We start from the raw sequence: 59,108 nt of genomic DNA, 5'->3' as shown, positions 1-59,108 counted from the left end.
CCCAAAATTGGCTCAAAATTGATGGATTAGCATACTACTTTGCAAACAAGCTATTCTGACACTTTGCTAACCATTTCAATAGTTTCAATTCATCAAATTACACTCGTTTGAACTCAATTTCGGCTTGAAACAAAACTGCACATCAAAATCACTTTGCAAGTTCCCAAAATGACTCAAAATGGATGGTTTAACATACTAATTTGCATACATGTCATTCTAGGTTCAAATGAATGGTTATATTAACTTTTAAACATCAATTTAGACTTGTTACAATTGTCAACTAGCACAAAAACAACACTGAACGAAAAATGACCTATGATGACCCAATTATGCAGAATTTTGCTCAATTACACCACCAAATTTGAGTTTAAATGAATTAAAAGCTAGAACATCAATGGAGATGACTATATGAAATGTAAATAAACTAGAATTAGCTGTAATTGATTAGCTATTAGAATCAAAACTCCAACTGGAACTGCAAGGAATGAGCATGATGAAAATCTCATAAAGTGACTAAAACAATAAGGTGTGTTTATGGTTTAGCAACCAAGCTATGCCAAAGGCATTTCATGGCTCAAATGGTTTGCATAACCTCACACACAACAAACAATATTCAAAACTAGTATGAACATATCCAAATAGAAATAAACACTCATGAACATATCATAATGCATCAGAAATCAACAAAACATAATGTTCAAAACAGAATTGAACTTGATCACAACTAAGCTTTTGCTCTATTTATCCTTGCCTTTCTTTGGTTGATAAATTGCATAAGTAATCACTGACAGGTCCACACTGATTAACAACAATTAAAGACACATTAAAATTGCATTAACCATAGATTAAGCACATTATTAATGACAAAACAGAAACAAATTAAGCACGAGAATGACTCTGCACACAAATTTCAACGATTAAAATATGAAAATTAACATAAACACACACTGGAAACACAAAAGTAATGACTGAAAGCATGAAATCAACTCAGAAAACTCAAATTAAAATGAAAATAGAGAACACAACTAAAACATAAACAAAAATAACACAACACGAGTGAATAATTGGAAGAAAGACTTAGCTCTTTGAAGCGTGCTTTGACCACAACTCTGACTACCACTTGATGGAGGTAGCTTCAGGCTTCAATCGAGAAGACTCTCTAATGACTAGAGAAGTAGCGGATGAAAGTTTGGTGCTATGGAATCCAATGACACGAAAATGTTTGATGAAGGCAATGGTGGTGTTTAGAGCCTCTAAGCTCAGAAGGTCTTCCTTCCAAGGTTGATTGCCCCCTGACTAGTGCTGAGCAGCCCCAATGCTTCCAACTTGAAAATGTTCCAAGGTTGCTCCAAAGTTCTGGTTGGCTGGTCAATGGTCTATAGCTTTATTGCATCCTACAAAAAATAAGAATTACAAGTATTTAGAATCCTTCTAAGGCTTAGAGAAAAACAACTAGAAAGAGATTTTAAAAGTCCTTCTTTTACTTCCATTTCTTAGCCTTAGTTTAAGTTGATGCTCCTTTGGATGGATTTTCGTAAATGGGTTTCCATCATGTATTGTGACGTAATGATTGATATAGTCTGTGTTTGATGATATTATTTTTGTGTCGTATGCTATGTTATATTTTTTGGTTACTCACCCTTACTGGTTGTGGTTGTGGTTCCACCGACAATGATCATACTTGTACGATAGTAGATGGTGTTGTAGATAAGGAAAGACTGAAGTAGCGTGACGAGAGAGACGAAGAATAATTATTGTTGGGATTGTTTTTGTATTTAAAGTTCTTTTACTTTTTGAATATTTATTTCTTTAAGACATGTAAGGTTCAAATTAATGTGATGTAAGAAATTTAAAACAATTGTGGTTTTTTGCTTCTACCACGATCTTTTTTGAAAAAAACATTTCACAAATTTTGTACTTTATTATTTTCAACACGTCGCAATCAATTAGGGGTGTTACATCATGCGAAGTGAAAAGAAACAAGCTAAGCTTTCTAACTCGGGAGTACGAGTTATTCTGCATGCTTGACAACCAAAAAATCCAAGCCATGTTTAGCTAGTTTCAAACGATCTTAAACGAACTAAGATCACTCGGTAAAACTTATGATAATTTTGATAATATTGAATAAATTCTTTGCAGTCTCCCTAGACAATAGAGACCATAACTCAGTACCCTAAGGAAAAAAATCTTGATGGGATGAGCTTAGAGGTGTTTGTTGGAATCCTAAAAGTTTATGAGAGGGAGCTTCAACAAGATGGAATCATAAGAAAAGAAAAGAAGATAACGTTGAAAGCTCATAAGCTACTAGAAGAACTCCCATAAAAGCCCTTAAGGTAGAAGAACCCTTAGAAGAGTCCACGACTAGAAGACTCCATGGAAGAAGAAGAAAAAGAAGATGAATTATCGTTCATCTCGAGGAAGATTTATTCGCTATAGAGAAGAAAGAAGGGCACATAGTTCAAAGGGAGATGCCTTGGGTCAACCTCTAGAAATTATCAATGAAAGGAAGGTTCTCTCGTCTACCATTCATGCAAGAAGTCAGGCCACTTCAAGTTTGAGTTTCCTGACCTAGAAAAGACAAAGATAAAATTTCACCTTCCCAAACAAGGTTAGAAAAAGGCACTAATGAGTACTTAGGAGGATCTAGAATTCTCAGAGTCTGATGAGGAAGAAGAGAAAGTCAATCTCTACATCATGGCAGATAACGTTGAATGTTCATCAGACGACTCTTATGACGAGGTAAACTTTACTGACCCACACTTTGTTATTGAAGCCTAGCATGAGTTGTTGTCAAATTCTTATAAATTGTCAGAAGCTTTTCAACTTGCAAGAAAACAAAAGAAAAAGCTTTCAAAAGAAAATGACATTTTGAAAAATACACTAATATCGTCTGCCGATGATGTTAAGGGTTTACAAGAACAAGTTAGCAACTTGGAATGGAAACTAAATATTTTGAAAATAGAACATGAAAAACCAATTTAAAAAAATGAAAATCTAGTGGAAAACAATAATTGTTGGAGAAGCTAAACGTATCAAAATCCTCAAACACAAAAATGACACCTTACATAAAGGGTTAAAAAGAATGTTTGAAGGAAATGAACGTCTAGGGCTTCTATAACTAATTGGGATTAAATGGTAATACTACTTAGAGTACATCGAAATCCAAAACTGATTATTTTATTAAACCTAAAGAGAAAATCTATAACCATGTACCAACCTTTAAAAAGAGAAAAATGAATAAGACTTATGGGTACCTAAAAATAAAATTATGTCTCTTGTAGATCTGCTTGATAACCGCAAGGAGACCCCTATCATGGTATCTGACAATGGATGCTTGTGACACATGACAGGTCAAAGGTCTATGTTGCGAGACCTCAGGAGCAGGAAGGGTGGAATAATAACATTTAGAGGAAATCAACAAGGCATAATAACAAGCATTGGAAAGATAGGTATAATCACCTTTCCTTCTATTGATAATGTTTTATTGGTAGACGACCTGAAACATAATCCACTGAGCATAAGCCAATTGTGTGACAACGGATATAATGTTATATTTGAAAAAGGTCAATGCAAAGTCTTAAACAACCTACACTACTGGAAAAACGCAATTTACAGACGGCATATTACCGAAGGCTTTGAAGCCCTCGGTATGGAGATGATTAGCGAAGGCTTGTAAGCCCTCGGTAACATTCTCTCTAATTTAAGTCTCAGATTGGAATTTTCGTTCCCCAGTTTCATTTTCTTCACGCTTCGTCGTTTTCTCCAAATTTTCCAATTTCCCTCCCCTTTGTTCTCTTATCCGAAGCTTCCCCTTTCCCTTCCCTATTCTGTTAGTGCCCTCCAATGTGCCCTCCAATATTGAGCGATTTTGGGACAAGTGAGGGTTGGTTGGTTGACACTGGTTTGGGGATTCTTTGGCTGGGATTGAAGATGACGGTTTGGGGTTCTAAGCCTAGGTTCGCTGAGGCCGGTTTGGTGGTTTTGCGGTTGGGTTGGTTGACGCCGATTTGGGGGTTTTGCGGCTGGGTTCGTTGACGCAGGTTTCGGGGTTCGTGGGAGATGTCCGGAACGCGGCGACAACGACAGTCTCACTGAAGGTTGGTAGATTTGGAGTGAATAGCATTGCGATGGTGATGGAGGTAGCAAGACGCGCTACAGCTGTTTTTGTGGTGGCTCTGCCGGTCTGCGAAGGGGACAAGAGTGTGTGGTTGTGAAACTATAGGTTTGTTATAATTAATTATGAAATAAAAATGAAATTGACTTTGCATATCTATGAGTTAAAAGTAAAAATTTGGAATTGGAGTCTGAGATTGAGATTGAGATTGAGTTTGAGTTTGCACTTGAAAGAATGGGAGTTCAGCAAAAGCTCATTTCTTTCTTCTTTCATTCTTCTCTTGTATTCATCATGATTCCTTCAAAATCTTCAAGTATCTATATTATATGATTGATTGAATATAATATTGTATGATGTAGTGATTCATTACATGGAGAAAATATTGAACGAATAAATGGTGCTCTTTAAGTGATTTTGTCTTGAAGCATGGTTAGAAAATGTTATTGTATTTTGTACTTTAAAATGAATAGAAACTGGGACTTGTGTGAAATTTACATACTGGTCAATATTTGATGAGTATACTGTGTGCTTTTTTAATCGATATCACACCCTTTTGAAGTTCCAAATGTAAGACCAGTAAGTAATCTTATTTACGAGATCCCAGAGTCTGTGTTTGGAATACATTTAGATAAAATTATGTGCTTCTGAATATTTTGGATGCCTTTATAAGGCTTTCTGTTGAGCTGTGAGACTTAAGCACGTTTTCATAGATTGATAAAATTTGAATAACTGTAGATATTATGATCATCGTTTGGCATTTCCTTTGCTTTTAAAACTTCATATCACGCAAGCTTGATTTTTTCAGTTTCTAGTGTATCGGGTTAGGATTTGTAGTCTTGCTTTTCTATGATGGGTCTTGGTCTTGGCTGTTTGTTTATAATATCATAGCTTATGACACATTCCTTGTATCTTCATAGATTGTTAATAAGGGATGTTAGTTTCTCAGTTTCCTATTTTATATTTAAATTCTTCACAAAACTGCTGCTTTAAACGGTTTGTTGTTAATTTCAATGGACATTTGCTTCTGTTATTAACATAATTTTATTTATTATATTTCAGACCATGGCCAAATCTTTTGAGGTTACTGAGTTACCAGGTACATGAAGTTATGAATTTTATTTAATCCATTTGTTTTGTATAACTAGCTCTTGATGCATTTTCTAAAAACCACTAGAGCTCTTATGCAACATGATTTTGCAGTTAGATCAGCCAAGTTTATTGCACGCAGACAATGGGTTGTTGCCGGAGCTGATGATATGTTTATTCGTGTATATAATTATAACACGATGGATAAGGTCAAAGTATTTGAAGCACATACTGATTACAACTGTTTTCTTCTTTTTCAGATTTGGAATCTTGGCTCACCTGACCCTAATTTTACATTGGATGCGCATCAGAAAGGAGTAAATTGTGTTGATTATTTTACAGGTGGTGACAAACCATATCTAATCACTGGTTCTGATGATCACACTGCCAAGGTTTTGTTTTAATATTTGTTTTTGTTTGTTTGCTTCTTTGATTTATCTGTTTATGCAATTATATACATACATATATGCATATAACATATGAAGAGGAATAAGAGTTGAAACTTACGAAACAGGTATGGGATTATCAGACCAAAGGTTGTGTCCAGACCCTAGATGGTCACACACACAATGTATCTGCTGTATGCTTCCATCCTGAACTTCCTATAATCATTACTGGTTCTGAAGATGGTACAGTACGCATATGGCACTCCACAACTTATAGGTAAAGTGGAATGCACAGATTACTGAGTTATGAGGTTTAATATTATGCTTATTGCATTTGTCACTTTCCTCTAGATTTTTTTTCTTCAATAGTCATCACTTGTGTTGGAAATTGGATTATTTGTTTATGGTTGACTTTTGACCTTAGAGAATAAAACTTATATGGGTTTGCCCTTTTTGTTTATTCTGTTTGTATAAGCACATAAAAAGAGTGGAAAGGTTTATTTTGGTGACTATAATGTCTAGATGTGATTTAAAATTAAGATAGCACATATTGAGATTGATAGGACATATTCAGGTGTCTGGTTTTAAGCTGTTGCTATATTTATTGGAAGTATATTTTCAAAATTTGTTTTTATGGTTTGATCTGCTTGTAGGCTGGAAAACACATTAAACTATGGCCTTGAAAGAGTCTGGGCTATTGGATACTTGAAGGGTTCACGTCGGTGACCTTTTTTATGGATAATTTTTTTGCAATTTCTTAATAAATTTTTTTATGCCCTTGAACAGTGTGAGTGGGAGATTGCTGTGGCAAATTGAGCCTGTATTATGAAGTTTCCTTGCCTTTACTCTTTTTTCATAACCAAAATTATTGGGTGCGTTCAAACAGAGTTGTGATTGGCTATGATGAAGGAACAATTATGGTCAAACTTGGTCGAGAGGTACCTGTGGCTAGCATGGACAACAGCAGAAAAATTATTTGGGCTAAGCATAATGAAATTCAGACTGTCAATATAAAAGGTGTAGGAGCAGATGTTGAGGTGTGAACTCTATAATAAAATTTTGGCTGATTAATTTGCTAGCATGAACTGTCAAGTTCTCTTTATTTTTAGTGACATGTGCAAGTACTATGCTTCTTAGATTGCTGACGGAGAAAGGTTACCTTTAGCTGTTATGGAGTTGGGCACATGTGATCTCTATCCCCAAGTGAGTTAATATGCTTTTTATATTTTGTTTCATTTTGTTGCCTTGTTTTTCTATTTTTAATTACAAATTTTCTATTTTTAATTATTTTTGCTCTAATGCAAAATTTGGCAAATTCAGAAAGTAGCATTTGTTCATGATTTAGCAAATTAGACATTTTGGTACATTTACATTGACCTCATCATCGGCATTTTTCTCATGTTTCATGAATCGTGAATCATGAAACATCATGTTACATAAAGATTGAGTAACATATAAGATTAAATTCCATCCCCGTTTAGAACTTGTTTATATACCAATATGTAGTGGCAGGCGTTGAGATGCAAAATTTAGGGTGTTTGGTTCAGTGCTTACATAATTGATTTAGTCACAGGTAAGCTTGAACTGAAGTATTATATGTTTTAAACTTAAATTTGAGATAAAGTGGGACATAATTTTCTCAACTCAATACAAAAGCTACATTTTTGGTTCTTTTGCTGTTTTACTTTGTAGAGCTTTAGTTTAGATATATATGCATCACATTCTGCAGCAGCCCAACGCCCTGTTTTTTTTTTCTCCCTTCGGTACCGAAGGCTTTTGCCCTTCGGTAATTACCGAAGGCTTTTGGCCCTCGGTAATTACCGAAGGGCGAAAGCCCTCGGTAAATGTTAGCGACAAGGGATTTACTGAGGGCTCTTTGGCCGTCGATAAGCCTTCGGTAATTACCTTTTACCGACGGTTTTGGGCTGTTTCCGAGGGCTTCTGGCCTTCGGTAATGCCCTTCTTTTTTGTAGTGCTAGGTCAATTGGTATTTACTACAAATATACAAGGCAACTTGTACAAGATAGATTTAGATGAAGTACATGCTCAAAGCGTCTCATGCCTAGTGTTTATAAAAGATAATGCAATTTCACAATGTGTATGAGCAGGGCTATGGACTTGTGGCAGTAGACGATTTTTCTAGATGGACATTTGTGTTATTCTTAGTCCATAAGGATGAAGCCTTTTAGGCTTTTTATAAACTCTGTAAGAAAATAGAGAATGAAAAAGGTTGTATGATTAATTCAATCAGAAGTGATCACGGAGGATAAATGAACTATTTTAAAATTCTTGCAAAAATCCTAATATATCATATTCTAAGGACGCCACAACAAAACGAATTCGTTGAGAGAAAGAATAGATCTTTACAAGAAATGACCAGATCTATGCTAAATGAATTTAACTCTCCTAAACACTTATAGGCTTAAGCAATCAATACAACTTGCTATATTTAGAATAGAGTTTATATAAGACTCATCTTAAGTAAAACACCATGAGTTATGGAAGAATAGAAAACCTAATATATCATATTTCCATCCTTTTGCTTGTTAATGTTCCATATTGAATATCAAAGATAATTTAGGAAAGTTTGATTGTAAGAGTGATGAAGGGATTATGTTTGGATATTCTAAAACTTCTACAACATTTAAACTTTATAACTCTAGATCTTCTGAGTTGGATCAGTTTCAGAAAAATGATGTGTGGATGCTCGTGGAGTTGTCTCAAGGCAAGAACATCATTGGAGCATAGTAGGTTTTTCGCAACAAGTTAAACAAAGATGGAAAGGTAATATAAAATAAGGCAAGACTTGTTGCAAAAGACTACCCTCAGTAGGAAAGTATTAATTACATCGAAACTTATGCTCATGTTACATGTTAGAAGCAATTAGAATATTATTATCTTTTGTAACATTTAATAAAATTAAACTTTATCAAAGAGAAAAAAAATGCATTTTTGAATAGTGAAATTATAATCAACCAACATATATCCATAACCACAATTAATACATTAAAATCAAATTATACATGTGCAACTTAAATATTTTTTCTATTAATAATTTATCACTTAAGCACAAAGCTTAAACACTATTATTTAAACAAAAAATTAAGAAAAAAAATTTTCACTTCATCTTAAGTAACTACTTAGTCGTTTGAGCAATTATACTCAAACAAAATTATATTATTGAAGTTTGACCACTTAAAACGTTCGTAGTCTCATTTAAAAGAAAATACTTGACTTTTATAAAAATTTCTATTTTCATATATTTTAAAAAAACATGGAAAAATTTAATATATAACAAAATTTATGATAATGTTGCGATGGTTATAAATGTTGTCACAAAAAATATCAATGATTTTTTTAAAAAAATCTATGACGGAATTTTGTAATAAATGTACGTCACAACAAATTTTCTAACGGATAACATTAACATTTTTTTAACAGGATCTTTATCAAAAATTAGTTTCATCACAAAAATCCATTACAAATTTTATTATTTAAATTTCATTATAAATTTAACAATGTTATATAAAATTTATTATAGTGTATTATGCGTTTACTATTGTCACAAATATCTCTCATGAAAAGTATTTTTTAATAGTATTAGATTTTAATTTATATTATATTTCAAAACATTAAGACTTGATTTTATTTTTATATTACACTTTATTTTTTCATTACCATAATTAACATAATGAAATTATTACTATTTTATGTTTTATTAATTACCTCACCAAATAATTTCAAAAAATACTTACACTTTAATAAATTATCTTAAAAAATATCTACTAGTCTTTTAGAGTTTAACTAGTTTTTCCAATTAGTTTTTATAAGTCTTATTAAGAAATATGAGTGACATTCCAGCCGCGTCAACGCAAAAATAGACTTCATAATACCTATTTTCATTTTCGTTGTCCATATTTCTTTCTTTTTCTAGTGGTCTCTTTCTTTTTCTTTTTAATAAATTTGTCTATGTCCTTTTATTTTTAATAATTTGGTCTCTTTCTTCTTACTATGTACACATTTTAAGAGCGTGAAGTTGTGATGTATTAAGAAAAATATAACAAAGGTACTTCAACCAAAGAGGACATATACATAATGTTTTCTGCAGTGCTCACCTACCACCCACCATTTACAACTTTAAATTCCTTCCTTGTTGACAAAAGTTTTATGATTAGAAACTTTTATACACAGATAAGTGCTCCATTATTCTTTTTTTCTCCAAGCTTTTTCAAAAGTAAACAATGAGATGCGACTATTGATATAATATATATATATATATATATATATATATATATATATATATATATATATATATATATATATATATATATATATATATATATGTGTGTGTGTGTGTGTGTGACCATCAAACACCAACCACCTTAATTTACAGCCACAAAGTAAGGGACTGAAACAAGGATTTTACAACCAATGCTATTTGAGTTGACATTAGAACATTTGTGTGAACTAAGAACTTCTCATACGATATTTTAATCATAAATAAAACGCTTCAATATTTTCATAAAATATTACTAACTACGATTAAATTTTAATTCATAAATTTAATCATAAACTTAATCATACATATGTATATTCTTTATCCTAATCCTAATAGTCTTCAATTGTTTGGATGGGATGGGGGAGAAGTGACCAAAAAGTATGTCAAACTATTTTTTTAGCATCTTTAAACAAAATAAATACTATGCTTAAATAATATATACACCTAGACTATATATGTATCTAATTAGTAAAAATAATAACAAATAATATAAATATATATATATATATATATATATATATATATATATATATATATATATATATATATATATATATATATATATATATATATAGCAGGATACGTAATTATTTCCTTAAGCGATAATATTAGGGTTTCCTGACATTGTAAGTTGGATAATATATGACTTAATTAATTAATGATTTGATTCTATATTTATGACTATGATTTACTTTCGTTTTTAGATTTTTTCTATTCAAAGTTTTAATATTTTTTAAATAGAATTGATTTATTTTCTATTGTTAAATTAACATTAATGTTGTTTCGAAAGTACCACATATCAAAAGTTAGTTTATTTTTTACTTTGGAATTTCCTTTGATTGTTTTTCATTTTTTTTTCTTCCCCCACTTTCCTCTACCTGTCACTACCTTTCTCTCACCACATTCCACTTGTCATCTTCCTCCATTCCATTGAGTGTAGTTAACAAAATTGATATTTTATTTAACAAATATTAAAACTTAATTAAGAAATAAAAGAATAAGAATATTCTTTTATAAGTAAAGATCATGCACCTAAATATAGAGAGATCAAACAACTAACTAAATCATAAGATAGATTTAAACTCAAATATGCTATTCTATTTTCTCATATCTAAGGGTAATTCTTGTGTAAAAAGACAGGTGCTCTATCTTTTGGTTTGTATTGAAAACTTCATTTCTTTTTAGATTTGGAGTTTATTTTTAAATAAAATAAGACTAATATTTTCTTTGACTTAAGTTATTTAATTTATGACATAAGTGTGTGTGTCTGTTTAATCTCTGAATAGCACTAAAATGATTATTCTATGAAGGTTTTGGTTGCAATTTACAGAGATTTTACCCTCTACAAAAACATCCATAATTAGGTTTGCCATAGCCTTTTATGACTTACTATTTGATTTATATTGTTAATGTTTTTTTTAGGGTTTTAACCTATTTTATTAGTGAATATTGAAGATTTAAAATCCAATTTATTTTCAACTACTTTATTACAAAAATTTTAATCTCTTGTTTTTTTCCAGTTTTATTTCAACAGTTAACTTTAAATATATTTTTATTAGAGTTTCTTATTTTATTTGTTTTGTATTTTTTAATAATACATAAATTCTCGCATAAAAGAAATATTATTTGTGACATCCCAAAATATCATATGCACATATAATATAATAGGATTCAGCTATTATAATATGTAAAAGCAGTTGAGAGATAGAGATAATAGTATTTAAATATGTATACAGTCATCCAAAAGATAGAGGGAATTAAAATGAAATCAAACTTGAGTACAAGTTTTCAAAGTTCTCCAAAAGTGTCGAACTATATAAAATAAAAGCTAGGAGTTTTTCAAAATAACAAGCTAATCAACTAAGAGCTAGTAGAAGGCCTAAGTCTAGTAGAAGGCCTAAGTACTAGGGACTGGGTTTTCTTCAACCTCCAAAGCTTGCTCCAATGGTACATCATCACCTACTGCTCACATCCAAAGGATTGGATGATCATCGCAAGGGAGAAGACAAACACATGCAACACATACAATGCAAGGGTGAGCTAGGTCTCAAACAAACATACAGATAATTTCAATTCAATCTAGCATTTCCAAGAACGTCCATACACACATAAACATGTAAGTCATCATAAACATAAATATTTATTTCACAAAACTCATTAAAGCAAGCATCCTATCTGTTACCAATGAAGAAGCATTGGTAAATTTGAAGATAAATAGTTTTGATGATGCTGAAAGATGTAGATTGTTATAGTTGTTTTAAAAGCAATTTGTAGATCATAAATGTATTAGGAAAAGCTTTAAACATGTAATACTTAGAAAAATTCGTATTCTTAGAACTGCTACGCATTTAATCGATTATTAGAAGAAATAATCGATTATCCTGAGCCATTCTAAAAAACCTCGTTGCACTGGAATAATCGATTATTACTCCAAATAATCGATTATCACAGTTCTGATGAGAACTGCCAAAGTCACTGAAATAATCGATTATTCCTCAGGATAATCGATTATCACTTTTTTGAAAACCCTGTAACGGACTTGAATAATCGATTAGCACTAACAATAATCGATTATCTGCGGTAGTTATAATTCATCTTTGCGAAATTAGATCAGTGGGCTATATAGGTGAGTTCCAAAAACTCCTAGAATTTTTCACTGAGCTTGTGAGAATACAGTGTTATCTGAGGAAGTTCCATAAGCTAGTTCATTGCACTGTCAAGTCTCGTGAAAAGGAGAAGCTCTCGCTTTGTGAGTCAAAGGTCGGAGTTATTCTCTTCGAGTTGGCAACGATACTGTTCTTCCGGTTCGTTGGTCGAAGGAAGAACTGTTCTGCACTGTTCTGGATTAGAAGGAAAGTGTAGATTGCTTGCTTCCATTTCGTTGGTTGAAGGAAGGTTTTATATTTATGCTTTTTATTCACTCTTAATTGTACTTTGTTGAAACTGATTTTAGTGAAATTGTTAATCACTTTTTATAGTGATTAACAACTGGACGTAGATTCTTTTGAATCGAACCAGGATAAAAATTTAGTGTGTCAATTTTTCTATTCCTTACACTCATTACTGTTTTACGCACATCAAGTGTTTGTTAAATTTTCTCTAAGAAAATTGATTTTCTAAAACGGACCATCATAACTTAATTTGTGACTGTAACACGCTTTCTAAATATTTTATTCCGCTGTGCAACTCTATACCGGTACCGATTGTTCCGACAATTAGTATCAGAGCATCAGATGGATACCAAAGTCCAAAAGAAGGGGTTCCTTTAAGGTATTTCAAAATCCTTTTGACAGCAATTAGATGAGATTCTTTAGGATTAGCTTGGTACCTAGCACACACACATACACTTTGCATAATGTCTGGTCTACTAGCAGTTAGATACAGTAATGATCCTATCATTCCTCTAAACATGGTTTCATTTACCCCTTCACCAGAGTCATCCTTATCTAAATAGCAAGACGTTGCCATAGGTGTGTTGGCTTCTCTACAAGTATCCATACCAAACTTCTTAAGTACTTCTCTACAATATTTAGTTTGAGAGACAAAAGTCCCCCCATCTATTTGCTTTATTTGCAGCCCTAAGAAGAAGGTAAGCTCACCCATCATAGACATCTCAAATTCACCTTGCATTATTTGTGCAAATTCCTCACATAATGAATTATTTGTAGACCCAAAAATAATATCATCTACGTATACTTGAACAATCAAGATATGGTTGCCTACTTTCTTAATAAATAGGGTGGAATCAACCTTTCCTCTAGAGAAATCATTTTTAAGCAAGAAGGTGCTAAGTCTTTCATACCAAGACCTAGGTGTCTGTTTAAGACCATACAAGGCCTTTTTTAACTTATAAACATGATTAGGATATTTAAAGTCCTCAAAACCAGGAGGTTGACTAACATATACCTCTTCTTTAATAACACCATTCAAAAATGCGCTTTTCACATCCATTTGGTACAATTTAAACTTCATCAAAGAGGCATAAGCAAGTAATAATCTAATTGCTTCTAACCTGGCTACTGGAGCGTAAGTTTCATCATAGTCGATACCTTCCTCTTGACAGTAGCCCTTTGCAACTAGCCTGGCTTTGTTCTTTGTGATGTTTCCATCTTCATCAAGCTTGTTTCTAAACACCCACTTTGTTCCAATGATTTGATAATCATCTTGTCTAGGAATGAGTTCCCAAACATCATTCCTTTCAAATTGATTAAGTTCTTCTTGCATAGCAACACACCATTTATCATCTTGAAGAGCTTCCTTTATGTTCTTAGGTTCTACCTGAGACACAAAAGCTACGGTTAAGCAGAAATTATTAAGATTGTGTCTAGTAGTTACCCCTTTTAATATATCTCCGATGGTGTTGTCCAGAGAAAGTCCTCTTGGTTGTTGATAGCTTTTAGGATCAACTACTTGATGTTCATTTTGAGTTTCTGGTGGATAGTTTTCATTTAGATACATCTCTTCAAGAGCTTCCCTCAAATAATCCTCATCACCTGCAATTGGTTTATTTGACTCAAGAGGGTTCACCTCAAGGTCCACAATTTCATCAAAGACAACATGCATTGATTCTTCAATTTTCAAGGTTCTTCTATTAAACACCCTATATGCTTTGCTAGTTAAAGAATATCCTAAAAAGATTGCCTCATCAGATTTAGCATCAAATTTGCCTAGATTATCTTTACCATTATTCAAAACAAAACATTTACATCCAAAGATTTTCAAATGAGATACATTTGGTTTTCTACCGTTAAACAGTTCATAGGGAGTTAGCTTAAGAATAGGCCTAATTAGCATTCTGTTCAACACGTAACAAGCAGTACTAACTGCATCAGCCCAAAAGTATTTTGGCACATTAGATTCATTTAAAAGAGTCCTAGCTAGTTCTTCTAATGACCTATTTTTCCTTTCAACAACACCATTTTGTTAGGGAGTTCTTGGAGCAGAAAAATTATGAGCAATTCCATGTTCTTCACAAAACTTTTCAAAAGATTCATTTTCAAACTCACCACCGTGATCACTTCTCAAGGTTTTGATTTTCAATTCCTTTTCATTTTGAACACGTTTTGCAAACGACTTGAATGCTTTAAAAGATTCACTTTTAAGGGTTAAGAAGAATGTCCAAGTAAATCTAGTGTAATCATCAACAATCACAAGAGCATAGTAGTTTCCACCAAAACTTTTAATTCTAGATGGACCAAACAAGTCCATATGCAGAAGTTCTAAAGGTTTTGATGTTGAAATCATGGTTTTAGATGAGAATGAGGATTTGGTTTGCTTTCCCTTTTGACATGCAGAGCAGAGTTTGTTTTTCTCAAATTTTAAATTTGGCAAACCAATCACAAGATTTTTTGAAATCAATTTATTCAAATGTTGCATATGTATATGTGCAGCTCTTTTATGCCATAGCCAAGGGTTTTCCTCTTTAGCAATTAAACATGTTATATTATGACTAGATGCATTTTCAATATCAATCAAGTAAATGTTATTATGCCTAACACCTTGCAAAGCAATTTCAGTAGAATCTTTAAAATATACAGTGCATCTATCTCGTTCAAAGGTTACCTTGAGACCCTTGTCACATAATTGACTTATGCTTAGGAGATTGTGCTTGAGACCTTCAACACATAATACGTCCTTTATAGTCAATGTGTTTCCTCCTCCAATGTCTCCAGTTCCAATGATTCTACCTTTGTTGTTATCTCCATAAGTCACAAATCCTTGCTTCTTCTTCTCAAAAGAAGTAAACCTTTTCTTGTCACCGGTCATGTGTCTTGAACAACCACTGTCAAGATACCACAGTGACTTCTTTGACTTAGTAAGTTCCTACAAAACAAATTGGAGCAATACTTTAGGTCCCCAATCTAATTATGGGTCCTTGGGGTTAGTTTATGCAAACATTCATCATTTTACAATTTTAACCCATGCATATTTACCATTTGGAATACCAAAATGTTTGATGTTGCATTTGTTTGAGGTGTGACCAATTTTCATGCAGTAAAAACAACAAGTCTCACACACTTTATTTTTCATAAAAGTTCCTTTTTCTACCCAAACTCTACGAGTTCTTATAACTTTATAACTTTTGTTTAGATGCGTGTTTCTACTTCTAGAAATGCTTCTCTCAAAGTTTGTCTTGGCATGTGACTTAGACTTATTTGCCTTTGCAAGTAAATTCTCAAGAATGTCAATATCAAACATATGACTTTTACGTGATAGACATTCAACAGGTTGTACAACAATATCATATTCAGATAATTTAGTTTCCAAGTTACTAACTTTGTTTCTCAAAACAACTTCGTTATCTAGTACTTTGTCATACCTCAAATTCAATTCATTATGCTCTTTCTTTAGCTTTTTATGAGCAACATCAAGTTTTTCAGATTCATTTAACAAATCAAGAAATGCCTTTTGTAAGTCAAATTCATCACTTGACTCTAAGCTAGAATCACTTACTTGGCTTCCTGCATCTTCTAAGTCTGCCATTAAGCACAAATTTGCTTCTTCATCTGAATCACTTGAACTTGAAGAACTAGAAGCATTCTCTTCCCAAGCTATGTAAGCTTTCTTCTTCTTTGGAAAATTTCTTTCTTTCTTTTCTTCACTTTTCCTATTCTTAGGACAGTCAGTCTTCACATGACCTCTTTCTCCACATCCATAACATTTAATGGTTGATGGAGATCCTCGATTTTCTTTCCTTTCTCCATGGTATTTGTTTTTTCCCTTTGCTTTCATAAATTTAGCAAACTTCTTAATCATAAGACTCATGTTTTCCTCATCGTTATCGGAATCATCATCCTCAATTCTCTTAGAACTTTTTCCTTTTGAGATTTCAGATTTGAAAGCAAGCGTCTTTCTTTTGCCTTGATCCTCTTCTGTAGTTAATCTTTTCAGCTCAAGTTCATGCTCACGAAGCTTTCCAAAGAGAATCGCCATTGACATCTGAGTGAGGTTTTGAGACTCCTAGACACGTCCGGACATAGAATGTATGTAGAGCTGGGGCGGGTTGTGCACTTGTGATGGCCCCTACTGCTTTGCAAAGCCATTGCCGAGGGGTTCCACCCGACCATACACAAGGCTAGTCCGTTACTGCGGAATAGACCTTCAGTGATAGCGCCTACCCTAGGACCTCCCACTACTCCCACCACATGCGTCAATCCTCTCTAAGTGAGAATGAAAGACCGTTGGAGTGTTAGGGATAACCCCCCATATGGAAGCCTCTCACATTCATTCAATACACTAACTGATCCCACCGAGAGATCTTAATTTCATATTCAATCCGACCACTTTAAATCACATGATATTCCTCTTGGATCAATAATGTACCTCATAAACCACTTTGATTCATCAAACATAAAATTTCATAGTCATTCAAGTGCATTCTTACTATATTGTCTCATACCAAACCCATCCACCATCATACAACATCAACCATGTCATAAAAACAACTCATACATTACATACTTTCACAAAACCATCACTTATTAACACAAATTTCTATAGGACTTTTAATTATCAATACTTAAGTAATTCAAACAGCTTGGAGACCCTCACCAATGGCTCCGGAAGGGTCAAACCCCCCTAGAACAACCTAAAGAACGTCCAAAACGGACATTCGAAACCCCACAAACATAAAAAACACCAAAAACACTCAATCTGCCACACATAATTCGCTCAACGCACCCCCCCCCCCTCCTGTGCGCTATGCGAATTTTGTCTGCAGAGGAAGCTAAATTCTGCAGATTTTTCTGCATAATTGAGCAACTCTAACTCCCTTTTACCAATTCTAATCATTTTGGTGAACTTCTACCACTCATAAATGAACTTTCATGCTAAATTAAACTTACCTAAACAATTCTAATCCTTTCTAACATTATTATAAAGTGTTTATGCATTGATTTAGGTTCTACAACTTCAATTTTATCAACCTAGAGGTCTAAATTCAATTCTACAACTTGGAGTTGGTTTTTAACCATTTAAACATGCCTACTAAGTCACACATGACCTACCTAAGTTACCTAAACTGACTAGGATCACCAAGAATGCCTAACTCTAAATTTGACCACCACACTTCCTTTCTAACTCTAAAACACCAATTTTTCCCAACTTAGAGACCCAAAACCCGATCTTACCTCTTTTCACTAATTTTGACCAATTTAGTGACTCAAACAAGTCACAATATAGTGGATAAAACTGTCCCAACAGTCTAATAACGCTGCAGACCTCATTTGCTCAAAATCACTACCTCACTTCCTCTAAAATGGCCTAAAATTGACCCTAAAGACACTTGATTTCCTTTCTAACAACACTACCACAAAATTCTCATGCCAAAACAGTTCCAACATACACAATTCCATCATTCTAAGTCATTCCAAACAGTTTATAGCCATCAATCACCAAATTCACATAACACACACTTCCATACATGCATTTCAAGTTTAACTAGAACCAAGTTCATGCTTCCACAACATACCACTACAAATTTTATCATGCATTCACTCCATACAGTAAAATCAAGAGTAGAACTAGCTCCCCTTACCTCTAGTGTAGACAACCAAGCTCAAGTAGGAACCCTAGACCACTTGCTTGCACTCCCAAAATGTTAGAATCACCTATAAATCATCAATTGATATGAAAAACGAATCTTAGAACCAAATAGAAGCTAGATTATGGAAGAAAACGAAATGGGTTGCATGCAACAGTTCAATCGCATGCTTACAACCCTAGGGCACACGAGAAAAGGGGGTTTTCTTACCGGTTGGAGAAAACGGAAAATCAATCGGTAGAAATGTAGCTCTTGGAGTCCTGAAGGTCTAGGTAGCTTCAATTCGGGAAACAAACGGTTAGATTTTGAAGTTGGAATAGAGAGAGTGGCAAGGCAAGGAAGAAAAGAGAGAGTGCTTGAAAAAAAAGGGGAAACGTTCTTCTAAAGCACAATTTTTTATAAGGCCTTACATTATTGACATATAAAATAATGATAAAAAAATAATAATAATTGATAACTTTTCAAATAATACTCATGTATACCATATCAAATTAATGACATAAAATAATTGGAATACAGTATCCAGAGTGCTGAGGCTTCTAAAAGAAACACAATATTCTAAAAGGTAATACATTTTACTAATCTTATAGACATTCTACAAAATTTATAACATTTTTCTTTAAACTTCCAGCTCTTTTATCCTTCCCTCAACCTTTATAGCTTTATAAGGTATTCAATTGCATCATCAAGTCTCGAAACTCTGTCATCCTAAAAGATTTGTACACTTCATTAATTTCAACAATGAGTGACAATCAAGAAAATATTCTTTATTTGTCAATGGCTCTATTGCTCAGGAGACATAAATCCATGTGTTCAGAATCAATAAAAGATAGCAAACGAATCATATATGTAATAAATATTAAATACAATAATTCTCACATTTTTTCGAAAAAGTAACAAGCCAATAACCCATGCTAATGGAAGCAAAACATTCCTTCCTAATCCTTCAATGGCAATTACATCCTTCCTAATCTTATAGAAGTAACAAAAACATCCAAGTTGAATACACTTAAGGCAAAAATTAACAAAATATAAAATGAATCAAAACATACAAGCCCTACAAAATAAATGTCAAAACATAGAGTAGAGATTACTTCATCTTAAAATAAAATAGTAGTATTTGATAAGTCATCCCAAGAGCTCAAACTCTGCATTTTGTAGAGAACATAACAACAAAAATATTTATAAAGTTATCAACTTTAAAGTCTATCTCATGTTCGTTTCCAACCCCTAAAGAAGAGTTGGCCCATTTTAGTAATTGACATAGAAGAAAATAAAGATAAAAGCCAAAAAAAAAAATTGAATTGTGTTGGAAGGAGTCACAACTTAATCCTATTACTCCAGAGAAAGCACCTATCAATAAACCACCTTTGTGACCAAGTGAAAGGTTGAGCCTTTCAGATGCACGAAAAAAACCACATGGTCTAAACTCTAAAGGATGAAAATGCAAATTTGCAAATAAGTGTTAATGTAAATGATAATTCAAAAACATGATCATGAAATTGGTTAAAGAAGCTTAAATTTGTTTATCAGGTGATTTCTATTGATGATGAAACAACATATAATTATCATTTAAGTCTTTAGTTTGAAGTTTCCATATCAAAGAAAAAATAGGTTTTTAATTTTCTACCAAATCATGAATGCACACAATGTAAAATTAAAAGATTAATAGAGCACACAGTTCAAAAGCTAGTATAAGAACTTTCATCATCAGCCTATTATCTTCATTGGAAGATGTCAACTAAACTAGCCTTTTTGAAACAAAGCTTTTACATTTTCTCCATGCATTGCAAAATCTGCCTATGGTTGATATGGCTAAGGGAGCAATGTTCATAATTCTTTTAAGAGTTGAGACTTAGCAATAGAAGGGTCACCAACCATCATCATGTTAATGTCACTAAAGAAGCAAGACATACCAACATTATAATTTTGTATTAAGTTAAAAGATAAGGAAGATCAACCAAAAAACAGGAACCCTCACAAGTGAGTGCCATTCTTTAAGCTCTTCAAATGCATAATCTTTTTCTGCTATCTTTTTAATGATTTTGAGATCTTCAGGTTGTAGATTGGTTCACTAGGCTCTTTGTTGAGAAGAGAAACATTTTTGGCTATGAGCACAATTACCTTAACCTGCATAAATCATTAATACGCACGTCTCATGATAAAGAGTTGAAAGTGAAAAGGGTGAATGAATGTGACCAAACCATTAACTCACTTAATCACACATTAATCTTCTTTACAAAGGGTATAAACTAAAGAGCGAGAAAAATGAAAGATAATAAGGCTAAAGAATACGAAGAAAATCATCTTTGGGTACCTTGAGATCATCAAAATCCAAGACATTACAATCAACAAATGAAACATAAATCAAAATAAAAGTACTAAAAGGTGCATGAAAAACTAGATGAAGGCAACGACGATGTCTAGGTTTCAGAAATATGAACATGAGAATGTGAATGAAACTCTATGGAACCTACTTAATGGAGATAAAAGCTGAAAATGTTAAGAGGAAAAGGTGAGAAGTGTTAACAAGTGGACTTTAAGCCTAACTCAACCCTAAAAAACTGGCTTTTAAGATGAGGTGTATACCTACTTATATACTATAAATTAGCCTTATCTGTAGTTGATGTGAGACTTCCAACACCCTCCCTCACGCCGAGGTATATACATCTCTAGCGTGAGACTAGGCATTAATGGGTGGTCCGATATCGGCCCCATAGCGGGTGGAATAATATGTCCACACAAATCTCGCTAGAATAGGCTCTAACCTAGCTTTGATATTATGTTAAGGAGTGGACTTTAAGTCTAACTCAACCCCACAATATCGACTTGTAAGATGAGGTTTGCACCCATTTATATATTATAAATTGGCCTTATCTTTACTCGATGTGGGACTTCTAACACCCCCTCACACTGAGGTATATACATCTCGAGCGTGAGACAAGAAATTAATGGGTGGTCCGATAGCGGGTGGAACAACATGCTTGACAAAGAAAAATATCGCTAGGATAGGCTCTAACCTGATTCTGGTACCATGTTAAGCAGTGGATTTTAAGCCTAACTCAACCCCACAAAACCAACTTGTAAGGTGAGGTTTGCACCCACTTATATATTATAACTTCACAAAAAGTGTGGGACTTCCCACACTTCTTTTTTTAAAGAATAATTTTGATGTGTTATTTCAAAGAGTAGCGTACCATATATATATATATATATATTCACATACAAGGATCCTATAATTCCTCATCTATTAAAGGTATGACATCTACACAAATTATAATAATACATAAATTATAACTAACACAATATTTGATTGCCTAATATTTGATAATAGAATATTTTGGATATCTTAACACCCTCACTCAAGTTGGTGCATTGATATCACACATTCCCAACTTGAATAGAGACTCATTAAATACTCTACTTGATACTTCTTTGGTGAGAACATCAGCCAACTGCAATTCTGATTGTACAAAGAGAAAGTAAATTATTTCAGCTTCAAGCTTCTCTTTTATGAAATGCCTATCAATCTCCACATGTTTTGTTCTATCATGTTGCACATGATTGTGAACAATTGTTATAGCCGACATATTGTCATAGTACAAACTCATAGTTTCATTTGGTTTAAAACCCAAATCTAATAGCAAATTTTTAATCCACAAAAGTTCACATACACCTAGTGTCATGCCTCTTAATTCTACTTCAGCACTAGATCTTGCTACTACAGACTGTTTTTTACTCCTCCAAGTTACAAGATTCCCTCCTACAAAAGTAAAATATCAAAAGGTGGATCTTTTATAATCTTTTGAACCTGTCCAATCTGCATCAGTGTACCCTTTTACCTTTAAGTTTCCATGATTTAAGAACAAAATTCCTTTTCTAGGAGTGGACTTCAAACATCTCAAAATCCTCTCAACAACATCCATATGAAGCTTTTGTGGGTCATGAATAAATTGACTAACAACATTCACTACATATGTGATATCTGGATGTGTATGGAACAAATAAATTAATTTTCCTTCTAGCCTTTGGTATCTCATTTTTTCCATTCTTGCTAAATTTGAGCCACTAATGCAAAAACAACGTATAACGTCACGCGTTTAATGTCTAACCACTCAATAGCCAACATTAAAAATGACTGGTGACAATTTTGTAAATAAATGCAATTATTAAACGTCGTTTAGAATTATAATTGGACGTAAAAAGATATTAAACGTCGAATGCCTCAGCGTTAGACGTCAAAAGGTTAATGAATTCAATAAAAATTTGTGCGGGAGATTGAAAATTCATTCACTTTATCTTAGCACGCGAGACCCTCTTCTCTGTTCAAACTTTTCTCGAACGAAGTTTGATGACCATCACATGTAATCTTTTTTTCATTTGATACAAATGCATGTTAATTAACTACTTTAGGTATGATTTTCGTTTTGTTTTCACCGATTATTTTTATATTCTTGTCCTTCATAGGCGCATTCTGCTTTCTCTCTCACTGGTGGCAACACTTTATTTCGATGAACCCACCTTTTGAAGGTTAGTTTTCATTTTCATTTTGAAGAACTTATTTTTTGAACTTGGTTGTTGTTTAATTGAAATTATATGTTGTTTGTTATTGTTATTTGTTGTTGATTCTATATTATCGTTCATAGTTATGCTTTTCAAGTCTCGTAGAGTTGTAAAATAGGATTACATTTAATTAAAAAAAATTATTAACGTCGTATATTGACAAAATTCGACGATAATTAACGTCGTATATTGACCAAATTCGACGTTAAATTTAACGTCTCCAAATATGACGTCGTTCTCGAATTCAACGTGAAAGGCCAAAAATATTCAACGTTGTACGTTGTTTTTGCACTAGTGAGCATTGAAAGATTTAATGATTTTGTTCAATTAGTGTATCAACTAGTTTACTCCCAACCAACCCAATTTTCTGTAGTAAGTCAATAATATATTTTCTTTGGCATAGGAAAATACCATGTTTTGATCTAGCTACTTCAATACCCAAAAAATATTTGAGGTTTTCAAGTTGTTTCATCTCAAATTCATATGCAAGGTATTGTTGTAAATTAGAAATCTCATCTTGATCATTTTCTTTAACAATCATATCATCTACATATATAATCAAAGCTGTAATTTTTCCTTTTCCTCTCTCCAAAAATAAGGTGTGATCAGAGTTACTTACTCTATAGCCAAAAGTCTTCATAGACTTGATAAACCTTCCAAACCATGCTCTTGGGGATTGTTTTAATCCATGAGCCTTCTTTAATTTGCAAACCTTCATTCCAATTGAATCTGTCATGTTTGGTGGAGAATGCATATAAATTTCTTTTAACATTTCTCCATATGTAGGAAAATATTTTTCACATCAAATTATAGAAGAAACCAATCTTGGTTTGTTGCTAGCGACAAAAGTATTCTCACACTGTTAAGCTTGGCTACCGGTGTGAACATCTCTTGGTAATCTACACCATAAGACTGAGTTTAACCTCTAGCCACAAGTCGTGTTTTGTACCTCTCAATAGTTCCATCAACTTTATGTTTAATTGTAAATACCTATTTGCAGCCTACAACTTTCTTTTCTCATACAAGATCCCAAGTGTTTTTTTCTAAAGCTGTCATCTTCTCAACCAAATCTATAGATCCAATCTATTCTTAGAAATCGATAGGATTCCTGTATTCTTTTCTGGGTCGGAAATATACTTCACCAGAAACCCTCCACACTTGTTTTCACAACTCTTTCAATTTAGCAGAAGAAAAAGTATGATGAGAGACGAGTAATATTTGTAAAAATTTATTATAAATATAACCTACTTCATCCCATTACATTCTGTGAATCAAAGTATATACCTCAGAAAACACTACACAATCTCGAGTTACAAAAGCACTCTATTTCTGGAAATAGCAGAATATGAAAGCAAATGCCTCTTAGTTCTCTCTTGCGGTTTCGTCCAATGAATTTGACACGGTATGATATTAAACGATGCAGGGTTCGGACAAGACCTCGGAATCGAAAAAAACGCCATGCATTCCTTCGCTGATCTCTGATCCGGAAGACCAATAATACAGTTCTTCCTTACATCCAGAACCCCTCTTTGAATCAGCCTCTTGCACAAAGGTCCCACTTTCGTAAAATAATTGTAAGACAATGAAAGATTCGCCAAATTCCCCAACGCACACACCACTTCCGGAACCTGTCCATACAAAAGGTTCCTTGCCAGGTTCAGCTGCTCCACTTTCTTCAAGCACCCAAAGGACCAAGGTATTGGCCCAGTTAAGAGGTTCGCACCAACATCAAACAACGTCACGTTTCCCAAGAACCCGATGTCGTAGGGAAGACAACCAGTTAAAAGGTTGTTCAAAAGCAGCACTTCGATCAACGTGGACGAGGCTTTTCTAATGCTCCGGGGAATGGGCCCGGTGAATTTGTTGTTGGCCAACGTGAGATAAACGACGGGTGTGTCTCCTAGATTGTTGGGCAGTGTGAGCATGAAATTGTTGTTGTTGAGGAAAAGAACATCTAATGTCTGCATGAAAATCTGTGGGGGAACCGTGCCGGTGAAAAAGTTGTACCTAATGTCCAAAAAGGATAAGGTGGGGATGTTGATGACCGACGTGGGAAATAACCCGGAGAACAAGTTGTTACTTAAATCAAGTTCGTATAGAAACTTGAGTCCCGCTATTTTTGGCGATATGGTGCCAGAAAATTTGTTACTGTTTGCATGGAAAAGAGCCAGGTCAGGGAGTTGATCGATGAAGCCATCAAGTGTTGGAGCAGTGAGTTGGAAACCATTGAAATCAATTGAAGCAATGGTTGTGGCAGTGAGGTTATCTGGTGGGTTGTCACAGTAGAAGCCTGTGTAGTTGCATATATCTGGACCAACCCATGTTGCTGTTATTCCCAAAGGATCTGAGGTTATTGTGTTCTTGAAGGCTTGAATAATGGGGAAGACCAGAGCAAGTCTTTGGTCTATGAAGTTTAAAATGTCAGGGATTAGTGGGATTGAATCCGATAGTGGTGATGGGGTTTCAAGGATTTGGCAACCTACTAAGAGAAGGCAAAGAAAAAATGTTAAGGTGCGGAGTGTTGAAACTGAAAATTGCTTAGGTAAAATCATGCTTTTGATTTCTGAGGGAAGGCCGCGATTGAACTGTTTTTGTATTGGTTAGTGATTTATAGTGGTCGATGAATTTTTCTTTGGTCGCATAATGAAATGATTTGCATGTTTTTGTTTTCTTGATAGTGGCTGGTGGGTGTTAGTCAGAAGGTTTGGTGCACATTTCGCACTCGGAAAGAGGTCAAGCCCACCAAGAACTTGTGCTTGGAAAATTTGGTAAGGTGCCATTATGCGCGTACCACCGACTTTAAAATGGAGCACATTTTGTGGCTTTTGAACTTTCTAAACCACAAAACTAATGGAACAAACACTTTGTGATGAGTTTTATGCATTGTAAACAACTTAATTATTAGAGCCACTTCTAACTTAAATGGATATGCATGAGTTCCCTCCTTGTTGCTGTATAATTTATTCACAGCAACTAAGTGCAAAAACGTGATTAGATCTTTCTCCTATCCTTCCTCACAAATCAGTGATCCTTTCTTCCATTCACCATATTGCCGATCCAAAAATAATAATAATAATAATAACCAGTTTACCATATATGGCCGTTCATTAAATTATACTAATACTGGTGTTTTCGTGGGTGTCTTTGAATCAAATTGAGAACTAAATCAACTTGAATCCTTTTCAATTCCAATTAATTCAATTATTTCTTTTTGGTCTGAAATAGAAGTGTAACTGTATAATTAGGATGTTTATCATATATACTGAAGTGCCTTGCTAGGATGAATCTCCAACTCCAAAGCTTTTAAAAACCATCCGTCAACATTATCCCAGCCTTGTGTTTCATAGGAAATTTTACACACACATTTAAATACAATAAATATAATCTATCTCACTTATAATTGTTTAATCTTTTTAAATGTTTTCTTAATAAGACAATTCAAACTTATTAAATTTTCACTCTTTTCATGTAGATAAAGTATTTTATTTACTACCAAATGCAAAAATAAACAAAAAATAATGGTTAGTAATTAAAAAAATATACATTTTGATAATTGATTTTTGTTGATCTTGTTTTTATTTTTCGGCCAAAGTTCGTAAAAAGAAGAGGAAGCTTTTATTTAATATATATGTCAATCAAGATTATTTTCTATTCAACATTATACAAAATTATGAATGGATAATGCTCCGTAGACAACATTTATTTAATTAAGTGTTATAAATCAAAACACGGCACCAAAAGACAACGCTTTATGAAATAATTGTTATAAAAATGATTATACAAAGACAAAACTTCATTACAAAGACTCTATGATTTATATTATTTTTTTAATTAATAATTTGAAATGGATTGTGTCTATATATATTCCAATGTTGTTTGATTAGGTATTTTTTGAGTCTCATTTGACTAGGTTAAGGGATGAAGCCTTTTATGTTACGTATTCATTCAAACCAATTATGCTAATATATTTATTAGTTCTCTTAAATTTAAGGTTGGACACCAAAAGGGTGTGTACCTTGATGTGAAATTGCTAGCTTCTACCTTTGTGTTTGCTTCACTCTCCATAATCACACACATGTCTAATTCTTGTTTCATGTTTATCACTGTTCAATGAAAAAACAAATAGGTATGCACAAGGTTGTCAAACTCGAGAGTTTACGTAAACTCGTGAGAGTCCAGTAAACTCGACTCGTAAACTCGTAAGAGTTTACTTTGTATGAAAAAAATATAAATAACATTATAATTCAAATAAGATAACAAAATTATATAAATTGAAATACATAAGTTCATAGAAATATTGTTCATAACATAAAGATATAATGTAAAATATAAATTGAAATGTCAAAGTCTCTATGCCTAATCCTCTAATCCTCTAATCCTCTAATCCTCTAATAATGGCATCATCATCTCCATCTCCATCATCATCATCATCTAACTCTTCCTCTAATGAATGCTGTGCTTGTGCATCCTCATTGTTCTCAAATGTTATGTTATCAAGATCAAGAGCATCTAAAACAGGATCTGTTGTTGCTCCATCTAAGTGAACATTTTCACTATCATTTTCACCTTCAACTTGATCAATCTCAACAACATCATCTGTCTTTTCAGCTATCCATTCATCATCTGATTCTATGTCATCAAATGGAAGAGCTATAGTTTTTCGAATCTGTCTACTTTTCAGCTTGGAGTTATACATCACATAAACTAAATCATTCATCTTTTTTTGATGTAAACGATTCCTTCTCTTTGTATGAACCTAAAATGAAAGATAATATTTTTAGTGAAGATATAAACATAATAAAGGAATTTATAAATTAAAAATAATTTAAATTACCATTTCAAATGAACTTCAATTACGCTCACATCCAGAAGAACTACAAGTCAAGCTTAGAATTCGAATAGCAAATCTCTTCAACTCTGGAGTTCCATCACCAAACATGTCCCACCATTCCCCAGGATTTAACTCTTTCCTACACTCTTTTGCATCTTCCATTCCAAACAGGCCTCTAGCATTATGAAATTCAACAATTTGTAAATTAATTTTTCTTCTTTCTGCCATATCTGGTATCAGTCTTCTCATGCAAAAATACAATCCTTCTTTCACCTCTCCACCATCATCAGATCTAAAGTTAGGTTCATAGTGGAAATGAGGGTTTAGAAAATAGGCAGCTGCATGCAAAGGCCTATGAAGTTGATTATCCCATCGAGCATCAATTATTCTCCAAACCTCTTCATAACTACATCAATCATGTTATATCAGAAATAATCTAACACATAAGTAATTAAACATTGAATGAGTAAAAGTTTGAAAATTTACCTCTTTTTGATATTGTTAAAGTTAGACCTAATCTTCTCTTTTGCACAGTCCATCTCTTCATAAATGAAACTCATTGCAGGTTTTACATCTGAGTCCACTAATCTTAAGACAACCATGAGAGGGGCAGCAGCTTTCAAGCATATGGAGACATTCTTCCAAAATCGGCTATCTAATACTACATGTGCTACTTTTCTCCCCTCTTGTGAAGTTCCAAACTTGCTTGTCTTCCATTCCTCAAAGCTGAACATGGTCAACAACGATGCCTTCAATTCATGAAGACAAGCAAGAGTTAAATAAGCCGTGGCAAATCTAGTCACACCCGGTCTTATAAGGTCTCTACCTTTAGTAAACTTTTTCAATAAGGAAATCAACATTGATCTCCCATAAATGTAAGTTGTAATTTTTCTTCCCTTCTTAATGGTCAATTCATGGACCTTCAAATTTTTTTCAAAATCTTCGAATATCAAATCAATGTAATGTGCTGCACATGGAGTCCAATACAATTTTTCCCTCTTTTGCATCAACAACTCTCCGGCTGCCTTGAAATTTGCAGCATTATTAGTGACAACTTGAACAACATTTTCTTCTCCAACAAACTCGACAACATCATCCAACATTTTGAAAACTTTATCAGCTGTTTTTGAAATGTCTGAAGTGTCAAGTGAATAAAGAAAAATCGTCCCTCTAGGACTATTCACCAAGAAGTTGCAAATAGAACGTCTTTTTCTATTCGTCTAACCATCAGACATAATTGTACATCCAGTTTTCTTCCACTCCTCCTTATATTCCTCAAGATTTGCATTTGTTTTCTTCACAGCTTGTTTCAAGAGCTTCTCTCTAATATCATGATAAGATGGTGGTTTGTATCCAACTCCATACTTACCAATCATTTCACACATCTTTGCAAATGCTGGATTTCTAATTACATTGAAAGGAATGGCACTGGTGTAAAAGAATTCAGCAACTTGAGCATCAACTTCTTCTTTGTATCCTTTTTTCATCATTTGATTTATAGTTGCTTGAACTCCCCCCTTACTAGTAGTAGCAACTTTTTCTTTTCCTTTAAAACCGAATACCTTGTGTCCTCCTTCAAAATTTTCACTTTCTTCCTCGTCTTCACCGATATTTATCTTTCTTTTCTTTAATGAAGCATTCTTAGCTTCTGCAACTACTTTTATCATCAAATTTTTTATTTCATCCGGAACAGAAGCACAAGGCTCAGAATCTTCTCTAGTTCCAGCAAGATGATGCTTAAATCTAAATATGCCTCCACTTACAATCTTTGAGCAATAGTTGCATTTCACTTTTCTTCCATTACCATTAACATCAAATCCATATTTCCATCCAATATCAGATCGGTTTCCTGGAGCATTTTTACTTCTACTTCTACTAACTGATGAAGATACACTTGGATTAACTTCTCCTGAATTTGATGCGTTTCCCGACATAGTGAAGTAAGCTTTTTCACTACAAATATAAAAAATAAAATGTCCAAAAGTTTAAAAATGGAATAAAAACTTGCGTAGTGGTGTAGTGCAGTGCCCGTAATATATTTCTCCCCTCTAATGATGTTGTAAAGTGGTGCAGTGCAGTGCCCGTTTTCTTTAGTAAAAGAATAAAAAATTCATTTCCTAATAAAATCATACAGGGTCACGGTGCAGTGCCCGTTATTCTAAAATCATAACTTTAGAATAACAAAACTTCACCCACCACCAGCGGCTGGAAGAAGAAGGGCATACCAGAAGTTGCGACGCGAGGAAGGCAGTGAGGATGGCGGCGATGACGGCGGCCACTGTGACAGTGATCGCAAACCAGGCGAACGACGACGGGGACGAAACGCGACCACGCACGGCGACTGAATGAGCGACGACGACCACGATCAGCAACCGGACCAAGCGCGATCACGAGCGGAGCTTGACCACGAGCGACGAAGATCAGTGGTGGAGTGAAAATCAGGCGAACGACGACGGGGACGAAACGCTAAACAGTGGTGGAGTGAAAATCAGGTTTTAAACCCTAAACAAAACGACCCTTCTTTTCTTCGTTTCTGGCTTTTTTCGAACTCGCTAAATCGCTGTGCAATCGCGATTCCGAACGATTCCACCGAGTCCATGTCCGATTCTACCGAGTTCAGTCCAAAAACGAGTTTGGTACCGAGTTAACTCGGCAACCATGACTGAAAACGTAAACTCGAACGAGTTAACGAGTTAACTCGCGAGTTTGATAACCTTGGGTATGCATGATGTCTTATGCTTTAATATGGTGTCTAATAACTTTAATAGGGGGTTGAACCTGATTCTGTTTTGGGTACTGATTTTGTTATGGCTACTGATTTTGTTATGGCTACTGATTTGTGTCATTGATTCTAATAACCTTAACAAGTGGTTGAACCTGATTTTGTTATGGTTATTGATTTGTGTCATTGATTCATCATGTTCTTGAGTTTACTCCTTCTGGAACTTGTTTGCTTCTGAGAACAAAATAACACACCTTTATTTTTTTATTCTAGTGATGAAAATCCCTTATTAGAACTAAACTTTAGATTTCTCTCCTTTTTCTTGAGGCTATGTAGATGTAACCTTCTTCATTCTCATCTCATCTTACAAGTCCTAATCAACCATGTGGTTGTAGATCAAACGATCTAGATATGTTATCTATAGTACATACAATGAGTGAAACACGCACATGATTATGTGATTTATATTATTAGTTCGAAAAATTTATTATTGGCGAGCCACAAAAATTGCACCTATTAAAGAAACTAAAAGCATTATTGAAATTAGTTCAAATGGGAGAAAAAAATCTGTTGATAAATGAATTCCAATTTGTTGACTAGTACTTATCAAATCTTGCTCTAAAATCTGATTCGGTCTTGTCGTCCAAATAATTCCGTGCCATGATATATCTAGAATAGTAGTTATTTGTGAAAGAAAGATACTGGTACAAACCATCAAAGTAATTCCATCCCCAACGGTCCAAACACGAAAATTTTGGTAATAGTCCGAACCATTCATAAACATAACAACAAATATTATTAAAACATTTATAGCGCCCACTTATTTGCAAAAACTAATGATATCTAGATATGTGAAATGTTTTCTTAAAGAAGTCCAACTTCAACATGAGGATATTCAATTCATTAACTTGTAAGCATAACATTTTAATGTATTTATTAGAGTTTAATGTTTAACTAATCTATAAACTTATAAACCATATTAATACTTATAGAATATATAGTCGAGGAAGTAATCAAATCACTTATCTTAATAGATTATTAGCATTTATGACATTTTTGTGGTAGTTTATTTGCATATTGTCGCAGTTTTTCAAAACTAAATAATTAAAAGGTGTAGATAAAGTTAAAGGTATCTCACGGTGTCTAATCACGAATAATGAAGAACAATCTTCTTTCTCTTTCTTTCATTTCCCATAAATATTTAACCATAGTTCTTCCATTGGCATAGGCAATCTCTTATGGCTATTATATTGGTAAGAAGGTCTAGGATCATGTTGATATGCATAGTAACAATGTCTTTTGTGTTTATATGTGCATTCTCTATTTTTGGAAATCTTTACCATTTGGAAATTTGTATTCCTTGTTTCCTCTAAAAGTTTTTCCTCTCATATGTGCTTCAGATTGTTTACTAACCTACCTTAAAATCTGTGTTGAATAATGAACATGTTGCTACAAGCTTACAAACATCCTAAATTCAACAATATAATCATGATTTGACTATAAAAAACTTGGGATTATTTAGATTTACATGCACAAAGAACTCCTACTAATAGTATTTAATATAAATTTATTATTAATATAAAGTATGCTGAGATCTTGATGCAACTTCTCCTTAACTTTATGAAGAAGATGAGAATAGAGAAATAATTTCAAGTAAACTTATATCATAACTAGAACAAGGGTAACTGTTCATAATTCTGACAATCTTTTACTACAAGTTAAACACTTTGTTGTTAATCACAACAACATTGCTGGTGTGATTGAGTACCCGAATTGGCTTGGTTCATGCATAACCGTACTTGCTTGAGCAGTCAGATGATGAGAGCATGGTACTCATTAGAATTAAAAGTTAGATAACATGCTAACAAATCGTGCATTTCTTTTGACTGGTTGATTTGTTTCTTTGTGATCATCTTTATCATTTAATCTCTGAAATGTTGTCTAGAGGGACTAGATTGTCTAGCAACTCGAGTTTTGAAGTTTAACATACAAGACTTAACTAAATATTGTTTAGTGAAGTATAACGTCTAAGCGAAGTACATATTAGATCCACTTAACATTCTTACTCACATTACTAAAGCAATGCTACTCTTTCCAAGATGCATAACAATACAAATCTTCACACAAAAATCCACCTACTCTCAAGAAGATCAATTCTTTCTAAGTAATGATCATCTCTTGAAGAAAGTTATATACATAGGACTCACAGAAGAAAATAGAATAACTTTTGCTATCATTGAATTGTTACATTGTTGTTCTCTCTAAAAGTTTAGATCTTCTGAGTCTATTCTTAGAACAAGAAAAAGTCTTTCAAGTTATCAAATTTCATTATATTGAATTTATCATCTCTTTGAATTTGAATTTGTACTTGTAGTCAAAACGCCGATTGTGTTTGTATATTCAGCAGTGAATTAAAAACTTTATTGAGAAAAATAAAAGTTCCCTATATAAAAAACAAAGCAAAATAATAAAAGGAAAGGGACAAAAGAACTAGAAAAAAATACCAAAAGAAAAATGACACAACAACAAGAGAACTCTTTTTTGGACTTAAATTTTAGTGTAGTTCGCATTTTCCAGCAAATGTTTTGGTTTGGCTAAGCTGTTTGGTCTTGTTTTGTTAGTTTTATTTTGGTTTTCTTCATCCATTATAACACTTATTTTTTAGGAATTCAATTTGAGTACTTACCTAATTGATTGCCTTAATTTTTGCTTGTCATTCTTAACTTTGTTTGAAGTATTGTCTCATCTTACTCCATTTGAGTTTAGCTTTCAAATTGTGCTTTTGTTACTTTCATTCTTTGGTGCTTGAAATCATATTTGGTTGGTGCTTTCTTTTGGGAGTGATGTCATACCCCCTACCATGGCCCAAGCACTTCAAGGAGAGTTAGAGTCAACTATGCAAGATGAAGCAAAATTCTTTCTCTTAGGCCATCATGGAACACCTATAGTAGATTACGAGTATTTAGACCTTGTATTAAGGGTCAAGTAGTGTAAGTTTTTTTAGGCCAAGTAATTTAGCCAAGTAGTGTAGGTTTTTTCGGTTGCTATTAAGGCCTAATTAGTGTAGGTTTTTCCTTAAGCTAGTCATCCAAACCATGTGGAAAGTATGTGCCATGTGTCACACTTTCATTTGAGATGATTTAGCTTTAGTAATGGTCACATGACACTCTAGGAATGGAGAGAATTACTAAAAATTAATGGCCATATTTCCTTCCCTCATTGGAGAGGATTTGTGGACATTTGTCCACTCCTTAGTGAGCCACTTGGGTAGGCATGCAAAATTTTGGTTTTTAGGATTTTAAGGAGACACCCTTAGCTTATAAATATAGGTGTATCCTCTCATTTATTCATCTTTGGTTTAGAGTAATGTTATGTTGCCCATTTATGGTCATACTACTCTCCTTAAGATCAAGACTAGAGCAACTCATAGGACCCCTCTACTCACCTTCCTCTTTGAGTTGGCCTAATAATGGAAACCCATCATGGGAATTCCATTCAAAGAAGTACCAACTTAAGCTAAGGCTAAGAAAGGGAAGTTGGAGAAGGACTTTTAGAAACTCTTTCTTGATTTTCTTTCTCTAAGTCTTAGAAGAATTCTTTTTAATATGTTTACATGTGTTTTGTAGGGTCCAATAAAGGTAGGAGATCATGGATGAACCATCAAAGAAGCTTGGAAAGCCAAGGGAAGAAAAGAAGCCAAAATAAGGAAGAAAATGAGGGCTTTCCGAATTTTGAAGCTTGGCTTCCAGATTAGAAGTGTGAAGGAATTTGCCTTCCGGAATGAAGAAGTTGCCTAACCAAAAACCTGACAAGCCCAGCCACTACGAGAAGTGTTTTTCACATGTGTGGTTTATGACCTGGTTTGAAGCAGGGGTTGCGTGATCTGTGTAGTTGGTGCCTCTTGCTTATTTTAATTTGAATTTGGGAGGGAATTTAAGTCAGAAGGATGGCTCATCTTTACCTATAAATAAGAGAGTCATCTCTTTGTATTTTCTCACCTTTGAAGTATAATGAAATGTTGTTGAAATTATTTCAAGCTTCTTATACTCTTGGGTCGGACCTTGTGTCACTACTCTCTCACTCTCCTTTAGCTTCCTTCCCTGGTAGGAAGGCCTTCTAAGCTTAGAGGCTCCACACAGTCACCATTTCTTCATTCAAACTTTCATCAAACACCTTCAATACGCCAACTTCCATTGCTTTTTTTTTCATTATGTTGCACTTTCTGATTCAAGGAATTATTCCTAGCATGATGCCTGGACATGCTTCCATCACCTAAGCTCTCTTAGATCCTTCAAATGCCATACCACTACCACACAACCACCATAGGTCATGAACCTTTCTCCGCTGCCTCCATAGCTTCCGTAAATACCTTGTTTCTTGCACACCATTTCTGCATTTTCTACCCAAGGAACCAAACCTCCCAAGATAGAGATTCTTAGAACATCACTAAACTCCACCTCCATCACCATAAAACATCATAAAAACGTGAGCTTAGCTCTCATTTCCATTAACTTCTAAAACACTCACCCTTCCCCCTTTACCATGGCTTTCTCTTCTATCTATGGCCCAACCTAGCTAAGGAGATTGTCATCAGGGAGTTTGACTAACTTTGAAGGTAGTATCTTGAAGGCTTGAAAGAAGGCTAATAGAAGCATTTCATTAGACTTTGGAAGAAGGAGTCATATATGGATTTGGAGTGAAGATCAAGAGAGGATAAACACTTGAAGAAACCAAGATTTTAGGGTTGCTTTTGCAATTTTATTTTCTGTTTTGTATCACAAAACCTTTGTGTTCTTGTAATTCTTTTGGTTTCATTTGCTACTTACTTGGTATCTTGGAAAAATGTCTTTGGTACAATCTCATCTTCATTGCTAAAATTGTGTAACAATTTATTTTCCACTCTTAGAAGTCAAGGTGTGTCAAGGGGCTTCTAAGTGTCACTTGCATCTTCACTAAGGGCCATTAGTCTTTACTTTCTTTCATAGCATTTACATTCCTTTTACTTTCCTTTTATACATTGTCTTGTTTTCATTTTAGGTGTCTATGATATCTAGGTTGTTTGAATGCATCTTAGATAAACCTTTCTTAGGTTTTAGGAGTATTCTTTGCATTTGCATTTGAAAACATTTTGGAAGGTTTTTACTTAAAAGCTTAGGTAAGGGTAATATAAGAAAAATTTTGGCTAGGAAGGACTTGGTTTTTGAGCTTGTACATTGTGACTCACCTCTCCTTCCTGGGAGTAACTTGGAATATTCTTGCTAAAGTTGTTTTCCACATGGCAAGCTCTTAGTGGAGAGTTTTCTTACAAAGGTAGTGATCATGTGTCATTTTTCAAGTGGAGAAAAACGTTTGCTAAAGTGGCTTTCTACATGACACTCTAGGAGTGGAGAGTTTATCTAAAAGTTAAAGTGTCACATGTCAAGCTCTCCTTCACCATGATAAGATTTTTAAGGTTTGGTACAAGATAACATTTTAGGATTTTTGGATCTACTTTTAAGACACATTCATCTATAAATAAAGTTGTCTCCTTCCTAGTAAAACCACTTTGAGATTTGTATTGAAATGTTGTTAAATTATTGAGCCATTAACTTATTTATAAGTCATGGCTAAAACATCCCATCCTCTAACCACCCATTGGCTCAATCTCTCTAAGAGCACCATCAACCATCTTTATTCTATCACTTAGGTTGTGTTCACTTGGAAGGTTGAATTTGAGGGAGAGGAAGTGGATGTATTTGAAAGGATTTGAGAGTAAATGTAATTTTGTTTTTTTAAAGGATTTGTAAGTGATTGAGAGTGAATTTGGAGGTAAAGTTTGTGAAAGTTAGTGTAGGATTTGATAGATGTGATAGATTACAAAAATGTTTTAATTGATAGAAAATGGAGATTACCAAAATGTCCTTAGTGATAAAAGTAATATAAAATGATATTTATTAATAAATGATAAAAGTAATATAAAATTATATTTATGATGAATATATTTTTTGGTAAAAATTATTTGAAATAGTAAAATTTTAAAAAAAATTAATATACAATACATTTTTTTAGGATACATTTTAAAAAATAATAGAAAAATAAAATGTTATATTTTTATCCTTAGTTATAAAAATAATTTAAAATAAAATATAATTAGTGTTAATTATATTAAATTAATTGTGAGTTATTATTATTATTACTATTATTATTAAATTTAAGGTTTAATCAATTAAAAAATTAAACCCAAAGTAAACTCTTTTCTCATAAGAGTAAAAATTTATTAATGCAAAATCAATTCTACCACCAATGACAGCCTCACATGCTACAGGGGTTGCACCACCGTATCTTCAATTCATGCATGCCTTATTTCAAAAATACATAAAGGACATTTAAGTAAAACTACATGAATCTTCTCAAATCTATGTGAGGATTATTTTTTCTTGTAATTCGCAAATCCATTCCCTGATCATTGCAAATCTTATAGAGCAAACACAATATATTCTTTTATCCATTTGTGTAATTCTTCTTGAACAGTAAGTAAATTATGTTCAAGTGAATGGAACACTAAACCTTAAAACTGAGAACAATCACTACCATCTATATAACTTCTATGCCACTTGTATCTCCATAACTTTATCTTCTTGTTTTAGCCTAACTTGCGAAAGCACAGCAATGTTAGCATAATAGTGACAACATTACATTCTTTAAAATTTCGTAAGTACTATTATTGTCTTTTTCCTTCTCGCATACGGTTATAAAGGATTGAAAATGCCTTAGAAATCTAAAAAACCAATTCAGAAACATGTGAATGGATACGATGTTAAAGAACAAGAAAGGAATACGATGACAGTTCAAAAATTAATCATTATAGTGATACTAAAAAGAAAAAGGGCAAAAAGAAATTATTATTAAATAAGTGATTTTTTTTTTCTTCCTGTAAGGTACCTACTAGTTAGCTACTGTGGGTTTGTCCTTGGAACTTAATTATTAGTCACTAGCAAACAAGAATTCACCGTAACTTTAATGGCATTATACTATGAAAAAGATTCTTGTGCAGGAAGCAAATTGAAATGTTAAACAAATTTTGTATTTACTTGCACCCAAATCAAGAGATTAAGTTGTCATCGCGTCTCGTTTTCAAGTTAAGCCTTCTTCTGTGGCGAAATGTTATAGTTCAACTTGGCGGCTAGATGGATGCATTAAGGTCTACGGAGTAAACGCCTGAAATCAATGTTCGAACAGAACACTTATCTTCATCAATATATTAATGCATGATGGTTCCTTTATAAAATACAAATTGACGAAGACATTTCACCAGAAGAAACTGACGTTGAGAGAAAGGAAGTAGGGAAGGGGCGAGGAAAAAAGAAAACAAAATTGTTGTAACCAAAAAGAGAGTCGGAAAAGACATCACAGCTTTACATTAATTCTCTGCTTTTAAAATTGCCCAAACAAACAAATTTCTATTAGAAGGAACACATTTTCTCATGCAAAGATAGTACAAATTTTATTCGACCACTTACAGAAATTACATTTGAGTGACACCAAAGAAGCAATAGTCAAGAAGCCCAATTCAACCACGGTGCTTATTAATGGGCATACAGAATACAAAAACAACAGCTAATAGGAAAGAGAAATATACAAAAGACAAGCACGTTCATTAATTAGTATCATGAACTCCAACAAATAGTTCACCACAAGTATGAGATATCTCATCCATCATAATCTCAAACGATGCGGTTTAAGAGCTTTGTAAGTCACCGGTGCAGAGGTTGGAACATTGGTTTCGGAACTGGGTTTTCCCCAGTGCGATTTACACGGCACTGTATAGAAAGAACTCGGATTCGGACACGTCTTCTTCGTCTTGTAAAAGTAATAGCATTCGGTGGGTGATCTTTGGTTTGGCAGCCCATGGATGCAATTCTTTGAGACATCCAAAACCTTGGACTTGATCAAACTCCAGCAGGAGGGGCCAAGCTCGTTGAAGTAATTGTTGGCCAAGGAGAGATTCCCATTGTTGCGGAGAGAAGGAATTTGACAAAGGTTGTCGGGAACACAGCCGTAGAATTTGTTGTTCGCCAAATTCAGATACTGAATGCTCTTCAAGCACCCGAAAGAGAGAGGGATTGGGCCGGTGAGAGAATTCTTACTCACATCAAAGACGACAGCTTTTTTAAGGTTTCCGATTTCAATGGGCAAGCAGCCGTCGAACTGGTTCCCGAGGAAGAGAACTTCGGTGAGGTTGGGTGCGTAACCGACGCTCTTGGGAATCGGGCCGGTGAGGTTGTTGTTGGCGAAAGTGAGGTAGCGGGCCGGCGTGGAGCCGAAATTCTGGGGGAGGTACTGTGTGAAGTGGTTGTTGTTGATGAAGATGACGTCGAGATCCTTCTGGAAGAGTTGGAAGGGAATCGGGCCGGTGAGTTCGTTGAAGCGGAGGTCGAGGAAAACTAGTTGGTTTGACTTAATGGCGTCGAGGGGAAACTGGCCTTTGACTTTGTTGTTACTGAGGTCGAGCTCGAAGAAGTAAGGGAAATTGATGACATCGCTGGGGACAGAGCCGGCGAAGCCGTTGGAATTGACGTGGAAGAATGTGAGCTCGGGTATTTGGCTCTGGCCCAAGAGAGATGAGAGGGGCAAAGCGCACCCGTTTTGACCCGTCACTCTTGCTCCGTTTAAGTCCACTCCTGCAACTGCTCTCTGTTTGTCCGTTGGATATGTGGCGCATCGTATCCCGTTGAAGTCACACGTATCAGTTTGGTCGTTCCAATTTTGCGTGTAACAGTTTGGGTCATCGATGAGGTTTTTGAAGTTGAGAAGCGCACGACGCGCTCTGTCTAAACGGTTAAGTTTGGGTGGGGGAGGGGGACATGGAGCTTCAGGGGAAGGAGCAGGGGAACCTCCACCACCTATAATAATTTCTAGTGTTTCTCTTTTCTCTGGTTCCCCTAATGCTTCGCTCTCTGATTTTGCCACCACCTCTTGTGCTACTACTCCTTCTGAAAAGTAAAGGTGAAGCAGGAGTGAGCAGAGTAAAAAGGAGGAGAAAATGGTTTTGGTTGTTGTTCCCATCTTGGTGATTGAGGAAGAAAGGATGGTTTTCCAACTCCTTTTATAGTGTCTTGCTCAAGATATTGCTAAGTCGGAGAAAAGTCAATAGGCTTGAATTCGATGGAGGCCAAGATATTCTGCACTCTCGTGAGAAGCTGTTAGGCTTTCTTTATCTATCAAGGACAATGATTTGTTCTATTCTGCTGAGTCGTCCACTTGACATGTTCTCTACCTTTTTTTAGCCAAATACTACCAAAACAAAAAGAAGAACAAGACAACCACCATACACTAAATTTTTCTTTGGAAGTATTTCTTTATAATTTATGCTGTTTATATGAGTTTAAATGTGTATTTGCTAAAAACTATTGAATTCTTGGTTTGTTTTTAAATACTTTTTTTTTAAGAAATGCCTTTGCTATCGTATTCTCATTACATATTGGCCATGTTGGTTAGTCATTTTATATACATATTTACATATAGTTTACCTTATTACCAAGTATGGATATGAATTATTTAAAAAACTTTAGTTACAAAAACCAGGAAACAACAGAAGTATTATTGGGTAGTAAAACGGGTCAACCAAAATATATTAAATCTCAATTATGCAATGAACCCATACCATTACATCAACGGATAGCTAAATGCTATGTTAAATGTTATTAGATAATTAGATTTTAAATTAGTCTTTAATTAAAATTAAAAAATAATTTATTCATTAATTCTTTGATAATTAAGGTTAGAAATTAATTTAAAGTTTAATTTATAAATTAATTATAATTTTATATTCTTAAATTAGTTATTATTGTGATTAATTTTTTTTATCTAAAATTGGTTTTTGTTTAAGAATTTTTTTTTAGTGTTATTCATATATCATTACTCTCACTTCTCTCTTTGCGTCATATCAGTTATTAGAGTTTTTTTTATGCATTTTCTCAGTACATCATATTGTTTATCATATTAGTTATTAGAGTTTTTTTTATGCATTCTCTCTATCATTTTGTTTATTTAAGTTAGGCATGTTTGCATATGGTGAATACTAAATAATATTAGATAAGTGTTGAAAGTGTAGTAAGTATTTTGAATTATATTTATTAAATTTAGTTGTGTAAGTAAAATTGTATTAAGTTCATCAACACTATCACCGTCATTTGTATGACTATAAGACAAACATTTTAATAAAAATTCATCATTTCATAGAACTTATAATTGTAAACGTGTCGTGTCATTTTCATAGTGACAATGTTGATTGTTATTCTCTATATTAATGTAAATGTTATTTATACATAATTTATCTTTGTGATTGTCTAACTTTGACATTCATTGTCTGTCATTTTTGTGTTAATTAAAAGTGTTAATCCCACCTGAATAGTAGTAAGATTTTAATAGATATCAATATCTAAAAAATGTCACATTTTAACCATTAGGGACATTGGATGCTTTCATTTCGTGCCTTCAAGCTCTAATGTGTTGTACTCGCTTAAGGACTTTCTTGTCGCTCCTAGATGTCTTGAAGTTCTTTTAAGTTCTTGAGGTCAAGGAGAAGAACGGTGGGGAAGACATTTTGCACGAGACGTTTCGATGATTGAGTAAATGGTAAAACAAAATATGTGTATCCATTTTTTTTTGGTGAAAAATAAATTCGTGAAGATATTAGTTTAACACTTTAATATAGGATTGTAATATTTACTTAAAAATAAATAATATTTTTAAAATAGTGTAAATATATAAATTTAAGGAAATAATTGTTATATTTATGTTAATATAAATAATGGTTAAATATGTTTTTAGTTTCTTAAATTTCACTAAAAATTGAGATTGATATCTTTCTAAAACTTTGACTCAATCTAATCACTAATTTTAGAAATACGTAAATTTAATCATTAGAATGTAATGACATTAACAATTTGCTGAGTTGTCTAGCAGCATTGCACCATAACTTTTTATTTTTTGACATTTCATTATATACATGTCACTTGATTTTTTTTTTTTGGTTAATTTAATTTAAAAAATTGAAAACATGAACTATCACAATTTTTTCTTCCTAATTCAAGAAAATCTCAACTAATTAAAGCATCCGATCTGACCATCTATGTGACCTCATTTTTTATTTAGATAATAGGCTAACTAATATTGAGTGTCATTTAGATGAAAAAATATGATGATTTCCCTAATGATGAATTATAGAACTTGTACTTGCTTCATGATTAATAAAATTATAAGAGTCTGGGATAATCAATTATTACTAGCAGTTGGAAGCTGGCTTTTAAGCTTCTGACCTAGCTCAAACCTTCGCCTATAAATAGTGTGTTTCAAAATTCTTTAAGGGTTACTTAAACTATTTCAGAGCAAGAGTATTGGCTAAAAAAACTCTGAGTGTTTAAGGAACTTGAGTTTCGGTGCTTGTAGAAGGAAGAGTTCTTACTTAATGTGTCTAAGTTGATGGTGCTTATTTATCAAGCAGAATCAGGTGTTAACTTTTGTGTGTCAAAAGAAGGTGTTAGTCATCTTTTATCGGTTAAGAGAGATGTTTTTTAATCTCATCTTTATTTCTCTATTATAAATTATTACTCATTTTAGTGAAAAGGTTAATCCCTTATTTAGAGATATTAACAATTGGACATAGGATCTTTTGATCCGAACCAATATAAAAATCAATTATGTAATTTTTTGCTTCCTTTCTCTACTTTAGTTATTTGCTTTTATTCAAAGTAAATTCTCAGATTTATCAAAGAAATTTTTAAAAGCAAAATTTTGTTAAAAAGAAAGTGATTTTTAACTCGAACCAATTCACCCCGCTTTTGAATTTTGTCTACGCTAAATATTTTGTTGCACGTTTTCTACAAGTCTTGTGTTTGTAGCTCCATACATAATGAATCTTGTTGAGTTGGCGAAAGTAAAGAAGTAAATAGAGGATTTGTTGGAAAAAAAGTTTATTCGCCCAAATGTGTCTCCGTGGGGGCTCCAATGTTACTGGTAAAGAAGAAAGATGAGAGCTCAAGGTTATGTGTAGATTATCGCCAACTAAATAAGGTTACTATTAAGAAAAAATACCCGCTACTAAGGATTGATCAGTTCTTGGACCAATTGAGGGGAGCCGGTGTGTTTTCAAAAATTGACTTAAGTTCTAGCTATCATCAGATTTTAGTAACGCTGGAAGATGTACAGAAGATGACTTTCAAATCAGACTATAGGCATTACGAGTATGTGGTGATGTCGTTTGGTGTTATGAATGCTTTTGCCATTTTATTGTATTATATGAACCAGATTTTTTGTCCTTGTCTAGATAAGTTTGTTGTTATGTTTATAGGTGACATTCTCATCTATTCTAAGAGTCGAGAGGAACATGAGGAACACCTGAGGAATTTTTTTGATTGAGGGAGCATTAGTTGTACGAAAATTTATCCAAACGTGAGTTTTGGCTCGATGAGGTTCTGTTTATGGATGAGGTTTTGCTTTCCTTTCCCTCTTCATGTATTGAATAATTTTAGTTTAGTTCTAATTTCGTTTTGTCTTGTTGCTTCAATTTCATTTTTGTTTGTGCTTTCATTTCCAATTTTCAATTTTGTTTTCCTCATCTCGTTTTCGCATTTAATTTCAATTTCTTTTTTCTATTCAGTTTCGTTTTCCCCATTTATGCTTAGCAGTTTCATTTTCTAATTTCATGGTAGTTTCGATTATGTTACGATTGATTCTGTTATGTTTTCTCTACTATAATGCTTTCAATTTCAACTTTGTTTTGCTGTTTTAGTTTTGTTTTTATGGTAGCTTAAGTGTGTTTGGTTGGTCATTAGTGAAATTACATCGCTTACATAAGATTTTTGAACTGCACCGTTGTCTTTGTTGCCTTGTGTCACATTATATTAAATCTGATTGTGTTCTTGCAATTGGATATATGCTTAGTTGCCTAATTGGAGATTGAATCTCCACTTAGTTGATCAATATGTATGGAGCAGAATGGATTAAATAGCTGCATTGCATTTGCTTAATTCGTTTTTATGAAAATAGGATTAGTCTTGGCTTAGTTGGTAAACTCTATTGGATTAGGGGTGAAAGGAGCGGTAAATTGTTGTTAATATGTGATTGGAAGCATGCAATTGAGCTAGTGACCAATACGTGTTCGATGTAATGATTGAACCAAATGTTGGTGCTTGAGAGACGACCTAGGAGTTACTTCCTAATATATATTGCACTTAATTGCACATTAATTTAATTCGGGTATAGTTTCGATCAAGTGCTTCACTTCTTTTTAACCAAAGCAAAATCTTGACATTTATGCTTCGGTTTATAATCGAAGTCAATCATTTTTTTCTTTTTTTTTACCTCATATTAATATATTTCGATTCTCAAACCGTTATTAATTGTGGAAAACAATAATTATTGTATCCTTTTGTTATACTAATAATTTAGCCCAACAAAGTCTTCTATCATATTAAAAAAGAGAGGATATGAAGGCCAACATCTTTGAATTAATAAAATAGAGGACTTATTAATTCACAAGGCGAAAAAAATCTATTCGTTTGTATGGTCACTCTAAGAAGATGAAGATTCACTACTCGCTGAATCGAAACAAATAGCCTTGGATATAATTCTTTTTAAATGTATCTCGGCTATCTACTATTTGAATGCAAATTAAATTGACATGAACTAATTAAAAGAAACAATATCAAGATTTAGTGTCGAGGAATGCATTCAAAACTTATAAATTTGAGAAAATTTGAGTCATCAGTTGTTTTCACATTCTAGACTTTTGCTGCTTTTTTTTTTAATTGTTTAAAAAAAAATTACTTTACAATACACCATCTATGCATGATGCACCATTGTCAACGTTCACCTTTAAAGAACTTGTGTACAAATTCTTCACAAAAAGATTGGAATGATCACGAGTAATACAGTGAGGTGCACCAAAATTAGGTTACCAAAGAATAGTGGAATCATTAGAGGCAAAACAGAGTTGATGAAACTGAGAAACACAAACTTGAGGTTGATTGCGATAATTTTGATTATATCTATTCCAATGATCAACAAGTAAGATGACCTTAATTCCATTTATTATGACCATTCGAACTTCTTTTTCCATCAAAATTCTTGCCACCAGAATTCCCTTAACCTGCTCTAGAATTGAATTTGCCCCTTTGAAGTCGCCTCTAGAATCACCACGGCCACATCGCGAGTTTGAAGAATGTCACTTTGAATCAAGAGATCCGAACATACTTTCTTTTCTCAAATTTCTCTTCTGGTGCAAGAAAGAGGGTCTCAATCTCACCAACATTGTATAGATCAAGTCGTGAGGTAATGAAAGTAACAAAATTGTCAAAATCATCAAGCAACTATCAGGAATTTGTATTACTACTTTTTCAAGTAAGTTAAGAAGTTACATTTTAGCGTTTAAGATCATTATAGTTTTAATTTATTAATATTTAAAAACTAAATAATTGTAAGTTTACAAACCTCTATATTTAATAATAATATTCACTGTTCTTTATTTTTAATGTTGAAGTACTTTTCCAAGCAATAATATCCATGTGCATATGTAAAAATAGGAAGGCATAAAAAAAATTATAGTTATAAAACGATATTTGAATATTTTTATCCACACTAATGCAATATAAAATGTGTAGCTAGATGAACTTCTGAACCATATCAACAACAAAAACATTGGAGATGTATGCCTTTATGCTGGATCCAACTGTCAATAATGTAGCTAGATGCTTGGGAGAAGATGACATACTATTTGTTGATGGGTCAGATCATGACAAATAGGTACGCAATTATTTTGTTATAAAATAATATAAAAAGTAATTGTGTTTTATTATTATTATTATTTATTATTTTTCTTTATTTTGAATGTAAGTAAGTTTATTGATTTATAAACATTACCACAAGGAGTACTTAATGTTATAAAACATTATAACTACCTTTTACGTTGTAACCATATAATATTATAAAATTAATGAAATTTAAGTTTTTGTAAGTATGTTTCTTTATAATTTTAATATAAGTTTAATAACTCACTAATGCAAAATACACTTTTCTTTATGATTCTTAACATATTTCTATATTTCTATAGTGAGATAATGCATTAAATTGTGATTTTATACTTACGAATATACATAGTTTGTTAGGATAAAAAATTAGTCGTGCAAGAAAGACAAAGGCTAAATGATGCATCACACGTGTTATCATGAGGTGGTTATGCATTACTTGAAAGAAAGATAAGAAAGAGTCGAGTAGAAGCCTTAGGACTTGAGTCCCTCGACCTAGCACCTGCACTTGCTAGGTACGAGATGTGGAAGGTTGGATTAAGTCTGATGAGAACATGACATCCTCCTAGTTGCCTTGATCTTACAAAGAATTATAAGTACAAATTCTAAACATTAATTGGTTGTGCATCCCATGTGTTTTATGTAACAAAGTTATTTGTTATATGCATGATGAGTTGGTTGAACAGCAAACTCAGGGTTCATTTGTTGGCCAAGGTAGGGACGACATTCTAACAACGACCCTTGGAAAGCCCAAGCACCTCGATCATGTATGTATGGTTGGTGGGGCGATTGGTCTTCGTGACTACTTTGGCCCTACAAAAAAAAGCATTGAATCCATGAGTCAAGAGGCACTAAGGAAGATGGATGTTCAGTAGGAGGAAAGGCTCAACCAAAGCATGAGATCTATGGACCAACTACAAGAACAAAAAGAAATTCAAAAAGCACTTAGAGAGAAGTTGCATTCCATGACCCAAGGCACCATGGGGTTTCCCACTAAAGCTCCAACAACACCTCGGGTGAGCACAAGAGGATCATGCTCTGTTGTAGACCCTACTGAGTATAGTGATCAGTATGAGTTGTTGGTTGATGGGGATCCTCCACGCGTTGTGGGTGTCAGACGAGTACGTGAGGAAAGGCAGACTATTCATGGTGCTCCCTTATTACCCAACCATGTACGTGTGACGATTGGCGAAGTTCGTGATCCCCAAGCTCAGGTGTTTGTACCGACTTCAGAAATTCATTTTGTGAGGGAGACCATAGGAATATTTATAGCATGGCCTAAAGCATTGATCATGTCACACATTGCTACACCACAGGTATTATATTTCTATTATTAGTATTTGTATGTTAAATTTATAAATATTGATTGATAACTTGAAAATTTTAATTTCAGTTCATATGTCCTCATAAACAGCCCATGCATGAGCCAGTCATAGATGAAGATGATGACATGGCTGAAGTAGAGGATGATCCTCTTACAAAGCTCATCACAAAATTATCCAAGTTGTCCAAAGGACCACTAGAATTGTACTGGATTTGAGAGTATTTGGCTTCTAATGCCATGTGTCAGTATATATCACATTGAATGATGCACTAGAGGTCATTGAGGGAGATAGGATGTTGAATATTTCAATCCTTCAACTATGGTGCATGTAAGATAGTCAATTTTGTCTTCCATATTAGTTATATTTAGATTGTTAGTTTCTAATAACTTAACTTTGTTGTCATAGGTACATGGACACAGTCATTGTGGACCAAGGTCGGTCTTCCATGTACGGATTTGTTGAACCTCAGACCATTCAACCTTCTGGTAACACAGTTGAGAGCAAACCAAATTATTTGCAAACATGGATACCTGAGTCAAATAGAGACATATATCGTGTGCCATACATTGATGGGTATGGGTTGCAAAATGTAAAATTTCATAAAATTTTACTTAATTAATTTACTAACTATTTATGATTCATGATAGGTCTCACTAGCAACCGATGGTCATCATTCCCAAACAATACAAAATTTTATGGTTTTGTTCGTTGCACAAGAGGATGAAAAATGGTTTGAAAAACATGCTTGCAGGGTAAGTGTTTCTCTTTATATGTTTCAAATTCATGTTGACCTTAAATTTTTATGATGAATATAGTTATATTAATATTACCTTGTGTTTTCAATGTAAATAGAGTTATGGATAAACCCCGAGGTCAGCTAATTCAAATCCTGTATCCAAAGGTTATAAGTCATTTATAGTTCTTATTCATTTTCTATGTTATTGAATGATCTAAATGTTTGACTATTTAGTTTGTCATTTTAGTGTAACAAGCAACTAGATTCATGGGAATATGGCTACTATGTCATGTCTTAAATTAAAACCATCATTTGAGCTGACATTACAGATGACTAGACTGAGGTAATGATGCTTACCTTCAATACATTACAAATCAAATTCAGCTTTGAACATATGTAAACATAATGAATTTTTCTTCATTTTGCAGTGCTTCAAGAATACATCTCCTATATCAGAGGAGATAATTAAAAAGATAAGACAAGAGTGCGTAGCTTATCTTCTGCAGAGATGGACTTAGGACTCATGCTCATGTCTTTAGGAAGACTTTTATTGTTGTTGAACATTAATTAGCTTTAGTTTAAGTTTAAGTTTTGATAGTTTAAGTTTTGGAATGTTTTTTAGATTGTTTACTATCGTGTTAACTTGAAACACAGAATATATTATATTATGATGTGCTGGGATGATTTTCTGTTTTTCAGGTGTGGTTTTATTGTAAAAAGAAATTATTATTTTTTAAAAAAAATACAATGTAGACATCGGTTAGTGCATGTCCGACGTTTGTGGGCATCTGTCAGTGCACTGTCTGACATCATCTTTGTCCATGGCAATCCAGCGATTTAGACGTTTGATGAGGGAGATTCGACGTCTACTTAAACGTCTACCAAGGAAGATCCAATGTCTATTTAGACGTCTGTTGAGGGAGATCTGATGTTTATTGACATCCGATGAAGGATCTGACGTCCAATTGACGTCACTAATATGACGTCGAGACGGGATCAAACGTCAAAAGTCCAAAATAACAGACGTTAAAAACCTTTTATGTAGTAGTGCATTTATCTCACTTCTCTCTCACACACTTTTAGACAAGACACATCATCTAGTCAAGCATTTGGTTGTTCTAGCCTAAATGTTTTCCTATTTCCTAGGACCTAAGTGTTTTCCTATGTTTTTAATGTTTTGGGTTCCAGTTCTAGTTTTTTTTATTTTGGGTTTTTGACTCTACGTTTTTATCCTAGGTTCCTTTATGATCTTTTAACATGGTTTAATGTTATTTAATTAAACTTCAAAACATGAGATCGTTTGTTCATATAAACGATTTTGTCTTTAACAATCTTCCCCTTTTTTATGTTTAATAAATACACATTTAAACGATGTATTGATTCTTTTAGTTCAACTTTTATTTTTAAGTCTTATATGTTTTATAGTTTTATATTTTTATCTTTTGCATGCGGTTAATGAAGATAGTCGGAAAAATATTGTATAAACGCACATAACATTAAAAACAGATAAAGCTGTAAATAAAATAAAGCTGTATAAGCAACAAATAAACAATGCTCAGAAACATTTTATTAGAACAAAACACTCCCAAACAAATTACAAGAATGTAAACATAGACTCCTAAGATGAACTCTAAGAATCTAGACAAACTCCGTCTCATTTTATAATTTTATAATTCTATAAGTCTATAATTCTATAATTTTATGATTTTATAATTTTATAATTTTATAAATTTATAATTTTATGATTTTATAATTTTATGATTTTATAATATTATAATTTTATTATTTTTTAGTTTTATAAATTTATAATTTTAGAATTGTATAATTTTATAATATTATAATGTTCTAATCTTATAATATTGTAATCTTATAAAAAACATTCTCTTAATAATTGTAAAATAATAAAATATATAATTTTAAAATTATAGATCATAAAATTTAAAAATAATAAACTCAACTCATGAAACCGATATAATACGGTAACAATTATCTCATACACTAAAAAGGGTTAATTAAAAAACTAAATAGAAGGTATTTATTTAAAAAATGTAATCTTATTAAATCAAAACTTGTTAAATTCAAATAGAAAGTTTCCAAATTTGTAAAATGTGAAGTTAATTAAGCCTTAAAATGAAAAGCAATATCATCTTATAATAAAAGCAAACAGAAAACATTTCAAACTCGAGTGGCTTAACCTCAAATGCCAATGAATATGTACATCAGCTATATTTACAATACCAAACCTTTGCTCTCAGTCTTTGGGTCTCAACTCGCGACCTCAATCATATCGAATCAAAGAAGCCATTGCCAACCGATAAAACATGTTGCATTAGAATCTATCAAAAGACAAAAACATAACCACGTCTTGATATTCTATACAAGATCCTTCTTAGTCATGCTTTGGCTAATAACTTGGTTCCCTTAGCCCTCCCTTTGTTTCTTCTTGACAGCAGCTTTCTCAGCAAACCAAAGCCTACTTTCTTTTTACCTGGCACAATTGCCATTGATCCTGTGCCTTTGCTTCTATCATTTTTCTCTGAAGTGAGGCTTGTTGCTGGAGAATGAACTAAGTCATTAGGACTTTGCAGAGATTTTTCGGTTTCAGATTGAAGAAGAGGTGGCATCTGCGCATCTTTTTCTCTGCCAGTTTCTTCAGTTTGGAAAGACTTACGGATAATTCCTTTAGCTTCATCCTCAGCTTGCATTTGATTGCGTAGAGAGGATCGTTTGATCAAGTTCTTCTTCTGGGTTGGATTGGCCACAGTACTGGTTGTGGAGACAACTTTGTCAAAAAGTGCTACTTCACTAGATGAAGCAAGTGCCTTGAGTTGTTTCCCGAGGTTCAAGATGGTTTCTTGACACTCTGCCAACTTTGATGAAGCTGTTGTGATCTCCCAGCCCTGAATTACATATTTATTTTGTAGATTTATTTGAGTGTTTAGTTCAAAAGAAAATGCAGGTAATGTTGATAGATTTGACTCTCCATAAATGAACATGAGTACAAGAATTGATCTCTGTTGTTTATGAATGAATCATGAGTTGAGGTTTCCAACCTATCCATTATTTCTTACAGATATGCATGAGTTATTCATTTCTGATTCAAATTGATAAATGATAATGCAAATAGTATACATGCCCTTGCAACATACAGAACCCACCAGAGTCAATGATAACAGTGTCCTAGTCATACATGATATATCTACAATTAGCTGAGCTTTGAACTACTTACAGTTTGGTATATCTTTTCTACTTCGTATCTGCCGTATGTTGGAGATTCCTTCTTTGCAATGCTGTAATATTTTTTCATGTTCTCAAAGTCAGAAAGTTAGATTCATTGTGCATGGCTAAAGAAAATTGTAGTAGGAGTGGAAATCATAAAACTTATGAGAGGAAATTAATAGAATCTTTACCTCTCCAATTGGAGTTGAAGTTCTAGACACGTCGCTTCCAATTCCTCACAGGAGTTATTTTTATCCTCTAATTCAACTTCTAAGGACGAAAATTTTTGGAAAATGTCATTTAACTTAACCTGACCCATTGTAAGCTGTGTATCAAGGTCTTCATTTATGATTTTTTGTTTCTCAATCTGATCTTTCAGTGTCTCTATTTCAGATTCTAAATTTTTGATGTTATTCTGTGCTCCGTGATATTGTTTTGCATAGTTCTGACTCTCATCTGTTACTGACATCAGCTTTTCTTCCAAGTCTTTCTTCGCAGATTTTGCATTCCTCAAATCATCTTTTAACTTCCTAATATCTTCAAGGAGATCACACTGACTATTCTTTGTGTTGAAGAGCTCACACTGATCTTCTTGATATGCATATGAGGCTGATTGAGAAGCCTGTTCATCTTCATCATCTATTTTATTTTCATTTTGTGCTAAATGGCTGCTAAAATGCTTCTTGATCCTATCCCTTGCAATTGCAGCATTTGTGGAGGTGGCACAGTTATTAACGCTCCAGTCCAAAGCAAATGCTACTTCCTCAGTGAAATTTTCAAAATCAGCTCTCCCTGTTAACAAATCCTTACAGGTGTGAACAAGTTGGTGCAGGAGAGGATTTAAGTCTGTTACCTTCCATTGGAAAACATGAACAAAATAGTCTTTGGGTGTTGATGACTGGGATATGTCTGAATGCTTATTCTCCCCCAAGCAATCTAAACAATTGCTGCACATAAATGGCTTGGGAGCAATACCTTCAATGAGGTTGATAATCCTGTGGATTGACTTTCTCAAATTAGAACTTAAGTGTTGCCTGCTTTCTGCTTCTGTGTCAGGTTGACAAGCAGTTGGGTGATTCATGCAATCCAAAGCAATTTTTATGTCATCAAACAGTTCATGAAGACCTCGTTTTGATATGTTTTTCTCCTCTAAGATTGCATTCAAAACAATCTGAAGCCAGTCAAATGATTTTTCAGTTGTATATTTCAATTGTATCTCCTTTTTCCTCTCACTGAAGCCCAGAAGATCTTGTTCAACAGGCACTAGCTCCCTACCACTTATATCAGAGAAGCATCTTCTTTTAGGTGTATCAATAGAAACTATAGCTCGTTTTTCCATCTCAACAAAGTCATCCATGAAACTCATGTCTGAAACTTCAGTGGGTTTACTACTCTTACGAACTTTAGCCTCTGAAGTTCTTAAATGTTCAAGTTCTGAAATAAGAGCATTCGCCCAGGATCCAGAAGAGATAGCCTCATCATCACTATAAATGTCACAATTCGACATCAAAGGAAGTTCATTTGATGTGGGATAACACCTAGCTAGCTCCATACACTTCTGATTTTCAGAAACCTTTCTAAGTAGAATCTCAGCCTGCGATAATCTGGAAGCTGTTTCAGCATACATAAGCCTAGAAGATTCCAGTTCAGAATTTTTCTTGGTTAAAATTCTCTTGAGAGCCTTGTTCTCCTCATCCAGATCTTGCAAGCGTCTGATCATTAAGGCCAAACTTTTCTCAGATACATCAGAAGAGTTTCCAAAATCATTGTTTTTGTTGATCAATTCCCTGTTGGAATTGGACTTTCTTCTTCTCATCATTCCAACTTCATTCTTCATATTCACCATACCAGCAGAACCAGGTGGTCTTTTTTGTAGCATAAGACGGAGTTTTTGACACTCGGCTTCTAACTTTGACACTTTCTGAGAACACTCAAGGTACTGTTTATGAGAGGCATCTGCATACTGACGGCTATAGTCAGTCTCCTCTTTCCGGATCTCAAGTTCCTTCTCCAGAACGTGAAACTCATATCTTAGAAAAGAATTTTCCTTTTCTGTGGTGTCTAATCTAGTCATCAATGTACTAAACTCAGCATCTGCTTCTTGCTTACATTTTACTAGGTCCCCAATTGATTTTTCCTTGGTTAGCAAGGCATTAGAAAGATGAGTATTCTCGGCAGTTAGGTCATCTATCCTTTTACTTGTGTTCCTCAACTTCTCTTCCAATTCTTTCTGAATCTTCTTATCTTCTATTGCTATCTTTGGAATGTCACCACACAACTTTTTCTCTTTTTCTTCTTGAACACAGCTTGGTGGCTGCAAAGGTTCCTTCAATGTTGCATCTGCAGGAGAAACAGTCACAGAAGACGCTTTTTCATCCAAGTCTTTAGCACATTTTACTTCCTGTTTTGTCTTGTCCTTACCTATTTTTTCTGTCAAAAGATTTGAAAGATCAGAATAAAAAAATCGTACGCCCAAAAATTGGAAGATGAGAGCATAAGCAGAAAACACTAATTAAAGAAAAATCACTAAGCACCATAATGGTGGGAAAAGAAGGTGGGGGAAAATGTGACAATAAGTTACCTCTCATTTCCTGTTGAGACTTTTGGTCATGTTTTGCTGAAGGGTCATCTCCAGAATGAGAATCAAGAAGGACTGTTGCCAACTTCTCATTTAGACTTATTGATGATCTTTCGGATCCAGATTCTTTAGTTACTGGGAGTTTGTGTACCTGAAAAAATATATTACTGTGTCAGATCAAGAATTCTTTGTATGAATTCAGATCCAGTATCAACACTTTGGCAAGACTAAGCAGGTAGAAATATAACCGGTTTCTGATGATAGGCAGAGAACTAGAAAACAAGAGAATAGATAGATAACCGAACGAGGAAAACAGACAGCAACATACAAAATTGAGTAAACTGAGTACCTCTTCTTCGATGGGTCTAGAAGGACTGACATCTTTGTCCCCAGCAAAGACTGTTTTCTCCATAGATTTTTTCCTCCAAAGCCATGGCTTGTGGTTCATGATTTCAGGTACTATTCACGAACCAAGAGAAAACTTTCATGCTATTGAATGGTAACAATCAATAAAGCTAATTTCTTTTCCTACACTAGTTTCTCTATCTGGTCTCAAAAGTTTCAATACAACAGCAAAAAAAAGAAAGACTGAAGCAAATAACGGGTTCAGGTTACAAATTCAAGTTCATTCCACTCATTAAAATAATTTGAAGTAAGCGAGAAAAACTCCACTGTTAATGAACAGTTTTAGTGACATCTTATCAATCATTTGAAGCATTGTGAAAGCTCATCCTTTATGGCTAACCTTTTGACCGGATGAAGCGGAAATTAGCTTTGAATTGCCTAAAAGTAAAAACTCAACATTGTTAAGACTTCAGAGAGTAAAAAGACGTGTTTAAATCTAATTGAATGGGATCCTAAATATATTTGAAGTACTTTATCAACAAGCACACGTCACTGATCTTCGTTCAGTTAATATTCTGAAAGCAAGAAGACCCACCAATAAAATCCGGTACTCAATACCCATTCCTTTTTTTGTGTTCTTGGTGAAATTCAAAACTCGGTTGATAATGCTGAACTATCGAACATGAATGAAGAATCGAGAAAATAAATAAACATGGAAACAGAAAATTCTCAAATAAAATCTGCGTAAGAGGGAGAATGAATACTTTAACATGGCAACATTAATTAGTTTATCTTTCCAAACAGTCACAAGAATGCTGTTAAAATGGTAATAATACCCAGTGTTCATGGCAGATGCAAACAGTGTATAACTCTAAAAAGAACCAGACAACATATTAAGACATATAATGACGACAGTTGAAATGGAAGAAAAAAAGGTTAAAAGACAAGTACACTAATTGGAAAAGTTGATAGTGCAAACTGCTAAAACAGCTCCTACCTGACAGAACTTAGCACGAACAAGACTTAAAAATAGAAAGGCACTCTTAAAACTCCAACTAGCTACCAATGGAAGTTGGAGGTGAATGAAAAACAAGAGGCAGATAAGTTATCAAGAAAATCCCAACGGGTATGTCATAGGATGCTTACCCTTTCCACCGACACCTACGAATCCTTGTCCGAAGGTATATATATATATATATATTTGTAATATCCTATTAAAAAAGTTCAACGCTTGATACGATGTAACCAAAAGGTTAAAAATGAGATACAAAAAGAAAAGGCACAGTCACTTGTGAATGTACAATGGAGTGAAAGAGAAGTAACAGTTACGAAAAGGAGAAGTCATGAAATTGGCAGAAGTGGTAGAGGAGGTCATAAAAGACACGGGATCAGTATGGGTACAAAAGAGAGACCAATCCCTCAACACATTGAATGTTCTCAGGTTCGGATGAAATCATGATAAGAAACTAGTGTTGATACCAATGTCCAAAAGATATTCTTGTACCATACCACAATTTTTTTATGTTTCTTTGTCTACTATATGATAATTGCAAATATATTTTGTGCAGCCTAACTTTTTTTTTCTCTGTCCACATCTGTTCAAAATTTACTACTCAATGAAACACCGCAAACACAAAAATATCTTATAAATAATAGAAAGTGGTTTTTGTTTGGTGGATATCTTGTCCCGAGAACATATCCTAGCCTAAAAGTTGGTTGAGTGGCTATACCAGGAAAAGTTGTCAAATAGTTTTATTTAGATTGAGCAAAGGGACCAAACAGACAGACTGGTTTGAATTTCTCATGCATCATGTTTTTTCTTTCCAACTTGACTCATTGGTCCACCGGATCAAATTAGTGTACTAGTTTTTCTTTCTTTTTTTCTCTGAAATTTATGATAATTCGAACTATGAATTTATCAATTTAGTTTGGTTTGTTGGTCCTCTTGCACTTGGTTAAACTGAACCAGTCATTTTTTGGTCACCATTTTAATGCTTCGGTTTGATTTAATTGAGACAAGTTAGTAGTTTAAAAATTAGAGAAAACTACTTTATTTTTAACTTATTTGAGTGTTCTAGATGGAGATCCATAATAGCCCATCATTAGAATTTGGAAATAGTACTGCGTATCATTAGTCTAAAGTGATTAAAGTAATAATATCAAAGATATTTATTGATTTTGCTACCGCATTTTTTATAGTTTAATTATATAATATATCAATATCATAAATAACATTTTTTATATCATATTATATGATTAAATAATATATTATTGTTATTATCAAAATCATTTATTATATATATATATATATAAATATATATATTAAGTTTTTCTTATCTTTTCGTATTTTTTATATTCTAGATTTTGTAACAAATTTCATAACACATAAGAAACTTATAAATATAAATATATGTGGTATTTCTCTAAGGAATAAGGTCACATTTTCATAATTATATAGATCGTAAAATTCTTTTATTTATTAACTTGAGCATCAAATTGTTTTTTGTAGATAAATTTTTTTCATTTGTTTTGGACATCAAATATTAGAATAAGAATAAAAATGTAATATAAAGACTTGATTAGGATTTTGGTTCAATATTTATTGAGTTTATTACACAAATTATTTAAAATTTTTGTCCATAGTCCAATGTCTAATTTATTTTAAAAGATTCAATGTGGTCCTTTGGGTTAAATTGGTGTTAACACCCATCAAAAGGTGACTACATGTATGTGATGTTAATACAAGATCGTTTGTAAGACAGAACTGTCTAACACCTTCCTATTTTGAAGTTTAACAAACAATAATAAACGAAATGAGTATTTGACAAAGTATTATCTTTGTGAAAATAATATCGTTGAGTGAAAGACATCTTATGAAACAAGTGCTATGGCATCTGAATAAACAAAGGAAAGTTTTAGGAAACGCGCTAGGACCAAACGATCTCATTGACAATAGACGAGTTATTACTAATGATGATTTATTATGAAAGGGTCATTACATTAAATGATATTTTAGTAAACGCATCAATATGTTACATGATATTTTTGTTAAACGCGCTTTTACTATACCTTACTGAAAAATGCAATAATGTGTTACATGATGTTTTTGGTAAACACGCTAAAGCTATAAACAATGCTTTAAAAACAATGTGTTGAACAACACTTTTCTAAACGCATTCTTGTAGTAAACAAAGATTCCTAAACAATGAGCTGTTAGTAAACGTCTTTAAAAGGTTAAATTATACCTTATACTAAACAATGTTTTTATCCAATGATGAAATTTGTATGAATCAATATTTGGTATCTTTTCAAAAGTGCTTAAATGATCTACATGTATAGAAAAATTGACAAGCATCAATTTATTTTTAACACACAATGCAAAGCATTAAATGCACAATGTTTCAAACAAAAAAAGTAATAAGAAAAAGAACATATATGTCATCATACATCTCTACTCTACTTTATGTAGATGCCTACTGCACATATTCACCTGCTCCATCATGAACAAGTCAGAAGTGGACGTTAGAAACAAAGTAGACATTCATGGAATTATCTCTCCATCAAAAGTCGTACTAAAGATTTTGTACAACCTACTTTGGTTAAAGTACTACAAAAAGCATGTTTGCTCTAACACGTTGACTTCAACTATGGCTGCTACCTACGAAAAGGCTACGAAGATCTGAAGATTAAAGACAAGCGTTGTCTAAAGAATCTTTTCTCATGAAGACTATAAATAGAAGATACCTTGGAAAGAAGATCAAGAAGGATAAGCACACAAATAACAAAAAGATCATCTAAGAAGTGAAACTCACACTCGTGTACTCGTAGAAGACTATTGGTCATTCTTTTCTTTTTTCCTTTGGATCCCTTCTCGAGGTTGATTCGATACGTCTCGTTCTGAAGGGAGTGTTTCTCTTCTTTTTCCACATAGAGTGGATTCTCCTTGAGATGAACGATAGTTCATCTTTCTTTTCATTGTTGTTGGAGTATTCTTCCTCGTTAGACTCATTTGTGGGTTCCTCAGCCTTAAAGGTTTTTGTTAGTGTCCTTCTTGTAGGCTTTTGAGCTTTGAGAACTGTTCTCTTTTCTTTTCTCAGCATACCATCTTGTTGAAGCTCCAGCTCGTGGACTTTAAGGGTTTTAATAAGTTCCTCTAAGCTCTTCCCATTAAGATTTTTTAAGGTTCTTAGAGTTGTAACTTGCAGTTTCCATTGCCTAAGAAGGCTGCGAAGAATTTTATTAGTATTATCAAAGTTTTCATAAATCTTACCTCGCGATCTCAGCTCATTTAAGATCATTTGAAATCTACTGAATTGCTTGTATGCTTTGATTGTCCAGCATCAAGAAGAGCTCATATTGTTTGGTCAACAGATTGGTCTTATTTCTTTTTACTTCACTTGATCCTTCATAAGTGATGACTAAGGTATCTCACATCTCCTTTGTTCCTTTGAAGGCTGAACCTTCTTGTACTCCTCTTCAGAAAGAACACACATTAGAGAGTTTCTAGCTTTGGAGTTCAGAAGATACTTGTGTTTTTTTATCATTAAATCATTTGTTTCTTTCTAGTGACTCACCCTTCTCATTTAAGGGTGGATAGTTTCCACTTTCTACAACATCCCACATATCAATGTGGTAGGACTCAAAGAATGTAATAATTCTCTGTTTCCAATAATCGAACTTTTCTCCCTTAAATAGAGGAGTGTGATTGCGACATAACCTTCGTTTTCCATCAAGCAACTAGGATATTTTCCTCGTGATCTATTAAGAACTAATCCTTAAGGTTAACTCTGATACCAACTGAAATATATGAGAACACTAGAAAGGGGGAGAGAGGAGGGGAGAAGGGCGTTTGAATAATGTTTTAAAGCTTTTTCGCAAATAGTGATTAAGTTACTTAGCGGTGGTTAGAAGCTTTTTCACAAATAGTGTTGTAAAGTTGTTTATTTATGTAACAAAAATTTTATTCAAATGTTTCATCTTTTATCAAATGTTACAGAGATTAGATGCTCTATTAGGAGCTCTATAGCTTTTAGAGCTTTTTATGTATACCTTAGGTGCTCTTGTGAAATCAAACATTCTCATATTATTTAGTCATCTTTAAAGGTAGTGTTTAACACATTTATCATATATCATAAATGATTAATCATTTAGTTTAAATGTTAAGTTAAACTTCAAAACAAGATTTTCTTAAACGATCTTGTATTAACATGTTTCTCTATGATAAATATAATAAGTCTCTTCAAACTATATACTATTATTTCTCTAAAATTAAGTATCAAATATCAATGTCTTTCCGAATTTTTTTAAAAATAATTGTTTAGATAATAAAGTTCACTCTTAACACGAGGGTATGCTGCTCCTTATGTTAGGAATCTAACTTAACAACAAGGGTATATAAACATGAGTTCTCTCCATGTTTCGAATGAACTAAGCTCTAATAAGTTGAAGTTTTTCTAACTTTTCGGCATACATGTAATATATATGAGAAACCTTCCTTTCATATATGCCTCCAAAATATTATATATGGAGTTTTATGAGAAAATTATGACTTTATATTCACATATATTATACATCAAAGAGGTTTGTGAAACATACT

General features: G+C 33.4%; 5 protein-coding genes across 7 annotated transcripts; 1 reads left to right on the top strand and 4 right to left on the bottom strand.

The window, feature by feature from the left end:
- Positions 1-5,172: 5,172 nt before the first annotated feature.
- Positions 5,173-6,939, top strand: LOC108341382 (coatomer subunit beta'-2). Its single transcript, XM_017579069.2, has 7 exons — positions 5,173-5,210; positions 5,315-5,592; positions 5,715-5,863; positions 6,240-6,308; positions 6,473-6,623; positions 6,724-6,789; positions 6,907-6,939. The coding sequence occupies exons 1-7, from the start codon at positions 5,177-5,179 to the stop codon at positions 6,937-6,939; spliced, it is 780 nt and encodes a 259-aa protein (XP_017434558.2). The 5' UTR covers positions 5,173-5,176.
- A 17,243-nt stretch (positions 6,940-24,182) lies between these two features.
- LOC108342576 (uncharacterized protein At4g06744-like) lies at positions 24,183-25,550 on the bottom strand. Its single transcript, XM_017580366.2, has one exon. It carries the CDS (start codon positions 25,520-25,522, stop codon positions 24,281-24,283), a length of 1,242 nt encoding a protein of 413 aa, XP_017435855.1. The 5' UTR covers positions 25,523-25,550; the 3' UTR covers positions 24,183-24,280.
- A 2,269-nt stretch (positions 25,551-27,819) lies between these two features.
- LOC128194155 (uncharacterized) lies at positions 27,820-29,735 on the bottom strand. The gene is made up of 3 exons (XM_052868998.1): positions 29,027-29,735; positions 28,288-28,921; positions 27,820-28,207 (listed from the first exon to the last, which is right to left on the bottom strand). The coding sequence occupies exons 1-3, from the start codon at positions 29,733-29,735 to the stop codon at positions 27,820-27,822; spliced, it is 1,731 nt and encodes a 576-aa protein (XP_052724958.1).
- An 8,244-nt stretch (positions 29,736-37,979) lies between these two features.
- On the bottom strand, positions 37,980-39,685 carry LOC108341767 (uncharacterized protein At4g06744). Its single transcript, XM_017579414.2, has one exon. The coding sequence runs from the start codon at positions 39,566-39,568 to the stop codon at positions 38,219-38,221; it is 1,350 nt and encodes a 449-aa protein (XP_017434903.1). The 5' UTR covers positions 39,569-39,685; the 3' UTR covers positions 37,980-38,218.
- A 9,858-nt stretch (positions 39,686-49,543) lies between these two features.
- On the bottom strand, positions 49,544-54,958 carry LOC108343398 (filament-like plant protein 7). Of its 3 annotated transcripts, none has more exons than XM_017581657.2 (6): positions 54,659-54,958; positions 53,517-53,626; positions 53,171-53,318; positions 50,781-53,019; positions 50,600-50,660; positions 49,544-50,270 (listed from the first exon to the last, which is right to left on the bottom strand). In XM_017581657.2, the coding sequence occupies exons 2-6, from the start codon at positions 53,613-53,615 to the stop codon at positions 49,764-49,766; spliced, it is 3,054 nt and encodes a 1,017-aa protein (XP_017437146.1). In that variant the 5' UTR covers positions 53,616-53,626; positions 54,659-54,958; the 3' UTR covers positions 49,544-49,763. The 3 variants fall into 3 exon arrangements, with proteins under 3 accessions (XP_017437146.1, XP_017437143.1, XP_017437145.1); XM_017581654.2 differs by lacking the exon at positions 54,659-54,958 and adding an exon at positions 54,510-54,652; XM_017581656.2 differs by lacking the exon at positions 54,659-54,958 and adding an exon at positions 53,913-54,651.
- Between the last annotated feature and the right edge of the window lie 4,150 nt (positions 54,959-59,108).

Source organism: Vigna angularis, chromosome 1 (assembly GCF_016808095.1).
Source record: "Vigna angularis cultivar LongXiaoDou No.4 chromosome 1, ASM1680809v1, whole genome shotgun sequence".
Classification (NCBI taxonomy): domain Eukaryota; kingdom Viridiplantae; phylum Streptophyta; class Magnoliopsida; order Fabales; family Fabaceae; genus Vigna; species Vigna angularis.
Note: the sequence above shows the minus strand (reverse complement) of the source record. Positions and strands in the feature narration are given on the sequence as shown.

What these genes read in the sequence shown, in the direction of transcription:
- LOC108341382 (XM_017579069.2), top strand. Translation starts at nt 5,177, where the DNA reads ATGGCCAAATCTTTTGAGGTTACTGAGTTACCAG. An exon ending in CTGATGATCACACTGCCAAG is followed by an intron (nt 5,593 to 5,714) that starts GTTTTGTTTTAA and finishes CTTACGAAACAG; the next exon opens with GTATGGGATTATCAGACCAA. An exon ending in TACTTGAAGGGTTCACGTCG is followed by an intron (nt 6,309 to 6,472) that starts GTGACCTTTTTT and finishes GCGTTCAAACAG; the next exon opens with AGTTGTGATTGGCTATGATG.
- LOC108342576 (XM_017580366.2), bottom strand. Translation starts at nt 25,522, where the DNA reads ATGATTTTACCTAAGCAATTTTCAGTTTCAACACTCCGCACCTTAACA.
- LOC128194155 (XM_052868998.1), bottom strand. Translation starts at nt 29,735, where the DNA reads ATGTCGGGAAACGCATCAAATTCAGGAGAAGTTAATCCAAGTGTATCT. An exon ending in ATGTACAATTATGTCTGATG is followed by an intron (nt 28,922 to 29,026) that starts GTTAGACGAATA and finishes TTTCAAAAACAG; the next exon opens with CTGATAAAGTTTTCAAAATG. An exon ending in TTTAACAATATCAAAAAGAG is followed by an intron (nt 28,208 to 28,287) that starts GTAAATTTTCAA and finishes TGATTGATGTAG; the next exon opens with TTATGAAGAGGTTTGGAGAA.
- LOC108341767 (XM_017579414.2), bottom strand. Translation starts at nt 39,568, where the DNA reads ATGGGAACAACAACCAAAACCATTTTCTCCTCCTTTTTACTCTGCTCA.
- LOC108343398 (XM_017581657.2), bottom strand. Translation starts at nt 53,615, where the DNA reads ATGAACCACAAGCCATGGCTTTGGAGGAAAAAATCTATGGAGAAAACA. An exon ending in CTAGACCCATCGAAGAAGAG is followed by an intron (nt 53,319 to 53,516) that starts GTACTCAGTTTA and finishes ATATTTTTTCAG; the next exon opens with GTACACAAACTCCCAGTAAC. An exon ending in TAGAAAAGATATACCAAACT is followed by an intron (nt 50,271 to 50,599) that starts GTAAGTAGTTCA and finishes TATGTAATTCAG; the next exon opens with GGCTGGGAGATCACAACAGC.